This window comes from Haemaphysalis longicornis, unplaced genomic scaffold (assembly GCF_048455015.1).
Source record: "Haemaphysalis longicornis isolate Haplotype H1 unplaced genomic scaffold, Haemaphysalis longicornis Haplotype H1 scaffold_5, whole genome shotgun sequence".
In the NCBI taxonomy this organism is placed as follows: Eukaryota; Metazoa; Arthropoda; class Arachnida; order Ixodida; family Ixodidae; genus Haemaphysalis; species Haemaphysalis longicornis.
Window position 1 is genome coordinate 12,402,333 of NW_027526385.1, and position 72,089 is coordinate 12,474,421.

The following is a 72,089-nucleotide window of genomic DNA, read 5'->3' on the forward strand; positions in this document are numbered from 1 at the left end:
ACGCGCCTTATTGCATGGTGCTTGCAAGGTGTTTCTTCGGAATCAAAAATTACCAATGTGGAATAAAAACATGCAACCGGAAAAAAACAATTCCAAAGCTTACGCACCCCCATTACTGGATGTCTACCCATAGCAGAAGTAGGGTAACATATAATGCGATGCCATTTCCGTAAAAAGGTATACAATATGATGTTAACTCCTCACGATTTAAACGAAATATTCTGCAAAAGAAAAAAAAAACATTTCTTGTTTGCATGTTAACGCGCAATCAGCCCGCAACAAGGAAGACGAATTAATTGCCCTTTTTACCGGTTTTAAATTTCGCTTCGACGTAGTTTTTATCGCCGAAACTTGGTATTGCAGTGAAGAGGAAGTATTAAGATTACCTGGCTATCGGTCCTATTTCCTGAATCGAAACGAGAGAAATGGGGAGGGATCATGATACTTACAAAAAACACATTCCAATGGGACACAATTGCTTTATTTTCGAAAATCACAACTGACTTCCAAATGCTAACCTTAAGGAGCAACGACACAACTTTCTCTGTTGTTTACCGTCCGCCAGGGGGGAATACAAAATATTTCCTCTTGTTTCTGGATACATATCTTTCATGGAATAATGAACACAACTTCAAAGCAATAATAGGAGGTGATTTTAATATTGATCTTCTCAGTGTGACACCTATGAGATCTGATCTGTACCGCATATTAGAATCAAATGCTTTCAAAAACGTTATACATGATCCCACTCGTGTCCAGATCCACTCGTCTACTCTGATTGATCTTCTTCTAACAAACGAAAGCTCAGTCTCAATTTGTTCAGGAGCACTGGCGGCACATATTAGTGACCATCTGCCGATTTTTTTTTGCGATGAGAGACAAAAAATGGCAAATCCCGAAGCAGAAAGTAAATGAAACAAAATATCGCGACATAAATAGCACTACCACCGAATCGTTTGCAAGCAGATTGGCCGATACTGACTGGGAGGACGTTTTGCATTGCAAAGGCCCTGATCAGGCATACGAAACATTCATCGAGAAATATAAGAATATTTATAACCAATGTTTTCCGTATATTACAAAAGTTAAGCCTCGCAAGGCCAGGAAACCTTGGATAACTAGCGATTGCCTAAAAGCGATTAAAAAAAAGACTCCCTCTACTAACGCTTTATAGCTACCAGAACTGCTGAAGATCTCAAAGTCCTTAAAAAATGTAGAAATCAAACAAATTGACTCATACAAAGAAGTAAACAGTACTATTTTCAAAACCTCTTTAATAATGAGACCACTCGCAGTTCTGAAGCTATCTGGAAGCGCCTAAATGTTCTCCTTAATCGGTCCTCCAACCAAACTACTCCCGCGCCAGAAATTACCTTAAACGGAAAACAAATAACCGGAAATGAAGTGACCAATGCGTTCAATGATTGCTTTATCTCTATCACAAATAGTACTCATTCCCCAGACTGCACACAATTTTTACCTCCCAAATTGCGAGAAAGTGCATTTTTATATCCGACAGATGAGGCAGAAATCAGAGAGGTATTTTCTACGTTAAAAAATAGCAACTGTTGTGACATCGAAGACTTACAAACAAAACCTGTTAAGAATACTGCAGGGATAATAGCTACAGTGTTAGTTCACATCTCAAATTTACCTTTCTCAGGCGGGAAATTCCCAAAAAGGTTGCAATTAGCGAAAGTTTCCGTAATTTATAAGAGTGGGGATATCCATGACATGTCTAACTATAGACCTATAACAGTATTGCCAATATTTTCTAAATTAATCGAAAAGTTGATTCATAAAAGAATGTCAGCTTTTATAAAAAAACATAGGATCATTACCCCTTTAAAATTCGGGTTTATGAAAAATCGATCTACTGAAACAGCATTATTATTACAGAAGGAGATAATACTAGAATCTTTCGAGAAAGGAACTTATACTTTAGGAGTATTCATTGATTACTCGAAAGCATTCGATCGAATGAATCACAAAACTCTTTTCTTAAAACTTGACAATTATGGTTTTCGAGTACGTTTCTTTCCCTTATAAGGAGTTATTTGTGTGAACGGAAACAGCAAGTAATCATAAACAACTATAGATCAACTTTTAAGACTTTACTAGGTGGTGTACCGCAAGGGAGCATCCTCGGGCCACTGCTTTTTAATTTATACATAAATGATATCGTAAACATTGACAAAGGCTGTAAAATAATTGTATATGCTGACGATACCAGTCGATATTGCGAAGAACCAACATTACATGAACTTGAAATAAAGGCGAACACCGCTATAAGGCATTTAAATACGTGGAGGATAAGTAATTCCTTAGGCATAAACGTTTCTAAAACGAAAGCAGTGCCTGTTTGGTTTGGTTTAATAGATTTTGTAGGTCTAAGCATGCCAGGAAATTGCTTTTAATTGCTTTTAAAGGAGTACTGACACCAAATTTAGAGGCCTAAATAACGATATAATTGGCTTCAGTAGTTTGTACAGATTACCCACAGAAATTTTTGGAGCGATCCGAGGCTGGAAACGCATCAAAAATCGATTTTAATTGCCCTGGCCGCGAACTATTACAAATCGGCAGCACTAGCGAAATCGCTTAGGGTGTGACGTCAGGCTATCCGCGATTTTGCGGCCGATTCAGCATGACGTCATACAGTTGTTTCCGGAACCGGAAGCGATAGCCTGCGCTGTTGTTGTGGGCGGTCTCGCTTCGATAGGAGGTTTGGCTTGGCTGCGGTACCGCTGTGAGCAAGGCTTGCGAAGTGCGCACTTCACGTTTCCGCGCAGGTATTGCCATCTCTCGACCGGTCGGCGCACCGCCCGCCGCGCGCCGCGGGGGGCCGGTCAGCGTATACGCTTGCATCGCGGCAGATATCTGATCGCCGCTTTTAAAATAAGCCCTGATAACAATCCCAAGCACAATTTTTCACCACACTAACACCTACTTTCTCGCATGTGGAACTTCATTTTAACGATCAGATTGATTCAGAAGAGCAGCGACAAGCGGTTGCTACCGTCTTGCTACCGTGGTCTGCGCCGGATCGAGCCGCTGAGTGTCCGAGCTGGCAGGCGCGGCCGGCGTGTGCGCGAACTGTTTCCGAAGGCAGGAAACGCTTCACGATTGCCTGCTTTATCCATTTTTTGCGATTAAACGCGCGGGATCTACAAATTCAGCTCAGCGATAGTCGTAGTTGACCATGGAGCAAAAACGGTGGGCGGAGCGACGCCGACGACGCATCGCATGCACGCATCGGGTCATGTGTCTCAAATTCACGCGTACGACTAGTCGTGGTGACAGTCGTAACGATCAGTCGCATGCGAATCGAGTGTACAAATCGTACATGTGTCCAGCGCTTTAGTGTGAACCGCGTGCAATCCGTAGCAGACGATGCAGCGAACGTCCCTGACGTCACGGAGACCATGACGTCACGGTCCGACGTCACGGAGACCGTGACGTCAGGCAGTCCGCTTGCAGGCTCTCCTTCGAACGGCCATTTTCCCGCGCGGCGACCGAATTTGAAAGTGGTTGCAATAAACGTGCTATAATTAATTATATGTTGGTGGCTGACGCCTTTCGGTTCGATTTTCGTAATTACTGGGACCATAGGTATTCTTTACAGCATAAAAACTGAAAGCGAGAAATTTCGTGTCAGTACTCCTTTAATTGTTTTTTATCTCGAACTCATTATGTTTTTAAAAAAGTTCAATGTATGTAATATGACTAAGTGTGCCAGAGAAATGTTTTTTCTCCGAACTTACTTGCGCCTGTTTCCGTTGAGTACAATTATGGCTAATTGTACCATAAAACTGCTGTTGTAAAAAAAGTTCCCTTTTATCTTCTTTGCATTACTCTGCCAAATTGTATGCCTACTGTACATGAATGTCCATTGGAACCGCTGTTTGAACTGTATAAGGGACACAGGCCCCGTCAAGCCCAATTTGGCTTTTTGCCTGTGCCCTTACTATATCAGCATATCCAATGTTGATTGAAATAAACACTGACTCTGACTCTGGGCGCCGAAAACTATGTATGTCTGCGGGGGAGTGAGTGAAAACTGTGTATTTCTGAGTGAGAGTGAGTGAGTTGAGCTCCGTTTTGGCGAAGTATGTCGCCGAGTGTAAGCACGCGCAGTTCTGCAGAAGTGAACCACGTGACTAGACAACTACCTAACGGCTGCTTCACCGCTGCTTGGTGTGCCCACCGGGCTGCCTGCTCATGCCCTTCACCTCAAGCGACAGCACAAATCCAATCATTTAGTAGATATAGGTAGACGTCAGGATGCGAATGTTTTCGCTCGTATTAAATTGTTTTCGAAGAACTAAACATGAACCATTCTTTACACTCTCGTCAGTCAAACGTGTTGCAACGTGCACTCACGGATTACGGGTCGAGGTGAAGATTGTGTTGTAGGAGGTGACGTTTCTGGCTTTCTCGGTGGCGTCGTCCTTTCTTTGACCCCGGAAGGTGTTGTGAGGGGAGGCTCCTCGAATTTGCCGTTAACTGAATGATGCTTTGGACTAGGCGTTACCCGGTGTGGTATTGTGCGGATATCCTCCCCGGTCTCTCCGGGGTCAGGTGGCAAGGCTCCTTCTTTTTCGATATTCGTAGTCCGTCCTCCCATGTCTGAAGTACATTCACAGAAGGGAGAAGGTGCGCTTGTTAGAATATATCAGGCGTGGTTGGAGGGAGACTTTTGCAGCTTTCCAGAAAAAGAATAGTGCAACTTCGACTGTATGGTTGTTGCGTCCAACAACACGCCGCTTTTGTATTTATATTAAACTTTGTTTTTGATCTTAAGAAGCCATAAAGTGAAATCACAAAAAATCGTTTTCGTTTCGTCAAGTTCTGCGTTGTTACTGAAAACCTGACACGCGATGCGCCGTAATTTGTAATATTTGGAGTGTGAAGAAAAGGCTCCTTCTGGAGAGGTTTGCAGGGGCGCAAGATCCATGCAACGCTACTTAAAACAATACAAAAAATATTACACTACTACGCTTAACGACGACGATGGCTGATGGCGAAGCTTTCTCGCCATTAAGTTTTTGGTTGAGCAGTGCCACACTGCGAGTATGTGCTACTTCGGAGGTATACACTACTTTTCTACCATAACCGCAGCAACTATCGGGAATGCACTCCGTAGGCCTGACGTTCGACTGTGGGTTCAAAGTTGCGAATCAGTACCTGCTGCAGGGAGTACAGTTAGTGTTTTTTTATAGTGGATGCTGGTTGAAATTGTAATTCTCATTATGTCCCGTTAGGGCTAACGTCCTATACTTTAAAATACGACGTAAGGCCTAATGTACTACGGCTAACAGCCTTTTGGCATGTAGGGCAACTTCACTCTCATCCCACCTTGGTTTGTTTAACTGCTGTGAAATTAACCTCAGGACACGGTAGTAGGCTTATAAACGTCGCGTCGTCACACGCCTGCGTCACCTTCTCCCTAAGCTGTATATCAACCTTTAGACGAGGAGCAATAACGGAGCTGTCGCCATACTCACAAGCGAAGCCTTTTTTATTTTTTTACACTTCACCCAGATCATCATTACTGTCTTTGATTGATTGATTGATTGATTGATTGTAGGGTTTAAACGCACCGACGCAACGGGGTTAATCACGACCGCCGTCGTGGGGGGTTCCAGAATAATTTCGGCCGCCTGGTAATCTTTAACGTAAGCCGAAATCTCGTATACACAGTCGTTTTTGCTTTTCGCCTCCATCAGAAAAGCGGCCGCAACGGCCCCGAATCGAACTCGTGACCTCGGGCATCATTGTCACAGAACGTTGGCTTTTTTGCACTGATGTGGTTGAGACTACAGTCAAACAAAATGCCAGAAATGGAGAATTGTTTCACTTTTAAAAAAATTAAAAAGCCTTTTGCGTGGCATTTAAGTTACAATATCGAGCAAGTTTATTAAAAAGTAGGTCGGATGGCCAATACTCCCTCCCAAATGAAGTAGTAAATGGCTGCTATACAAGTAGTAAGCACGTCACACGCACCTATCTATATTTAGCAGAGGCACGTTTCTTCTATCGAATGAAGTGCAAAGGTCACTGGCATGGACTCTTTCGCATCCAGTTTCCTCTGCTCAGTTCACTGTGCCTGGTTTTTCTCAGCGCTGTGGAAAACTGGTTTATCAGGAGATTAAAGAACGTATTTGTAGTCCTACCTTTTCCCATAAAGAGGAAGACGCCAACAATGGTGACGAGACAGCCGATGACGATGAATCCGACCACGATGCAGAACCTGATCTCCTGGTGCACCATCCCCGGACTGCAATCCATCAGTACAACTATTTGCCACAAAAGTTTCAAGATCGTCTAATGACAACCATCGACACAGTGCAAAAGTATGTTCGGCGGTGCCTTGAAGCCAGACGCTTCAGGTGATGTGGCATGAGCCAGACGTTTTGCATCAGAGGGGCCCGGCCAGTACTACGCCCAGAATTGTACCGCGATCCCGTACTACTAAGGGAGAGTTAAAACGCACGTTATATCATAACCCGGCTGCTGAAAGAAAGTGATTTTGGCTTACGTGGTTATTGCCTTAGAAGAACTACGAACTGGGTGAGTTGGTACTGGTTCATTGTAAACAATGGGGTTCGGTCGGCACCAGGATCCCGGGACGCTCGCCGCCGAGTCTGTGCACAAAGCAGCCGCGTCGGCGGATTGCCTCGAAAGCGCGTCATCCCTATTTCATATTTGCCGCGCTTTCGAGGTGCTTTTTTCAAAGAAAGTGCTACGAGTTGTGCCGCGCCTCCGCCAGATGGCGCCACGGGTCCCGCGACCGAGAGAAGACGCAGTGAAACCTCCCCCTCGCGAGGGGCACAATCAAATACAGAGCATTTCCGGGGGCGCACGGCGTTAAGTAGTTTGCGTTACGTTATAATGCTGTTGCACTTGTGGCAACTGCTGACGAGATAGCGCTCGTCAGCAGTAATTTGAATGAGTCAACGATATAAGGCGCGTTCGTAGCGTCCCATTCTGTGTCGGCTTTGTGGCGCAGTGAGTAGAGCACCGTGTACATTGCGTTCCGCCCGCAGGGTCGAGGGATCGAAACCGGGCGCCGGATAGTATTTTTTTATATAGTAGGGAGGGGTGCGGTGCGGACTACGGACGTCAACGCGGGTGACATCGTGAGTTACTGAAATGCTCTGCATTTAAAAAACTGCCGCGAAACACGCACACAACCGAGGAAGACACGTAGAATGGGGGCGCAGACTCGAAAATAGCTTTATTAAAAACAAAATAAGATATCAACGGAACGTGAAAACAACAAACGAAAAGGAATTAATCAGTAAACCAGACAAGAATAAGTAAACATGACCATTCAACACTCTCGCCACTGATTATCAATGCGCACCCGACCGCGAAGCGGCAAGATATCTTATTCCCCAACGGTGAGCACCACTGACATCTGGCGCACGCAAGCATCGTCGCCCCTCCCACTCATTAAGAAAGCTTCCACAATCTTCCGAGTACTGTACTATGCTATATGTTTTTACAGTACGGGAAGGTTGTATCTCTAACCCTCGCATAGCAGCATTGACGCGTGCGATAATGCTCTAGAAGGTTCGAATAGGGTCAATTCTTAATCGCGGACCAGTGTTCTTTCAACCTTATGTTCAAACACCTGCACGTTTGTCCCACATAGAAACCACGCGCATGAGAGGGGATAGCTATATACTGCCAAATAACACACTCCATCTGCTTCTTTCTGTGCGATACCACGTATTCGCTCTCCCAGCAGCCATCTCTCATCGATTTCCCACCATCTGCTAAATCATATTGTGTTAACACGAAGCCGACAAGATTTCTCGAACGGCGAACTGCGTAGCCACTTTATTTTACACGGGCGACAATTTACGGACGTAATGCAGAACAAGAGGCCTATCCCCTACCCTCAAAAGGGGATCGGTGCTTTCTTGGCTACGAGCGACCTTTAGGCGTCTCAGATGCTTCTCACAGGCCCAAGATATCATGCTCTCTAGTCTCCCAGCCTCCCTTAGTCTGACCACCTAGGCCCAAAACTCTCGCCATTTGTGTGGTGGCACGACGTACATGGCGCCGACCGGATGGACGACAAGGTAATACGCCTCGAGCTTCGCGATCGCTGCAACGCCTGCCGCCGCTTCTCCGCGGCGTTGGCGGGATTTGCGCTGCATGGCTGATAGGGGTTCGTGCAGTGTTTTCGTTATATTTTGCTTCTTTTTGCCTTTCCGCGCCTTACAAAAATTGTTATGGTGACGTCTATAAGCACAGAGTACGTTTAGGTCACTTAAAAAGCAGCTGCGTCGTCGTAGAGTCCGCGATCGCCTTCGCGAGCTACCCGGGGACGGAGTTCTGCGCGCTTCGTCGCCGCTCTTCCGGGCGTCGGCGACGGCAGCAGCATATCACCACTGTCACCTCCGAATACGTCGAGCACAAATGAATTATACTGTCGCCTCGTTTAGACCTTATACTGGCAGAGTGAGAGGTTGGCTTCATTTTGCAGCGTGGACAAGGAATGTAGCTTCGTTTCTAATATATAGGTCGCAGAAAAATATGTTTCATGGATGTGATTACCCAATCCCGGACAATAACTTGTACCGTTTATAAGAATATAAGCCATGCGAAAATGTTAGGTATATTTCAAGCCTGTACGTCGTTAAATAGTTGCCGGCACATGCCTTATAGCAAGAACCAAGGCAAGGTAATGAAACCACGGAAAAATAAATGCTGTGAAAGTGTGGAAGAAACATAAAAGCTCTAACGGAAATGAAAAAATCAGTGCAGCTACTCACATGCTAATGACGTTCGTCGAAACTTAAGCCAGGTAGGGTTCACCAGACCAATTGCTATACGCGAAATGCAATGCTATTTTGCGGGACATCGGCGGAGGGGGGGGGGGGGACGCTGTGTACAAATGCGGAGGGGAATCAAGCAATGAAGGTTTTAATAATCACACACACAAATTTCGCGTTACTTTCCTTTTGTTTTTCGACTTCAACGAACGGCTGATCCTTCGGAGCACGCATTTCTGGAAGTATACAGGGGAGGCAGTTCAACAAGCGATGTAAGGTGTCGTTGGAACACTGTGGCATGTAGTAAGGCCCTCTGATTTCAGTTTCTGCTTTATTCTGCAGGCTCCATGTGCAGTATGAGGATATTTTGAAGAAGCATTTAGTCGCGGACGCAGATTTTATTCTGGGCTTGTCTGCGCGTTGCTCGCAGAGGATATATGTAGGAGATGAATGTTTGTGGGCGCTCACCTTACGACACGACGACTGTGTCGTGTGCTGAACCCCGAGAATAATTATGCATTGTCAATCGTACTTTTGTTGAATATTCCCGACATTAACATAGACTGGCTTGTAAATGGTGGTGATCAATATCTGAGGTATAATATTGGCAAACGAAACTGGCGTGCTGTCAGGTGTCAGTGCTACGCTGATTATGTAAGCGCACAAAACTTATTTACATCGCAGTGTATGGCCGTAGCATGAGCACCTGAGGAACAGGTGGTTACGGGGACGCTGCTAGTAAATTCAGGGCAGTGCAACTACAATAACTACGCCGATTCCGCGACGCTGGCCGGCAACAGACACCTGGCGCTTATACAGACCGAATATACCACACTAAGATTGTGTCAGACACATTTACACTCTCGTAAACACACCCCATTTTCGAACAGAGTGACTGCTCCACATAAACATGGATTTACAACGCCTGCAAACGGTAAATCTCGGTCGTGAACGTGCGGCAAAGGCAGCGGTGACAGTGGGGAGCGCGACGCGGATCCCCGCGGCTGCTTTCGAAACCTGCCGCTAGGGGGATTTCAGTGGCGCCCCTACAGGCCTTGATCGATGCGTATAGCGTTGCGCAGTCTCAATGCCCAGACCGACTGTTTAGGGGGGGCTTCCAGAACAGGGTTTATAAAGCCTACACACACGACCCTCCTGGAACCGTAAGCTCAAGTCCAGGAACTTGAGTACAGGTACGTGAGCCCAGGAACCTCCAGTTCACGTTGAGTCCGTGTACGTCAGTACGTCTCTCACTTAAAAACGATGAACTTTCGTTATTCAGCAGGTGAGAGTTCTCAATGCCGTCTTTTTTAAAACTCCTGTCTTGTTACCTTAATTTCGCTTTAGTGGAATGGCAGGCGTGCTGTGCAGTCCAGAAGTCGGTGTTTGCTTCGGGGCCAGTGCTTATCTCCATTTTTTGGCTCGGCTAGGCAGGGCCCTGGAACCGGCTTTGGCCGGCACTGTACTTGAGGCATACCGATACGCAGACAATTTTGTGGTGTTATCCAGGAACCACGATGTGATGATAATAGCGGTGGACGTGCTCAAGGTGTTCAGAGAACGTTTGTTGGGTTTTTGGTTTACGTTCGAGCTGCCAAGTTCTTATGAGCTCCTGTTCATCGACACGAGGTTACGGTTCTACGAAGGTCATGTGTGCTGGCTTTATAAGCCCCGTTCGGAGAAGCCCCTTGTAAACAAAGCGTCTGGGCATTCAAAGACGTGGCGAAACGCTAATACAATGTCGTCCATCCGGAAAGCGCTATGTACGTCGTGCCGCCACACCGCAGGTGAGAGTTTTGGGACCCAGATGGTCAGATTAAGGAATGCCGGGAACCCAGAGTGCATGATATCTAGGGACTGTGAGAAGCTTCTGAGAAGCCTAACGGTTGATAGTAGGAACGAATGCACGGATCCCGCTTTGGCAATAGAGGATGGGGCTGTTCTCCAGTACGTCCATAAATTATCGCACGCATTAAAGAAGCTGGCTACACAGTTCGCGGCTGGAGTAGTCTTCTTGAAACCGTTTAAACCCAATAGGATATAGCAGAGGTTTGGAAATCGGTAAAAGCAAAATAGAGACGGCTGGCGGGAGGGCGAATAGATGGTATCGCTCAGGAAGAAGCTGATGTAGTGTGTCACTTAGTAGTATATAGTCAACCCATTTTATGCGGGAGGTCATATGTGGGAAAAACATACAGGTGTTTAGAGATCAGGTTCAAAGAGCACTAGTTCACGACTGGGAATCGTCCGTATTCAAACCTTCGAGACTATTATCGCACGTGTGAAGGGTGTTATGCGAAGTTTAAAGATACAACCGGCCCGCACGGTAAAAGAGGTACGCAGACTCGCGAGAATGTGGATGTCTTAAATATGAGGACAGAGGGGATGACCGTGCATGAGCCAGTAGTCGGTGGCGCTCACCGATTGCGAAAAGTGATTTCTTGCCGCTTGGCGTTTGGGTACGTATTGATCATCAGTGGCGAGAGTGTTGAATGTTCATGTTTGTTTCCCAGGGGTGGATTTTAGGTTAACCTGTCGGATTTCTTGCAATGCTCCGTGTATTGTTTCATTTTCAATAAAACTGTAGTTGAGAATCTGCGCCATTTTTGTACGTTACTTCCTGTGTGCTTGTTCTAGCAGAGGGCGATGCACGTAGTAAGACCTGCGAATATTAAGACTTGATTCTGTGCTTCTTGGGACATAATATTCACAATCAAAGCTAGAGGGCGACAAGCATGACAACAGAGCGGGCAGCGGCATTCCGTTTGTTTCTATGATATTGTTTGTCCTGCGCTAGGTGTAATTGTGAATACACCAAAATAATTACTGTGCTTCCCCTATTTCTCCCCCCCTCCTTTCCTCGTACCTTTCCTTGTTTCTCTCCCTGCCTTCCTCCTTCCCTACTTCTTCCCTTCCTTCCTTCCTTCCTGCTGATCCTCACGGTGCTTTGAAATGTCTTTGTGCGATTCTGCGCTGTTATCAGTGATTGTTTTTGGACGTGTCTTTGAAACAAAAAAAGAGGTCAAAGAAGGAGAAATGTAACGTTAGCTGCACTGTTCACGGTAAATCGGACGGTGTACTGCTGCAAAGAAGTAACCGCTCGGCACACTTCTTTATGACTGGGAGTTCTTATACCCTGGCAATGCGGCAGCACTCGCCCAAAACTATTAAAAAAAATGCTGGCATCCGAATTTGTTCGTCTTGAATTGAGGGGTGTTCTAGTTGCTTTTAAATTATGAGATGACGTAACCAAAAAGTAAACCGGTACAGAAGAGGTGTCCTGAAGGAATGCGCCCTTTCATGACCGTATAGCAGTCATGAATAGTTGAACCCATCACGTTCTCATAGTGGCAAATAGGCTAAGGTGCTTGCGTGCTAACTAATTAAAATATTTCGTGCAAATATTCCAGGATCACCAAGCGCGTTGAAGATTAGTGACAGTTTCTACGCACACTCTGTAATCCTGGTAGTTGTATTTTACTCAACTGTTTGCAAATGCACACGCACATTTTTCAGTCGTTTCGATGACATTTGTCGCTGTCCCGTTCTCCGTAGTGGCGCTCTCCACAAGAACACTTGTAAGTATGCACTATGTCTCTTCGCAAATTCACACAGCAATCTTCAGAAAAAGAAGTCAGAAACCGGAACATGACAGTAACATTGGAAAGCACTGTTATGGCGCTTTACAAAGGGGAAGGCTTACTTTTCACTGCGTGGCGGGAACTCTGAAAGGACGCAAAGAAAGTCAGGTGAGCACAGCGAAGCGGCTGAGCACGTGCACTTGGTATATAAAGAACAGAGTGCTACAAAAACCACAGGTGGATTAGCATTGGCGAGGTGGTGGTTGCCCAAAATTGGCAGTAACGACGACAGTAACTGATGATAAGTATAGATTTCACAGTGCTTTCAACAACTTTTGTCTTACTCTGCAATAGCTTTGATCAGCCTCCATTGTCAGTTTTCGTCCTGGCATAGCAGCGTTGATAATTGATTGCGTGTGGCGTTTTTACACCATTATTGTGCTTCGTGTTGTTGCTGATTTTTCACAATGGTGAGCAGTGGCCATTGAGTCGAGAAATATGAGACGTACCGATGAACGTTCAACGTATCCATCTCTCCTGCACAGACACAACCGGCTTCGCACGCAGAGAACGTGCTACACGCAGAAAACTGGGCATTAACAAGGAACTGGGAATGAATTAACACACCAACTTCGCCGGTGCACCATCCCCAGTCCGGCTAGTTGCTTTCCGGTCCTTGCCGTTGCATTACATGTTGGTCAGCGCTATCCCGATCAAGAAAAATCCCGCAAGAATGCCACCCGCAGGAACGACTTCATGTGGGGAAACCCCGAGAACAGGCAGAGATAGGCTTGTATTAAAGCACCCTGCAACAGTTTTTCCAACTTTTCTTTTGAAATCTTAATTGCTCGCTAAACGGAATTAACCAATACAAGTACTTAGATTAGGGGGTTGCAAAGGGTCTGATCCAAAAAGTACTGACACCTTAGGAAACAGCGGAAAAAGCTTGTACAAAGAGAAAGGGCGAAGGGACAAGAGCTTTAGTACAAAAGGTACTGCTGCATTCGCATAACATAACTTTGAAACTTGCTCAAAAAATTTTGGCTTTTCCCGTCTTGGAGTTCTTGGACCACTGGAATTACACAATTACTGTCATGTGGAGTTTATTGGCCGGCTTTCCTTCAGTTGAAGCAATGGACGCGTTCGATAGCCACTTTAAACAAAATCCCACAAAAAGCACAGGAGAACCCCCAATACCTTCCTGCTGCGACGAGCAATTCATGTAATGCAGCTACGTGTTGGCGTTAAGTATAGCTTTCACAGTGCTTTCAGACCAGTAGGAGATAGTGAAAGTGTTTATCGGAAGGGTTGCAGAGTCCCTGTAGTATTAAGCGCTTCCTACGACAAACAAATAAACGAGTGATCCTAAAAAGATGCACAAAAAATCAGGGAAGCTTGCAGTAACGCGCAAGACATGCATGGCGAATATGTAGTAGTTGAACATTGCTGGATGCAGTTATGTGTCAGTGTAATTGTATTTGTATAGTTGCGGTGCTAGTAATCGTCGTCATGCGCATCCAGTAGGTTGTCGTCAGCTTTGCGATGAGTGGTGGATGAAAAGTCATCTCTCCATTGTAGACTTCCACCAGCCCTTCGTCATCGACTAGATGCAGCGGTGGCGGGATCTGCGACTCATCTTGGGAAGGGCTGGCACATTCGTAGCCATGTCTCGCAGTATCCGTAGTGGCTTCTAGAGGATGGGGTGGCCGCGGTGAGCTTACCCATGCAGGGTGTATTTTCATCTTTCGCATTATTTTTGAAGCTTTTTTTTACCTGCAGGGTAGCACTTCACGATAGCGTTGGAGTTTTTTTTGATAAAGCCACTGCAGAAGGCGGGGACTCGGCGGCCGCCGCGAGGCACGCGCTCACGGATACAAGCTATTCTCTTGCATCTCGGGGTTTTGTGAGTTTTTCGCTAGAGCGACTGCGCCTTCCGAGGATGCCCGGTGGTCGCGGTAAGCCGTTCTCTCAAGAAAGTTAGAATTTTCTTAGTATTTGTTTGGCCACAGCGAACTTGTGGCTTGTGAAACATCTCCGCTGTTAAAAAAAACTGCGGGATGTATGCGTTCGCTGACTAACCCTCCCGTCAACACGCCGCGTTGTGTTAAGGTGAGTTCAAGATACGCATGCCACCACATGGCAGTTGTCCGCCACAACAGCTTTTGCAGTGTGAACTAGCGGTAAAGATGCTGCAGAAGAGTAACGAAGACACAAGCTCACGGGCACAGCTGCTCGGGCACACAGTGTCCATCCGCGTTTGTCTTCTTGGATCTTGCGCAGCGTTTTACCAGAGGTTCTCACTGCAAGTCCCCTCAATCAACTGGCCTAGCCTTCTGCCGTAGTAATGAATTCATGGGCGCAGCACGCAAATCGCCTTAATGAAAATGACAGGCCCCTATTTGTAGTTTGTCAGCTGCAGCTGACCTGCCAGCTTAATGCCCAAACGATTCCCCAAACGAAACTTTAATAAATTTACTGATAAAAAGACACGCTGCAGCTAAATACTACACGGGCCGTCAAAGAGTAACAATTATTTCAAAGATTGACATCTAAAACATGCTGAAATATTATTCTCGAGCAGGAAACCATTCCCACTACGTGCAGTATCCCTTAACAACTACGTCGCTGAATACATTTCTACACAGTTCACTAATACACAAACTGTTATAACCACTTACACTGACCGCAACCCTCCTTGCCCCTCTACACAGCTTTCCGGCGAAGGTCAAGAAGACAGTTGAACAAGACGTTTCTACAAGCCGAATCGTTCCAAACTCCTTGAACCGGTGACATTTGTTATACACGTCCCGGTTACAAAGTGCAATAGATTTGATGCAAAATGTAATTAACCAGCAGTCCCGACATCGGTTAGTTAGGAATGCTTATTGGGTAGGATTTTACTACAGCAAGAGAAAAAAACGGCTACCAAGGAAAAAAATTAGGGCAGTTCCACTCGACGTGAAAGCTCGGAAATGCCGAGCAGTCATTTGCCATACGGGCTGTGGCGGTGTTCTCCACACTTTGCTGCCTTTCCTCACACACTTGCCCTTTCTGTACTGTCTTGATAAATTGAACAGAGGTAAGTTCAATACAATTTGACTTTCCTTTCCTTCGAAGTGCTAGAGCCTTCTGCATGGACCACTCGCATTCATTTCTTTTCTTGGTTTTGTTCTGCCTGCAACGGCACGAGCAGAACGCATCGTTTAAGGTTGAGGGCACTTTATGCGCACGACTTGTCGTATCCCATATGGCGACCACGCTATCTTTTTTTGCCTGCTGTCATCTCGCACACACTGGGGCCTGTCTTTGCGATTTTGAACGCATTTTATGTACACGTCGTTTTTTTCGACGGGGACTTTTTCTGCATACTGTCGTAAACAGCAACCCAATGAGCATACTTGTGTGGACGCGGGTATGATCGGTAAATTTACATTTATTTAGTCTGAAATGAACCTGCAGTTTCTTAGAACTAAATAATGGGGACATATATGACAAGTGACAATTGTTCCAGGAGTATCGGGCGGTTCTGCTTACTTTAAGCCTTACTTAAATTGAAATTGAACTTAAGCTTACTTAAGCTTACTTAAAGGAGCCATGAAGAGAAAACACAAGTTTGGTTCATTCGAAAGATTGCCTCGTTAGAACCATAACGACACCACTTATAACGCAAACTTTGCTCAAATAAGCTACATAATTAGGAAAAAAGGAAATGACCATGCGACCCACCAGCTCATTTTCCGCAACAGAACCTGTGATGTCACTTGGGAATGCTCTGCGATTGGCGGAGGCTGGCAAAAGCAAACGCATGTTAGGCAGGGCTTACAGTTTGCATAGCGAGCTAAATGCCCGTGAAACATACTGCACATTCTTTGTATGACAAAGAACGGTGGAGTAAACGGTTGAAGTTCCGAACGAACACGCAAGCGTGTGCGCCAATGCGTACGAAACTATCCGCCGGCCGAGCTCGACATCTCGCCGTCGCGCAGACGAATTTTCGGGTTCGAGGCTCTTAGGGGCCAACGAACCGTCCCAGCACGCACAGCCGCGACCTTGCTTGGTATCGTAATCCCTTCACAGGAGGTTGGCCGTCATATCGCCAACCAGCAAAGGTAAAAATAGAAACGAGGAGAGTAAGGAACAGCAAGCAGCGACGAGATAGTGACAGTCGTCGCAGTTTCGGAATGGTGTTGGCTTGCTGCTCTTGTTAGGAGCTCGTTTCCAGTTTACAAGCACTGAAAACTTCAGTTTTTTCGAGTACTTTGCAATGAAATTTCGTTGCTGCGTTTTGAAATACCCATGTAGTACGGGCAAATCGTCGAGGGAGTGCGACATCCCCGCCGGTGAGGAGATCTCCTTTCATGTGCTGCCCAACGACGAACCTAGGCGAAGCAAGTGGCTACGTTTTGTGAACTTTGCAAACGGAGGAGAAAGAGAGCTAAAGGAAGTGCGAGTGTGCTCGCTTCATTTTCGAGGAAGTGATTACGGCAGGGACCCTTACGTTAGCTCACTCCTGGGACATGCTGGCGCTCGTCGCCGACTTCGTCAAATCGCTCTGACCTTGGGGAACAAATGACGTATACACCGCGCATTGACGCTCGTATCTTTCTGGTCGAAGCAGAGAGCTCGCGCGAACGGCTTTCCATACACGACACCGGCCAACTGGCATAAGTGATACTGCTACTGAAATTGAACTATTATTAACCGTAATCAAAATACGGCACATACGTTACAGTCTATATTCGTCCGTCGCGACGGGGCTGACGAGGCAGCGGTGCCGACGGCTGGGCGTTCGTCTGTTGTGGCTATCGCGGAATGGTCGCTTTCCCGTCCGCCGCGTATCCCACAACTCTTGCCGCTCGTGCACTTAGAAGCATTGAGCGTTTTAGTGGTGTGAGGTTGTTAAATGCAAGCCCGAGCTCCTCGGCGAGAGTTTTGTTCTCCGGATCAGGCGATTCCATGACTAGGGGTGCGGGTGCACTATGTTTTACTAGTATTTTTAAAATGGCCGCCGTCTCGATCGACTCCCGCGTGTGGGTGCTATATGGAGTCGACATACTAAGTATATGTTTCATGGACCGGCTCTATGACGCCATTGTACACGTCACGGAATGTTCAATTTTAGCGGGAGATTTAAAATTTTGACTTAAATTGCCTTATTTCTCAGTGAATAAAACATCATTTGCTTCCGGGAAAGCGCTTGGGGTACTATGAAACACCTAATCTTTCGAATAAAACAAACTTTTGTTTTCTCTTCATGGCTCCTTTAAGCTAACATAGGTCAGTTCAATGCAATTTGACTTTCCTTTCCTTCGAAGTGCTGGAGCCTTCTGCATGGACCACTCGCATGCATTTCTTTTTTTTCGTTTTGTTCTGCCTGCAACGGCACGAGCAGGAGTTGGTGGTGGTGGTGGTGGTGGTGGTGGTGGCAAAACGTTTATTGACCTTAAAGGAAAGGGGTATAAGGGCGTGGTTAGCCTCCCAAGTCCAGGGGGCTTCTTGTCCGGGCTGCCTCCAGTGCGCGCCGCACCAGGGCGACCTGGCGCTCCGGTACGGAGTTAGTCAGCTCGGACTCCCACTGCTCAGGGGAAGAGGAGGGGTGGGGATGTGGGTGTTGGGGGCACGAGAAGACGAGGTGGTAGGTGTTGAGAGGGATGTGACAATGTGGGCAGTCGGGTGGAAAGAGAGAAGGAGAAATGTGGGATAGAATGATGTCGTTAAAGTAGGTTTTGGTCTGTAGTCGGCGGAGAATGTAGGCCTGTTGGGCGGTAAGGGAAGGGTGGGGGGGGGGGGGGGGCGGGTATCGCCGTCGGGAGTTAGTGTGCTGGGAAAGGATGGTCGCATCTTTTTTTGCCTGGTGTCATCTCGCACACGCTGGAGCCCGTGTTTGCAATGTTGAAAGCATTTTCTGTACGCGTCGTTTTTTCTTCGGCGGTGACTTTTTTTTGCGTACTGTCGTAAACACCGACCCAATGAGCATACCTAAGTGGATGTGGGGATATCCGGTAGATTACATATATTTTGCCTGCAATGACCCTGCTGTTTCTTCGCATAAATAATGGGGGCAAGTACGACAAGTGACAAGTGTTCCAGGAGTAACGGGTGGTTTTGCTTACTTAAGCCTCATGTTCAAGGACGAAAGGCTGCATCAAGGAAGAAGCGGAGATATTTTCGAATACCTTTTTAGGAAGGTGATGTTGTGGGACTCAGTATGTGTCAATGGTGGCGCCGCTAGCCTGGGGTGGTGTTATAGCGCGGTCGCCTTATGAGATAGGACAAGTCGTGTGCATTAAGTGCACTCTACTTAAAACGATGCGTTGAGAACGGCGCACAAGAGCTCCAGAACGTGCGAGATGAAAGCAAGCACAATCCAAACAGTCGTCCCGGTCTCGCGGTTCCAGGCAAAACAAAGAACGAAAGATAAAGGGAAGGATTCGAGCTGCTCTCGGATAAGGCGAGCGAGCACTGTGAAAGCGGGAAAAAATAATCGCTGTGTACAAGCAACCTATGTTCAGTTCAGTATGAGAGGAGTGAGACAGAGAGGCTAAGAGCGCCAGGGGTGGTAGCAAAACGAGCCAGGAAGGGCGCCACAGCCCCTGTGGCAAACCACTGCTCAACACTTCCGACAGCTTTTACAGTGAGTGGAACTGCTTTAATATTTTTCAGAAATCTACGTTGCACGTTGGCTTTGCACGATTCCATACGGCAAAGTTTACCAGCATTTTTTGGAGGGAGACCCATGGAATCCCATGTACAATTTTGGCTGTCTGCTATATCATGTCCTCTATGGTTAGGTTTCCAAAATAGTTTACTGCATTCCACGCGGTGAAACAGGTTGAAAAGCAAAACTCAAAACTCTGAGCGACACCCACAAATATTACCCTGGTGATATCATTTGAATATACACGCGTGGCTCTACAAAGAATGAAACCACAGATTCTGCCAGTCGTTACCGGGGATTCACACCAAAAATCGCACTGCCATTCCTCAGCCGTGGAATCAAAATCAGCGTGTGTCTCCCCGTCTCCACGTGTGGGCGGAGCTTAGTCGCCAAGACAATGGCCTCTCGCTACCCTTTTCTTGGGGCCTATGTTCTACCTTAAATTCGCGGGGGCGGGATGCCAAACGCAGCAGCGGCGGCCACGGGCGGGCTATAGCGGCGGACGCCACAGATCTAGCCCGGCCGTGCGTTGCAGAAAGAAAACGGAGAGGAGCGTCGTCTTTCGAAGGGTGAGGAGAAGGGCGGCACGCGCGGGTACTGCGTCATCTCATTGGCTGCCTCCAGCTCACTCTTCTATCCTGTGTCACCTCCAAAAAGCGTCCTCCCCCTCCGCAGCCGCTGAATCAAAAGCACCGCCAGTCTCCCCTGTCTCCACATGTGGGCATAAGTTATTCGCTCATACGACAGGCTCTTGCTCGGCTTCTCTTTGGGCCCAGGTTCGATGACTAGCGGTGCTTGCAGTATTATTTAGCTTCGTTCGGAGCTTCTTGTGGCGCACACTACGAAACCATTCGAGGGTAGAGAGAGAAAGCTTTGCTTTAAAATGTGAATAGTGAGTTGGCAATGGGAGTGGTTTCTTCCGGTAGCAGCTTTCTTTCCTTAGTGGTGGACCCAGTCAAACATTAGGTAGCGTGTTCGCCTGTGTCCGGATGGTTATCGCTACACCTGGATGTGGCCGTATGTTTCTGCGATTACGTAAGTCAGGATGCCATTTTTTATATCCTTGGAGAACCACGCAGATACGACCTCCAGGTTGCGCTTGTTTAGTACGTTCTCCTTAGCTAAACTTACAGCACCGAGATATATATGCATACTTACCCATAGGAATTTCCGTAATTGCCATTTCGGGGGGTTCTGCAAAAAGAGCAGTTCTTAAAAGGTCAGAATATGTGGTGCGGATTTAGAAAACGAGTTCGTCAAATGAAAGCGTTTTGAAACATATCCAGCGTTTAGAAGTTGTTTATAGAGTGACTTTGGGTTTAGAAGGTGTCTGTAGAGTAACGTACTCTCAGCCTAATCAAGACGAATGTCTCTCCTATGTATCTACAACTGATCGTGTCCTGTGCTAGCTAAGTGCATTTATTCCCCCAGAATATTTTGAATTCTTCCCTCTGTCCAGTCGTGTTCTTTAATGTTTAAACCCTCGTTAACCACTCAGGTCTGGTAGCCCGGTGTTCATCCTTTTGTCGTAGCGCAACCGCAGCCAAAACTCATTCGTTTTTGATTTGAAGTATGATGCCTCGACCCAAGTTTGTTCCTCAGTCAAAACGCTCCCTTCAGGTCCATAAGCGTTACTCCTATCTTCCTCTGTCCCAAGCATTTATGAGCTGGGCTTAGTCGTTTTTAAAGGTGTTTAATTATCCATCAAGATGCTGCCCATGTGCCATCAGAAATAATGCCAAATCGCTTTATTAGCCTACAGGCTCCCTTAAAGGGGCCCTATATAGGCTGCCGAATGTTGCGATTTTGCCTGCAATCACTGGGGCAGTATCCAAGAAACGTCATCCCACATAAAGTATTTAAATGCGCTAAGTATTAGACCAGTTATCACTCATTAAAAGGGGCCAGTCATAAGCACTGGGGCTGTCCTCCTCTAGTAGCTCCTCCGAAGCAGTGTAGAAGCCACCACGTCATCGACCCGGCGCAAGACCACCGAGAGAAGCAGGGCAATTTATCACTCTGCTTGATGTACGTGCAGTCATTGGTGGCGCCAAGCACTGAGCGCGCTTTTTTTTAGCGCTCGACGCGCATGCGCTGCCCACCAGCTTCCGGTTGCACGGTGAGCGCTGTCGCTGTGCTTCGCGCGCGTTGTTTTCCATCGTCTTCCCAGACATGGACCCGAATCTCCACGCGCACCTGAGGAAAGGGATAGCCGACATTGGCATCAATTCCTACAAGGACGCGCCACTAAAGACAGAAGGGTGCAGCGACGGCGCAGTGCGCAATTTGCCTGAGCCACCGCCGTCACCACCCCGAGCCGGCGGCGGTGACATGGGTTGGTATGTATTGACATACTTTTTCTTTGGCTTACTTGTGCGACGTAGGCATTCGAGTAATGCAAGATCACTGCACTAGTTTCAGCGGGCACATCGGTTAAGTTTATGGCAGCAAATGAACGTGGTTACCGAGTAACGCATTGATAACTAAGTGTATTCGCTGTTAGGCCATGGCGCTCCGAAAGGGGAAAGTCGCGCTTATTTCCTAATGCCTCGAGCGTTGGTTTCGAACACCGATTGTGGTAAACGTAATCGTGCTACACCAGCAGAGTCGTTAGCTTCCTCAATGTCTTCACATGTAGAAGGCCCTTTTTTCATTTCTTGCCTAGCGTTCTTCGTGCATCGCGTCGCGCGACGAGTCCGCGTATCTCCCGTGGCAGTATCAGTCAGTCGCGGTCGTCGCGTTGGGGATCTTTTTCATCGCCGTAATGCTTCTGCTTTGTGCGGTGACCGCAGGTGCTGGTGTGGACTGTGCGTGGCCAGTGAAATGCCGCTGTAAAACAAGTGCTGCGTGTTGATACCGCAAGTTGTTGCCAAAGGCATTGACACATGCATAACTGACCACCAGCACTTTCCGAGCCTGTGCCTGAACCCCGCCGTCCTCGAGGCGGTGTACCAGGAACTCGTGGACAGCGGAGTCACTATGCATCAGGACCAGCACAAGTGATGCACCCAGGAACAAGCAATGTCGATAGCGAGGGTTTTATATTTTTCTTTCGTTGTGTGTGTTTTCACCGCAGCCGTGAGAATTTAAGTCGGAAATTCCTCACGAGTTTGCACAAAAGCCTCGCACGCGTAAAATTATCTTCACAATATCACCTGAAGTAAACCGTACACGCCTCTCTGTTTCGCAAGGATGGCCACGTACTGCGATCCCCTTATGATTTCACTGACAGAGCTAAATGAATTCGTTAGCAAAGCACGAGTGAAAAGAAAAGAAAAACTGGTCACATTTTAACATGCGCAAAACAAAATAGTTGCCCTGTGTTGTATTCAAACACAAGTTTTCCCATGTGAAAGCAAGTACTGCCCCACAGCACCAGAGATACCTTGTACACGTGCATTTCTGCACCATATTTGTCCCAAGAAAACTGCGGGTGGCAATAAGCCTAGCCAGTCAGAGGCAACAGTCCCGAAAAACATTGCTGAGTGATTTTCACGGCAGCCATGCCTTATTTCCAAACAATATTTGCAGGAAGTACCACCACACGGCCTACCGGCTATTCACCCGCTGGTGCTGTCCTTGGTACCTAAGTGCCTGAGGTAGTACTTACCAACATACTGAGCTGGTACCCATGGGCACCTGCCTATAGAGCATGGCGTGGTGTGACATTGTTTCTTTTCTTGAGCCGTTGGCGGGATCATCACTGACCTGACCACATGGGATTAATGTTTATTGGCATAATTTTTCTTCCACATTTCCTGCAGTTTTTGAATCTAGGCTTTTATGTTACTTGCTGGCTCCTGCCTAAGAGTAAACCACAAAGTGTACGTGTTGCTGGTGCAGCTTTGTAATGTAGAAAAAAAAAGGTCACGATGACCAATGCCAGCCATTTTCTTACAAGACAGATAATGCCAGTGCATTCCAAAAATGCGCACATACATAATATATCTATAACTTGGCAAAGAGTAAGCTGTTTAATGTTGGAAATGAAAGCAAGAAAATCGACAGATTAAGGGTAACGCAATATCGATTGCGCTGTGTTAATTCATTTTGTGAGTCACTGGTATGACAAAGTATGTTTGACCGCATTCTACCATTGATTGACGGAACCTTGAAGCGCTAGGACATAGGGACAAGCGAGTGGGACTTAGCGGGACCTGTGTCCTAGCGCTTCAAGGTTCCGTCATGTCATACCAACAGGACCAACGCAGCACCCTCGTGAACTACCATTGAATAACTGGAAAAACATTTTTAAACCCTTGCTGCAGCTCCGGTTGGATATGACAATCGAAGAAGCTCCGGTCATCAGCTGCCCCCGCCGCAGGAGCGGGACATCCGCAGGTGTGCTGTACAGCAGGGCCTGCCAGGGTGGTATACTCAAGGACAACTAACCGACAACAGAAGTTGTCCCTGCGCCTCATCAGCGCAGCCGGCTGTTACTCCGCGCAGCTAAAGTAGTGCTTACTGCGAGTATTTTGAATGTGACACGTGTTGTTTCCGTGATTTTTTGCCCTTCATCTGCTTTTAAATCTCTGCCGCGACTGCAAAAAGTCTAGATGTGAAAAAAAAGACTCGTTTCAAAACGTGCACGCGCGTTGAGATCCGTGCCCTTCACTCCTGTGGAGTGCTACACATGAGCTGTTGCCGTTCTTGTACCTGAGTGTAGAGCTGATGGTAGTGGCCTGGGAGGGGGGGGGGTGCTAATCAGTAAAGCACCACGTGTTGTAGAGTGTTCGGTTAATTCACCTTGACAGTATTGGCCACCACAATGGTACAGTTCTGGGTGAATCGCATTAGTAAAGTGCAGTGTTGGTATGTTTTGTTTTCCAAGCAGCACCCGCTAGTGGATTGTTCTCCGTCGAGTTTGTGATGAGGTGCCAGGCATTGTTTTTTCCCCGGTAGTGTTCAAAGAGGTCCCAGTATGTGTTGCATATCACTGCTGTGCCTCACATTCCTTCTTGCTATGTTTTGGCGGGTCATTTGAGGCAGCCCTTGAAAGGATAGATGTGGTTCACCCGTTTCATGATACATTCTTTGATGCCCGTACAAAGGAGGCAAGCTCTTGTCACTCCGCTGCGTCCAAGGTAACCTTTTTAAATGTTGCCAATTTTCCACATTGTCCTTGGACTCCTATCTTCAATCAGCTGTGGACATTGTTTTCGTGTAGTCTTGTCCTTCACAGTGACTCCTATTTCTTTGATGTACTTGTGATGCCACCTTTACACAAAGCTCTCAGGAGTTGGAATCGACTCCACATCACTTCAAAATTTGTGCTGTGTTGTGGCCTTGCTTCTCCGTCGTGTATCTGTTGTCAGCCACCGATGACATCTGCCAACGTTAGTGACATGGACTCATTAGGCTCACCAAGATTAAAGGGCGATTGTTAAGAGCTCCTTCAACTCCAACTGCAATCGTGCATAGCTCTTTCACTGAAGCTGTCCGTCTTGACACGATTTTTTGCATCGATGTCTTTAGGCTTCGTATAAGTCGCTCATAAGAACCTCACCACCACGGGGTGCACTTGGCTATCGTTTTCTAGTGTATGTTGTGAACGCTGCAGAGATCTTTTGCTTGTTCCGTGTCCAATAGCTTCGAGCACTTGTAGGTATTGTGTTGTGCCTCATGCAGTTTTGCAACTGCGATATATTGAGTAACTGAGCAATTCCATGGAAACTGTGTCCTATGGAAGTACCGTGGAAACCCGCTGGTACGTTCCCCGGAGTTACTACGACCCACTTCTTATGACAGATCGCCGCAGTCCTGGCAAACTCTGTCCAATCGCTGTTCACCGCAACAAGTCCCTGTAGCAAGACCGCTCTATAATTTTTGCCTCTACAGGGTTTACTTCAGAAGTTTGAACCATCGCTTTCACGTTGCTGGATCTTGTGGGAAACGAAAACAGCTATGTTGAGCACTTCGACCTAATAGCGACGCCACGCGACCGTTCAAAGGGTGCCTCCACCATGGACGCGCGGGGAATGCAGTCTTTTTTTATCTCTGCCTTGCACTATTGTTCGTTTCGCTTGGCCTTTGCAGTTTCACACTCGCCTTTTCTCCTCTCAATTTGCCCGACCACGTTGGCCTTATATCGCGCGCACAAGGCGCGGGGCTGGAGGGTGACAAATAGTGACGGACGGCACAGGTGTCGTGAGTGACCGGGGTTTGGCTGGCAGGCTAGCTCGGATGCATGGAGGGAAACGGGTGCAACATACGTGTTGCTTTCTTTTTAACTTGTGATTTCAGCCGACAGTGCTTTCAGCCGACAGTGTGATTTCAGCCGTCGGCCGACAGTGTCATTAGAAATGGGCACTTGTTGCACTTTATGTGTTCTTCCCCGATCAATGTCTTCACAACATTTTGAATGCAAGGCATGATGAGCTCCTCGCATATTGTATGCGGTTTCAGCTGTTTGGCTATCCTGTAGCTGAGCAGGTACGATACTTTTGTCTTGTTCATGGACGTTGCACAATTCTGGAACGAAACATATTACGCATTCTAATACCCGCCACAGCCCAAAATATCGACTCTCGGTACATAAAAATTAAAAAAAGATGCCTCACCACTTTGAGTGAATTCATTTTTTGGGCTTCCAGGTGTTGCTTCTTTTTTTGTGAAGTAGTCAACCGTCCTATCTTTGAATGATGGGTGCTTCGTGGTGAGGTGGCAAGAGAGCTTTGCTGGATTCATGGAGCTATTTGCCTACACTTCGTAGTAAATCACACATTGGGGGTTTCCTCCAGTTTCCATAAATCCGTAGCACAAAAAACTTTCGCAGCACGCTCTATGTTTGGCCTTGCTGATGTTGAACCATGCAGTCTTGTCTAGAGGGCTAGGCGCAGCACGCAACACGTGTGGGGCCAACAGTGGCGGTGGACAAACAAGCGCAGCCGAGGCTAGGCTAGGCGTAGCGCGCAACAGGTTTGGCACCAACAGCGGTAGGAGGGCTATTTTGACAGCGATATGCAGCACACGTGGTGTGCTATCGTTTTTTCCCCCTCGTCGACTTTACGCGAGCGCGTACGCTAGCGGCACGTATATCCAAAAAGGAGAAATACGCATGGGGATAATCAAGGAGGTTAAATAAATTGGGGGTAATATAATGCCTCTAAGATTCAAGCACTTGCGAGTCATCCCGTCGGGCAACGTCGCAAAGTGATGAGCCGGCCATCGCATTTTGTCGCTTCGCGACGGGGAAGCCTGACATGCCTGACATTGTAAAACATCGTAATCATGGCGGCAGTGTCCGATGAAGTACCGGAAACCAATCGTTTATTTACATCCGGTTATGCAAATGGCGACAAGCCGCCGGCTACAAGCGCCCTAACGTGCGCTTCGGTTATTCGTTCAACAGATTCAGCGTACACATGTGCGAATCAACGGACAGTGTCGGGCTCATCAGTAGGCGTTACGTGGGTGAATTGTAAAAGCAAGTAATTTTAGTAGACAGCTAAATAGATAGCATGACGGTAGGCTGACTTGCAGCGCTTCCAGCTTTTCCGTACCTGTGTCACCATGTAGTAAATAAACACCGTGGAGTTCAAATTAGCCAGAATTTTTCCGCCTTTGAAAAGAAGAAACGCCACATGCAACACTCGCCACATGCGAGTGTTGCATGTGGCGTGAAAGCAAACGTGTGTATTTCTGACTGCAATAATACGTTGAAAAGAGTGCCTGATGTTATTTTCGGCTCCCGCCGGCACGCGAAGTGCTCACGGCACTGTTCCTGTTTAGATCAGCATATGTTTTTAGCATGTGTTTTTGACTAATTGCTACCTGAGCTTGTCGTGCCTATTTTCTTTAGAGTGCAAATGTTGTAAGCACGAAGGAAGTCGTACAAGACAGGGGAAAGCTCCGTTAAGCGCAGTCGTATCGGCGCCGGTCAGGATGCTGGCGGGATTTATTGCGCAGCTCGCGCGTTTCTGTTGTGCAGTGAGACGTGCCCATTGACTCTCGGGCGTGAGTAATGGAGGTTGCTTAGATTCATTGCACCTCGGGTTGGCCATGTGACTTCGAGAGTGCGGAACCAGGGAAAATCTATCAGTGGCTCGCGGAACCCCGAGGAGGTGCCTGCAGGACGCCTAGGTTCCGCGAAACCCACTTTGAGAAAACATGGTTTAGAGAACCCCAGACGGCGACTCAGGCGCAGATCTCGTATACACGAACACCGACGTTTTCAGTGAAATAGTTATGGATAAAAATCTTAACAGTAATGAGCATCGTGGCGTTCTGCTCGTGAGCACAAAAACACTGTAAGCAGCCGAGAAAGAAGGGGCCAAGAGCTACTTGCAGAAGCGCAGGGTGTAATGCGCCAAACCAAAGTGGGGTAGGGGAAACGTGAAGGCTGATACGGAGCAGCGTGAGAATACCACATCTTACAGTCGATGCCAAGCGAATGGATGGTTGCAACAGCACTAAAGGTGTGATAGAGTCTCCGGCCTCGTCAGAAAGCGACACTCTGGTGGTTGCCAGAGGCGTTCGGAAAACTTTGCAGCCCACTGTGCCGACTAAATTGTGCAGACATGACGCGGGCCTGGAGGAGGGTGGCTAGAAATGATAGGGCTGTTTAAAGGCAACACATGCACGACAAATAGTTGCTTCATTCAGATCAATTTTCGTGTTCCTGGGAACACACCTTTAAAAAATGAAGCTCGAAGGACCACAGGCGGAGCCTGGTGAAGGAAGCCTGAGGTAGAAATAGAAGTTGCCCGAGCAATTAAAAAAAGCCGGACTGTCTTAAAAAAGGATATTTCCAAATATTGTGTAGGGAAAGTCATATAAAATGTGAAAGAAAATCACTGCCCCAGAAATTCGGAAAAACCTCCTGCGCCTTCCGGAATGTCACTAAAGGCAGCCTCTGTGGCAGCAACTGCATGCTGGAAATTTCTCTAGGTGAGCATTTCAGTACGTTTGGAACAGAATAATTGTCGGGTCTCTTTGTTTCAATGATTATCTGGTTACTGAGAATGGAAGCAGATAGAAAGGGGACATTTAGCAGGGAAAGAGACGACTGGCCTTACACAAGTCGTCGTACGCGGCCAGTGCACGGCTGGTCGTGTGGATGTTTCTTGGCGACTATGTCATCGTTTCGGTTCATGCGTTGTAAAAAACAATTCCATCACACATTTGCAAAAACGTTAATAGACATTGACGTCTTGGGAAAATGATCACAGTATAATGTGAGAGGTTCCGGCTTACCAGTGAAGCAGCCACCAGCCAATGGAGGAAATTCGAATCGAAGGAGGTTACGAAGCGATAACCAAGGAACTCTGGAGTGAAATATCAGATTCGTACGGGCCTGAGTGCATCAGCGCCACACGCTGGCTAACAACCGTTAGGTCGCGCCCATCCCGATGTGTTGGTGACAACGATTTTATTGACGTCGTTGTAGAATCTACTCGCTCAAGACGACTCCTAGATGAATGAACATTTACCCAGTAGCTGAGGAAATCATATCGTCCTCTTCAACCAAAATTAATAACCAAGAACAAGACATTTGGGAAAAAGCTCGATTACCTCTTCCGGGGTGCCTGGGGTCACGTTGTAGCGACGGTTCATCACAAGCGCCTCGCTATGGAGCGCGGTGTCCGCGTGTACACAAGTGGGAGGGTTCGGAGGGAAGGATTTATGGTCTTTGGATCTTTTTCTCCAGTTTTTCACGCTTCGGGAACGCTTCACCGAAGTCTCTTTTGCGGTCGGATATTTTGCTGTACTGGGCGACGGTTTTGCAGCCGGACGTCGTTGTTGCACTGCCTGACTCGTTGCAGTGCAACAACGTTGATGTGCAGTACTCTCTCTCTCTCTCTGCGTTCTCCTCTCCTTCGGGCGCTGTGAATATAAAGCGGCATGCCGCGCTCCGACTGTCTCAGTCGACGGTCGTCCGCGTTACGCTTGCATTCTCTCGCAGTACTTGACGATTGCTTCATGCAATCGTCGAGCCCCTAACTGTGCACTTTACGGACCACAAGGCACTCATTCCCGTCTGCAATAAAGACGGTACCTGCGCATACGTGTACTGCATGTGCATTACATGGTGAAAATGAAAAATTACGCCCACCTCCCCCTCGCATGAGAATCCTTGCTACAAGCGTAATCAATACGATGAAAAACACCAATGGAACCCCCCATGAGATGCGTTGCATCACACCAGGGTTCCCGCGAGGGGAGGTGGGCGTAATTTTTTCCTCTCCCCAATGCATGGGGAGGGGCACTCAGCTCAAAAATCTTGTATACGACACCGGGTGTTCTGCTCTTTGTCGCACAGTCATTGACATTTCTTTTCTAGCACTGTTCCGAAGCACTCAGCAGAACGCTTCACGAGCACAGAAACTGCCCCTCTCATTCACCTCAGTCATCCTGTGGTCCCCCGACCATCTTCCGGGATGGGAACACTTAGCGGATCGAATGCCTAATGATAGAAAGTGGGTGACGTACTAGGTGTTTGTTTATCATTTTGTTATGCAGACAATTTTGTTGCCCAGTCCTTTTCTTTACTCATCCTCCACCGTGAAAGATAAACCTACCAAAGCAGGATATTTAGGTCATCAGCTTCAAATATTTCTTTACTTTCAACTCCGTCAGACGCCCACACGAAGACCACGATAAAATAGAAAGGAAATGAACACAATGCTACCCGCTTTTGTGTGTGCAACGCAACTCATTTATGTTGCTTTTAACTTACAGGAGAATGAAATAAAAACGTAGATTTACCTGATTAACAGACTGATAAATAAAATAAATGCCTACATAACTGTTCTATTTCTTGCATAATTTCTTCGACAAGCTACTCGTCTGTTCTTTTAGTTTATTTATACGGGGCCTCATCAGATACGCCCTTTCCATATATCACCATCTTCGTGCAATCGCCATGTGCTGGCTGCAATGCTGGGCACAATGAACGAAAGTCAACGACTTAAAACCTTCATTGCATGTCTCACACTTACTTTCATTTCGTTTTAATTTTCGGTCCTGCATTCTCAAAATTGAATCTTCCCCACATTTTTCTTCAAGTCATATTCACCTTGGTTTCCTTCTGAAAAATGACAAGCGAACCGAGGTATACGCTGTCCGATGCGTCACCACGAAGACTCCAGTAAATGCTAAACATTCAACATCAGCCCGTACACAACATCACCTCAAATGCGTAAAAAAGCCGCTGGGAATGCCGCCGAAGACACATCAATCACCAAAGTCTCGTTGGGCCTTATGCCTCCCCCTTCACCCCCCCCCCTCTTCCTGCTCTCGTCCGCCGCCCCAACAATAGTCCATGGACGCGATGAAGGGGCTCTGTTAGACCCCTGTCGTCCCATTGAAAAATAAGCTCACTCGCTACACCCCTCCGAGCGTAGCAGTCATACCGTCGGCACCCCCTCTCCAGGAATCATCCCTTCCTCTCCGATCATTCTGCAGCCAATGAACTCCTCAGGCCCAATCTCAACTCCTGCGACATTCCTAGATGCCAAAATGTTATTCGCTTTCTTCCCTTGTACCAGAAAACAAATGGGAATAGACTGGTGGGGGTGTAAATTGAACAGGCCAAAGCGGTGGTCTCGTTACAGTCGTCTTCCAGTTTTTGACGTACGCATTACACATTCCCGAGGCATAAGTGGTACCCCCGCCCGCCCCCCCTGCCTACCGAGGGGCTCGTAACCGGGGTTCAGGGCCCCGCGGCCCCCCCTTAGCGACGCCACTTGTTAACACAACTCTTCTTTATCATTTTATTCGGTAACTCCACAAAAATTTTGACTGATATTTCTTTTTCGCCAATATGATGTACAAAACATAAAAAAAAACTGGTGTTATGGGAAAGGCGGTTAAATATTCTGCATTTTGTGTTCCTTTAACTAGTGCCTAACCATTTTTTTTACCACAAAAGAAATGTTTTCTTGCACCCCTAAATATCGTTCAATTTTTCCACAGTCACAAAAGAGCTAAACAAGCAGAGAGCTTCAAATTGGTGTTTCAAGCAGCCAGCTGCTTGCCGGCCAGCTTTGTTTCTGTACATACTGCTGACAGAGGTGTATTGCTGCTTTTAGTAGAACAAGTTCGTTATTTTTTCTTTTAAAAATTGGGTGCTTATGTAGCGTCTTGTACTGGGCTTGAATACAAAGTGAATTATTCTCAAGGTTTTTTTTCATCAAGCGGGGAGGAGTTCGTGTCTGAAATGTCAAACCACCAGATTTCTTCAAGGGAACCATCCAAAATTGTGCGGTTTGAAATAGTGGTTGGTCTTCATCACATAGCATGGGTGTCACACATACCAGTGTTATTTAGTTCATCTCAGAGCTGTTTTGTGCGACTTGATTTGTTTCCTAGGACGTGTTCTTGCATTGTTTACACACAAAATGCTCGTTGTCAAATTTATTTACTGTCGGGTGTTTTTTATGCACAAGTTACTTTTTAACATTCTCTTTGATGTGTCAATACAAATATTGACTGATACTTTTTTTCGCTATCATTACTTATGAAAACATTTTGAAGAATGGTGTAGTTAGAAAGGGCATATTATGCCACTGATATGTGTGCTTAACCAATTTGTCTACCATAGAAACGAAGTTCTTAGATTCTCACAGATCGGTTGATTTCCTGCAGTAGCGAAAAACGGAAGTGGCTGTATATGAGGGTTCAGCAATTATTACACTGTGCTCTTTCTTCATCCCTGTTGATTGTATGTTTGTAAGTGAAGGAGCTGAGATGTTGATGCGAATTTGTAACTATGGAAAGTTTTTCATTTGTCCCTGTCAGTATTCACACAGCAGCACCAGTGATGTATACCTGTTTTCTCCTCCGCTTGCTCTACAGGTATCAAAAATTAGAAAACAGAACACCTATACCATTGGTTATTTCACATTATTCATGGGGTCACCAAACAAGAAGTGAAACAACTCAATAAGCCAAAGTTCTGAGAGCGGCATACAAGGGGCTTTAGTAGTTGCCCAAATCTCCGCTATTTCAAGGGTTGGGTTAGCCCTTAAAAGGGCTTTTTTGTTTCTTCTGGTTCGTCTGGGTGCATGTGTGGAGGCTGCCAGGCATTGTGCCCCTTGGTTCAGGGTTGGTGCTCGTAGGGGAAGCGAGACTGCCGGGCCTCAATGAGCTGTTCCTTGGGCGGCCAGGGGTAGGCAGCAGTCATGTGGTGCTGCGGCTGAGGCACACTGTTGACAGTACTCAGGCTCTCTGTGCGAGCAAGCCTCGCATCGTCTGGTGACATCCGCCATTAGCTCGTCGACATACCCTGAAAAAAATGCTGTTATTTTTCTGGCAATTCTGCACTAGCAGGTCAGTGTTTACATAAATTGGCAGAAATCATTGGCAGGCAATCTGGGAACCGACCACACACTTCAAAAGTGGGATGTGCCAAAACCCATGCACTTGTGCACGTTTTTGTGGCTGTGACGCTGCCACCTGCGCAGCTAGGCTGTGACGACTGATATTTATCGTGCCTCTCCCCCTGTTTTGCACAACTCCTATACCACCATGTGATTACTCTATCTACCCTCCGCATGTGACGCTTTCCCCTTTTCGGCACTGTCAAAGCATGGGGCTGATACAGGCCACTGTATATGCCTTGAGCGTCGCAGTGGCTGCGACGTGTGCCGCCGCTTCTCCGCGGCATATACGGTAGGAGCGCTGGCTGGCAGATGGGGGCGCATGCAATGTTCTTACACTACATCGCTTCTTTTTGCGTTTCTATGCCCTAAACGACTTTTTATAATCCTGTCTGTAAGCAAATAGAGCGTTTGGGGCACTTCTAAAAACTGATGCGTCTTGGCTCAGTGCTCGAACGCCAACAAGAGCTACCAGGGACGCAGTTCTGCGCACTTTTTGGATGCTGTTACGGACGTCGGCGATGGCGGCAACATATCGCCACAGTCACCCCTGAATACGTCAGGCACAAGTGAATTCCACTGTAGCCTCATTTAGACCCGATACTGGCACAGAGAGTGGTTGGTGTCGTCTTGCAGCACGGACAACGAATGAAGCTTTGTTTCAAATTAATCAGTGTTTGGGAACGGACCGCTAGGGGGATTTCAGTGACGCTCCTACAGGCACTGCTTGAGGCATATACTGGCATTCCTGAGCTTAGTTAGGTGGACCGCAATGAATGAGAGAGTTCCAACTTTTAGTATACTTGTGTGCTTACCAAATGTTGGGTTTGTCTTCATTGGGCAAACAACGTAGTGCACCCTCCTCCGTTTCGGCATTTTAATCTTGAACTGCCCGTGTCATGCCGCAGTCACTACTTGCCGGCTTCTGGTTAAGACACGGCTGGCTCTCCCAGATGATCGTGTGGCCACCACGACACGTGCGTGGCTGTTGGAATTGTGTACCTTGCTGGCGCGAACAACGTGACGCTTCCCTTTGACGCAAGTCTTTTTCATTGGAGCACTTATCAAAATGAGTGAGAAGATTTTGATAAAAGAACTTCTCTGGTAGGCTCATTGTCTTTTTCTGAAATTATGTAGCAAGGAGTTACGTGTTAAGTAGAGAAATCCTCTGTTCAGGGTGTGTACCGATCACTGTGCTGGTACAATCTCTGAGTGAGGTATACGTGTAGTGTTGATTGATTGATTGATTGTAGGGTTTAACGCGCCGACGCAACGCAGGCGATGAGGCGCGCCGTAGTGGAGGGCTCCGGATTAATTTTGACCACCTGGGGATCTTTATCGTGCGCCGAAATCTCGTACACACGGGCGTTTTTGCTTTTCGCCTCCATCAGAAAAGCGACCGCCGCGGCCGGGAATCGAACCCGCGACCTCGTGCTCAGCAGCGCAATATACGTGTAGTGTTCCCTGGTCAGCCCAGGGAACACTGCCCGAAGACGACAAGCACTTTCCCTGGGCCCGCGTGCTTGACTCCAGCCATTTTTCGCTGAGATCTGACATCCTGTATTGCCTCTCCGTTTTACGTGCTGCACCTAATACATTGGGGCAATACCATACACCCGATTTTTCCAGCGTCTATCGAGATGCAACAATGTGTAAAGATGCATGTATATGCAGTAGCTTTTCAGCCCTTCTATATTTTGGAAAAGGTGTCACGCATTTGACCCTTGGCAAATATATGTTTCTTTATTTGAAGTGTCTGAGCAAAAGGAACATTATTTGCACCTGGAGTGTACCCTTGTTTCAGCAGCAGAGGTGATATTGGAGTTATCTGTGGTCCAAAAAGCATGCTTACCAGCATTCGTTCCCTGCAGTGAAGTTTGTGTGCCAAGTGTTTGGTGGAAGGTTGCCGTCTGGGTGCCTACCATGCATATCACAGGGCGACAGCTGCACTGACACACCCGGGCCTATAAATCAATGCATTTGCATCAATATCTACGCCAAGTATTGTTTTCTGTGCTGCATTATTTACAATACTATGCTTTGCTCAGACCCTGGCTAATGTATTGAAATGCACAAACAAAAAGGTCAATGAAAGGTTTTTCACAGACGACTTGGCACAGGAACAGAAGCCACGCCTGCAGTGCCTAGAACTGGAGCAGCGTCAGCTAGCCAGCGTCTTGCAATACAAAGCCACTGGCTGCATCCTAACCTTGAGCCAGTTACATGAATGCGACAAGCATAACCCACCAGTTGCAAGACTCCAGCTGGGCTGTTGCTTGATGCAGCTGCAGCAGTTTTCTCAACTTGTATGGGGGCATGCCGCTGCAAAAAAAAAATTGTGTTCTTAGGTTCACTCTAGCGCTCTAGCAAAACAAACACACACTGCCTGTCTAAAATAACATTTTATGTACAGGTAGGTCAACGTATGAAAGGCTACACAAATACCTCTGTGCAGCAGGTGTAGTGTGTCTGTGTGCGTCTTCGCAGAGTCAAGATCATGCACTCTGGCCTACAATACGATTCATTGTCGTTTGGTTGCCGTGACTTGAGCTGTTCCTGTTCAATTTCCGTAGTGCATATTTTACTCATTTTTTTATCTTGCCTGCTATGGCCAGCGTTCCGACCGCTGGTGTAACATCCTTGTTTAGCGGAGTAAACGGCTCGCACACGAATCTGAACTGCGAACGTCGAAATGTTAGTGACTGTGCAGAGACGGGAGACATGCGCTCACGTCACAGCGTCCGGTGCACGGACTGCGCTGGTGCACCTATCTTTTGACTTCAATAAAAATCAAAGCATCGCCTTGTATACGTACCGCTGCACTCGGAGGATGGAGAGTCGGTGTCGCTTGAGGCCGCAGTACTGGCCTTGCTGCGAACCCCATTTGTTGCACCATCTGTGGGCTGCGGAAGTAGTCGTCCGGAGCGACAAGTTGCCCGCAAATAAGCAACGCTTTCCGCTTGTCCGGTGGTCAGAGACCGATGCGCTGCAGCCAAACGGAGCGTAGCGGCTCATCTCGTGGTACGCGGTGCCTTGTTTTTACCGCAAGCCAGTCGGCGGCTTTGCAGACGACGACTGCACACGGTTGCGCTTGCCTGTTTTTTCCGCTCATTCAGGGCCGCGCAAGCAGTTGAACGAGCAAGTTGCTATCGCGTGACGGTGCGGGCTCCGAAGCACGTGGAGACGGAGCGCACGCACGCACTCAGGTGAAACTCACCTGGGGGTGTTCTGTTTCCGGAAGTGCGCAACAGCTCACAGAAAAAAAAGTTTTACCTTCGAAGATTTTGATAGTTGTCGCCTAAAAGTTTATTTATGCGACTGTAACACATTATTTCAACGAAGCTGGCTTATTTAACTTTCTCCTTCATACATGATCTCCAGCGGTGATCGGCTGCATCATTTGATAAATCCAGCAATAGCGGCGCCGTACTGGGCAATGTCTCGTGCGTCATAGAGGCGCGTCAGAGCCAGAAAAAACTGTGTCAGAGAGCAGCATTGTGGCGGCAAGGTACAGTTCGGGAGCCAGGGGAGAAAACTTGAAATCTTTTTTGCGTGTTTGTGTGGCGCCTGCTTTACGCAGAGGTATAATATTTGGTATACGTTGTCGTGTAAGGGTACTCTAGCGATTGCGCGATTGAAATGGCGACCTTCGGAAGCATATTTAGGGCCCCTTTAAGTCGTTTTTATGTATCAGGCAAAACAGAAATATCGCTTTGCTCGTAAAATATGGAAAACGGTGTAATCAGTTTAAAGTCGTGGCATGCCTCGTGCGCGAATGCTTTCCGAGTGGTAATGACAGACATTCGGCGAGCCTTGTTTTGCGGTGGTAGCTGCAAACGTGTGCCTTTTTTATAGCTTTTACGGCATTAGTACAAACTGGCGATTCCCACGCATAAGTGGGAATATACGTAATACGCAGATATCATCGGTCGTGCCTGAGTACAATGAGCTGACGTGTGGTGTTATCTTGCTTGGTATAATTGTTGAGCTATCGAGAGCTATCGTGCTTGGTATATTTGGTGGTTTTATATAACTGTCAGCCAGGGCGAGACAAAACAAAAAACGTTCGTCATAATCTGTACGGCGAAAAGGTCACCAGCTCGAAGTGCCGTGGCCATGATCCGCGCAGAAACTGGGGTTGTCCCGGGCGCTTTGAAGCCGGCTGCTTCCCAAGCGCCGTACCGGGAGGCCAGCGCTATGTTGTTTAAAGTGGAACCGAGGACTGCCCCCGACAAGAAAACAGCTCAAAGAAGAGCCCAAAGAAGAGGCAGAATTCTGCGTAATATCCCAAGAAAGTCCTAAAGAATCTTTGGTCTAAAATATAAATACCCAAACGTTTTGCTACTATCGCTTCGCTGGAGCGGCTCCTAGGAATGAATTGCGGGTCAGCGACTGAAGCGGAGCGGTGTCTCGAACACATAGAGAGTTGGTCGCTGCTCAACGGCTCACCGTTTCGCAAGAACTGGCGCAGCCGCATTGTTTACTCAGCCTATACAACGCGGTGACTAGCCCGAATTATTCTTTGCTACAGCACGGTGGCCAGTTTGGTAGCGCGTTCATCTAACAGCATTCATCTTCACGTTAACGCTCCTAATAGTAGGTTTCTAAACTTTGATAGCCGGCTTCCCTGTCGGCCAGAATCATAAAGTCCTAAGTTGAGAACGCACATACGCCTCCGCTCAGTGCACGATACAGCGCGAGATTAGTGATGTTATATTCTGCAGCGAGCCTTTCTCCGCTAGCATGACACCGCAAGGGCCGTGTATTTTTATCCCGACGAAAGTTTGTGTCATAAGAGCTGCTGTAAACATTGGCAATGGTCCACAGAGTTTAGCAATAAGTAACTTATATTGCGGTTTCCTAATGGTTTTCGCCATACGTCGGTGCAGCAGCTTTTTTGTTGCCAGGATATAAATCGGGATTCACTGGGTTGGCTGTAATATCATTAGAAGCCACGCAAAAGTATTATCGATAGTGCGATGACTCAGCTCGTTCCACTTGGTTCAAATACCAGCGCACACTCAAATAATATACTTACGCATAGGTACCATGACAGGTAGCTCGGTTTGCTCTGCGTAGGAAAGAGTTTTTTAAAAGTTTGAGTGCATGCTGCGAAAGTACCTCAGCGTTCATAAAAAGTAGGGTTTTTGAAACGCTCTTGGGGTCTAGAAAAGTAACTTGATGTTGAGGTAACAAACTTCTGGAATAATTACATTGTATGTGTATTATTTTAAAACGTGCGGCGAGCGATTGTTTCTGCTGGGTAACTTAACCTCTGCCTCACAAAAACAACCTGCGCGAACGGTTTCTTCTATATATGCCGAACCGATCGTGTCTTGAACTGGCTAAGTTCATTCATTCCCCAAGAATATTTTGAATTCGTCCCTCCATAAAGTTGTGTTGCCTTATTGTCTGAACTCACCTGTTAACTCTGTTAGCCCGATTATATCCTTTTGGTAAAGTAAAAGCCCTGCCGAAATCCGTTCAAATTTTAATTTGAACTATGATGCCTTGAAATCTAGTCCGTCACTTTATAAAAAACTGTCATTTTCTGTGCCGAAGCGTTTAGGCGAGAGACGTGCACAGTTTCGGAGAACGTCGTCCGAGGGTGTCAGTGGTCCAAGAACATTTTTTTCATGGGGGAGGAAGAATTGACGACATGGCATGGGCCGTTGTATTTAAAATGGAGCATTGGCGAGAGACCAGGAGTGGAACATGCTATCCCCTGTCAAACATTATCGGCCGGAAGGCAAGAAGTCACCGAGTGATCCTGGTCCTGACGGTGCTTCTGTTGAGCTTGGCTGTTCGACGTAAACCCATGTGCCAGCAGCCAGCACCCTTATTCGTGGCGCATTGCTTCGGAAAGAAGACATTCGGACGCATCATGGCTGTAGAGAAGGATGCCACGTAAAAGTGATATCGATATTGCGATAGCTCAGTTCGTTCCACTTGATTCAAATACCAGCGCACACTCAAATAATATACTTACGCATAGGTACCTTGACAGGAACCTCAGTTGCCTCTGCGTAGGAAAGTTTTTTTTAAAGGTTTGAGTGCATGCTGCGAAAGTACGTCAGTATTCATAAAAGGTAGGGTTTTTTAAACGTTCTTGAGTTCCAGTAAAGTAAATTTATGGTGAGGTGACAAACTTCTGGAATAATGACATTGCATTTTTATTCTTTTAAAACGTGCGGAGAGCGATTGTTTCTGTTGGGTAACTTAACCTCTGCCTCAGAGAAACCACCTGCGCGAACGGTTTCTTCTATATATGCCGAACCGATCCTGTCTTGAACTGGCTAAGTTCATTCATTCCCAAAGAATATTTTGAATTCGTCCCTCCATGAAGTTGTGTTGCCTTATTGTCTGAACTCACCTGTTAACTCTGTTAGCCCGATTTAATCCTTTTGGTGAAGTAAAAGCCCTGCCGAAATCCGTTCAAATTTTAATTTGAACTATGATGCCTTGAAATCTAGTCCGTCACTTTGTAAAAACCTGTCATTTCCTGTGCTTAAGCGTTACTCCTAATTTGCTACGCCCCAACGCTTCGTGGGCTGTAATTATAAAGTAAGGTACTGCCCATATTTCATCCTAGCAAATGCCATATCACAGAATCAGGCCACATTCTGCCCTTTAATTACCATCATGTGTAAAACGGAAGCAAATTGGTGTTTGACCATAAAAAATTGAAAGGTGGTTTAATCGCTAACGAGTCGTAAAAGCGAGGGGCTGGGATCAGCAGTCTGTTCCCCGTGAATCGCTGAATACGGGAATACTCTGAATGTGGAATCGCTGCTCTTCTCACAGGGACAAAAACAGATGATGCTAGCCGGGTGCTTCCGCTGCATACCCGAGCAGGGATTGGACGACCGAGGTACGTTGTTCGTTTCACCTGTCTTCGTCGTAATGACCCCCCGACAAAGAGAGATGCATGCTGGCAACCTACGGCGAGTGCAGGGCATTGGGATCATACTAGGGCATTAGGCGAGAGCCGTGCGCAGCTTCGGCGAAGGCCATCCGAGGGTATCAGTACTCCAACAACATAGTACCATGGGGGAGGAGGAGGTGACGACTTGGCAGAGACCGTGGTATTTAAAATAGAGCTTTGAGGAGAGACCAGGAGTGGAACATGCTATCCCCTGTCAAACGAGATCTCCAGGAAGGCAATAAGTCGACGAGTGATCCTGGTCATGGTGGTGCTTCTGTTGAGCTTGGTCGTTCGACGTAAACCAATTTGCGAGCAGCCGGCATCTTTCTGCGTGGCGCGTTGCTTCGGAACGAAGATGGCAGTCGGACGCATCAGGGCTGTAGGGAAGGATGGTATCCATTGGACACGATGGCTCCCGTCGGTATAGCATAAAGAACGGTGAGAAACCGGTAGTGGTCTGCACGGCCGTATTGTGAATGTTACAAACGTTAGAACGCTAGACTGAGTCCTAGCTCGAACTGTCAGGCGCGACGTATTCTGCGATAATGTCCTCGAGCATGTGGTTGAACCTTTTTGCCGGTCCAATGTTTTGGAGATGGCAAGCGGATGCGATGCGATGCACAATTCTGCATTCTGCGAGGGCGCTTCAATGGCCTGAGAGAGGAATGGAGGGCTCTTATTGCTGAATAGCTCCCGTGTTCCGCCGTGGCGTAGGACGAGGGAGTGCAGGATGAATACGGCAACCTCACGTGCTATGGAAAGGGGAAGCGCTGGAGTTTCGGCATAGCACATGTGGTAATGTACTGCCAAAATTAACCAGCTTCTACCAGAAGACGCGTATGACACAGGGCCGTATAGAACAACGCCGACATGCTCATAGGGACGAACAGGGCACGGAAGGGGCTGCAGCTTGTCGCCACGGTTTGGGACAGACGTATTACGCAATTGGCAGTTAGCGCACGCAGCACAAAACTCACGTACCATGCCAGTAGTACCTTTGACGTTGTCTGGTGTACGCGGTCAAGAGTCCCGCATAAGCACACTGCGGATCATCATGGTAAGCGGCACGCACCTCCACGCGGAAGGTCCGTGGGATCCCAAGGCGCCATTTCCGGCCATGGGGCATGTAGTGCGGCGATAGAGGAAGTTGTCGCGAATGGCAAAGTGAGCACCCGGAGGATGCAGGGCTCTAGGCTGAGAAAAATTCGACAGTGTCGACAGGAATTTGAGGATAGAAGCAATATATGAATCTTCTTTCTCCCGGAAGCCACGTCCGCGAGAGTGCGCGATAGCAAGGGAGAGGCCATCGTGCTGAGGTGGTCTGTACCAGCAGACACAGGGGAGCGGGAGAGGGCGTAGGTATCGGAATGCTCTCGCCCGGATCAATACAGAATGCAGATTTGGAATTCTTGTAGGCGGAGAGTCCAACGAGAGAGTCATCTCACGTGTCTTAGCCGGTAGCCAGCCCAATGCGTGGTGGTCGGTGACTACAAAAAGAGGTGCCCATAAAGGGGAGTGGGGCAGAATTCAGTGAGCTCCCAGATTGTGGCCAGCAACTCCTTCGCTACCGCGGTATGTTCCGATAAGCCGTGGGGAGAGTGTGACGTGCATACGGTGCGACATATTTATTGTAGTTGGTATTCCATTTCGCGAGTACTGCTCCTTTTCCGACAATACTTGGTGTCACTATGCACCCAAGCATGAGCCGCTGGGTCAGCATTCAGGAGGATAGGTGGTTAGAGCAGACAACAACGCAGCCAAGAATAGTCCACTTGACCGGACCAAAATGACACTTCTTTCAGTTTAGCTGAAGGCCGGCAACGGTGAGACACATGAGTATCTCTTGGAGACAATTTAGACGTGAGGCCAAATTTGGACAGAATACTGGCAGAATTGGGACAGCAAACAGGATAAGATGTTACCCTTCATTCGCTCGAATGTGCCAGGCGTGTTGCATAAGAGAGATGAGAGAAAGTTGAATTCATATAAATAGTCCGGGGTAACAGAGGCGGTTTTCAGTCCAATTTCACAGCCGGCTCGTGCTAGTAGCCCGAGCGCAAATTAAGGAACGAGAAGAATTTATTCAGCACCATCTAAACAATCCAGAGCGTCGTCGATGCGAGGGAGAGGAGAAACGTCCTTGCGGATAATTTTGTGAAAGTTGCGGTAGTAAAGGTCCATCTTTTTGTTACCATGACAACAGGCGACGACCATGGGCTTTCCAGAACAGTCCAGAACAGTGAATGACAGCTTAGTCGGGTTACCGCAAATGTCGAAGCCACGGATGTAGCACATAATTTCGACAGGGCCAGTTGGCTGTCCATGCAGCCGGCTGACAGAACGGATGATTTTTTAGAGATTATCATTGTCTTACGCCCACCTTGCACTGTTAGGACTGCGAAAGGGAGTGGAAACTTTCCTGCGAACAAAACGATCAATGGTGTTTATAGGACAGGTCCATCAGGTACGGGCGCGGTGGCAAGGTAAAAATCACGGCACTTGACGGCGGGATAGAGACGTGTTCGACCACGGTAACTTTACATTAAACAAAAAATACCCAGACGGCGGCGGATCGCTTTGTGGGATAAGTTCAATCTTAGCCTCGCACAGTTGATTAAGGCGTTATGGTTTGACAAGAAGTCTGTTCCAAAGACATCATCATGGGAAGATGAAGACAACACGACAAATTCGATGGTGTACTAAACGTCTTTGATCATTACTCGGGCAGTGCATGCAACCACTTCTGAAACATGTTGCGCACTTCCAGTTCGAAGAATGTCTCGACTGTGACTCCAAAACGTTTTTCTGCAAGCGGCACAGTTTTACACTGATTACAGAAATCGCGGCACACATATAGAAGAGTAAGAACAACAGGAACTCCTTTAACAGCTACGTCGACAACATTTTCCGGGGATGCCCGAGGGCTTTGATATTTGGCTGCATATGCAGTTCGTGCCTCCGGAACAGCGAACATACTTTCCCGCGGGGTAACAACGCATTGGAGAGATAGAGCGGTGAGGAGGAGAAGGAGATGGGAAACTTGGGAACTTCTGAAGGTCCGATTGAAAGGCTAATGGTGGTGGTTGCGCAGATATGCAACGCTGAGCTTACCGGGAAACGTAGTCTGCGCTATGAGATGCTTCAGCATACGGCAATGCACGGCGACAGTATCGTTTCACATGTCCAGGGAGGCGACTGAAAAGCGTATAGACGGTTTTCCTGAGTTCAACATGGACTCGCTTGCTGTACAGCCAACGGCGCGGGACTGCGGAGCTAGGAAACTGGTTTAGTGGTGAACGTCACAGGCGCTGGTATTTAGGGCCCAAACGAGTGGTCAAACGAGTCGACAAGTTGCCGGTCATGCCTTGCTTCGCATTCGGCGTACAACAATTGAGCGGTCACAGGCGGTGTTCGAGTAGCCATTGGTGGAACAGTCAGCCGGGCTGCGGGTGTAGTGAACAGGTATCTGGGTGGTAGGGCCTCGGTGAACTGCTCCCTGATGATATGCTGAATAGCTTGAGGTAAGCGTGGTGAGGGCTGCTCCACAAATTACACTAGGGAAAATTGCCGAGCGAGCTCCTTCCGGATGAAGTCCTGATTCTTCAACTCAAGCAGAAGTTGGTTAATCACAACCTTATTCTCAAGCTTTGCAGCTCAAATACAAACAGTTGCATATGAACAAAAAGTTATAAGTTTAAAACACGCTTACTACCACGATCACGAAAACCACCGAATGACGTCAATTTTCTATGAATAAGGTCTCGGCACAAAATTCGTCTCCAAAATTAGGGTGGCCATCGTCATAGAAAACATGGAAGCGTTGTGGTGCATGCTCGTCAAACATATCTGTACTTTATACAAACATACGTAGCGTAACAAACAACCCTATCGCTCTCACATTCACCATAGACAGGTGCGATCCTGATATCTTAGTTTTAACAGAAACTTGGTGAATCGTAACTTTCTTGATACCGAGGTCTTCGATAGACCTAGCTGTTACAGATCATATAGACGTGACGATTTGATTGAAGGGTTTTACGCGCCGACGCAATAAAGGCGATGAGGTGCGCCGTTGTGGAGGGCTCCAGATTAATTTCTAGCACCTGGGGATCTTTAACATGCGCCGAAATCTCGTACACAAGGACATTTTTGCTTTTCGCCTCCGTCGAAAAAACGGCCGCCGCGGCCAGAAATCTAACCCGCGACCTCGTGCTCAGCAGCGCAACGCCTTAGCCACTGAGCCACCACGGCGGGTATCATATAGACATGACCACAAGCAAAAGCATGCAGGGGGAACACCTCATCGTTGTAAAAAGTAACATTACGTCATCACCGACACGCATTTACTCGTCTCTGGAGACAAATTGGGTGCTCATTGATACCGGCAGTGGAAAAAATGTATTACGATTATGTTATCAGCTTCCTAGTGCCCCCGCCGCGTTTACTGACGGGCTACATGACGTAATTAATACGGGCGTCACCCACTTTCCGACTTCTGCACTACTTCTGGGAGGCTATAGGTTTACCCAGACTTAAGTGGCAAGCACAGTAGCCATTCCCATATCTTGTCCTTCACAGGCCAAGGACCTGCTCCACATGTGCTCGGTATCCAATTTTTCCCAAATTGTCACTGAGAGTATGAGGACATCTGCGACTGCTTTTGAAATTCTGGATTTAGTGTTAACCACAGCCATGACCTTTCTCCAGACATAACATATATTACTGGCGTTAGTGACCACTCTTTTGTGAACTGAACTGTTAATTCCAATGGTAAACCCCCCATATAACACTAAGCTTATTAGGGACCAATACGCAGCTGAGTTTGATGCAATTAACACCAACCTTTGCTCAATTCACGATATCTTTGTGGGTGGCTATGAAGCACGGTCTGTTCAAGAAAACTGCGATATGTTTAAAGAAAAGGTGTACGAACTAACGCGCACACATATACCCCTTAAGAAAATATTTGCAAATCCCTATGACCCCTGGTATAACCGGCATATCAAAGAAAGGTTCGCTAACCGAAACAAACGTGTTTACCGTTCTGCGAAAACTCCCAAACCAATGAGCGATGGCTGGCGTACGATGATGGATCGAAGTCATACATTTCTGCTGTTAAGAGCGCCAAAGCCAAGTTCATACAAAACGCGTTGCCCTCTATACTGTTAGAACAGCCTAAAGTGTTTTGGAATTGCGTAAATCCTCGTGACAGTAAAGCGATCTCGAAAATAGATGGTGACGGGAACGAGGTTCCAGACGAGGTTTGTCGTACACTCTTAAATCCGACTTTCATAAAAAAAATTTCGCACTCCGCTTTTACTGATGCCGATCAACTTCCAGAGATTTCCATTTGCTATTACCATCCTACTTTGCCTTTCTTGATACACCCAGGAGGCATTGTGCACATAATTATTTCTTTAAAAATGTATTATTCTGCCGGCACTGGCGAAAAAAATGTGAAGTTCTTAAGAAGCACATGCCAGTACTCTTCGATATTCCTTGCTCTTTCAACAATGCTAAAATCAGGATTGTTTCCTTTTGAGTGGAAGATGGCAAAGGTGGTTAGAGTCTTTAAATCCGGTATTACAGTATCACATATCCACTATCATCCGATATCGCTCACCAGTATCCCTTGTAAAAGTTTTGAACACATCATGTACTCTAACCTTGTCAGATTTCTCCAATTCAATACTTTCTTTTATCCCACTCAACATGGATTTCGTAAACACCATTCCAGCGAAGCGCAACTGTTATCATTCACTCAGAAAATTCATGTTTTTCTTCACACGGGTTCATCCGCAGATTGCATATTTTTGGACTCGTCGAAGGCCATGTAAGTTGGGTGGCCTAATCCCACCACGTTCAACAGTTGGGACTCCGGGATTTTGGAATTCATCTTGGTAGCGGGACTGGTGACCGGAGACGTTGATCAAGAGACAGATGCTTGTTGATGACGGAGACAAACTTTATACACGTATTGACATGATGAGCAAAAGTGTGGAGGGGTTGCTCGAACAGCAAAAGCCACTGCAACTCTAATATCAACCCCAAACAGCAACCGAAGCAACCCTCGGCGATTCTCAGCACCGCCTTTTTGTTCAAGCAGAAGTCCCTAGAGGCCTCTTGGGGAATTACTCTCCGACATGTCTGGTCCAATCACAGGCCCACAATCACACAAACGTTGGCAGCGCCATCGTGTGAAGCTATTCTTGCTTCTTGCCCACGCAACCACGAGGAAGACGAGGCGATGGTGCCGCCGGTACGAGAAGACCCTTTTTTCCAAGACCGACGCGCGATGGGGGCTTGACTCACGAGGCTCACCGATTACTGATTTCATGGCCTCCGCTTCCGAAGACGTATTTGCTGATTTCATAAGAATCACCCAGGGGGGATGGTTCAGCGAGTCGCGTACCCGGACACGCCTGCGCGTTTGCGTTGAAGTCTCCCAGAGGTGAAGGGGCGCGGTTGACGCAGGGTGGAAGAACCGCCGTATTCAATGCGCATTGACATGGGGAACGATCCGATACCAACGAAAGCACTAATTTGCGCCGAGGTCTATGCTTGGGTGCGCCGGGTCAGCAACCTGGTCATAACAGCTTTACAAAAATAACTGACCAGTAACGTTAAAGCTTCGTGACCTAAACATCGACAGTATTTTACTGAGATAAAAGGTGTTGTCATTAACCGGTACCAATTTGTTTCACCTAATAGTTTCAACTCTTCCCCTGCAATAGTAACGTCTGGAGTCCCGTACGGTTCAGTTTCCGGCCCGTTATTATTTTTCAGATATATTAATGATCTGCCTAATTGTGTCTCATCCCGTATTCATCTGTTTGATGACGATTGTGTGGTATTTCGTGAAATTAAAATGGCGCCTATGTAACTACCTTGCAGGCAGACCTCGATAAAATGTCTTCCTGGTGGATAACTGGGGAATGAAGGTCAACATTTCTAAATGTAAGGTAACGAGAATAACTAATTTTTCAATGTAACTCCTATGTACTCTCTTTAAGTGACAGACAACCGATTTTTGTCAAGTATATATTCTCTATCCTAAATGAAAGGGAATCACCTAAAGCATCTTGACAGGAAGCAGTTTTGCTGATAACGCCCTGGAACAATTTAAATAGAAATTTTTAGATGTGGGAGCCGTATGTGTCCCTCCCAAAAATGATGCTGGCAACCATGACATAGAGTAGCTCGGAAACATATTTTTGTCTGTATGCTGAATGAAAAACGATATTTAAAAACTTGTCCCCAGCTAAAAAAGTTTGAATCGCAGGCGTTCCTGTTCCTTTATATGTTTTTTTTTAATGCAACGGTATATTTTGCACGACTGCGCCATCTGTTGGGATAGACGATAGGTAGAATCTGGCTTCACATTGTGAGGGTGGGAAGTTCGATTCTCCCCGGGCGCGACGTTTTTTTTTTTAAGCTGCCGTTGGCGTATTTGGAAACTGAAATCAAATATTTTGGCAGAACAGACGCCTCTGCTTCAGGCAGAATCGCCAAAGCTCCTTCACTGGGTCTGTTTACTGAACGCTGCCATTGATTCTGGGCATTGTGGCCCAGCTAGCCACACTGAGAGCAATCCAGCGGCGGTGGGCGGCGTGTCTTTAGAATTTTCAAAATAATGGTTACGAATACATATACAATTTAACCTTGAACAAATACTTGTGTTAAAAGGTTTTCACTACGTAAATAAACGTTTCAGCGGTTACAGTAGCTGCTGGGTTTGCAGGTCACGTGACAGGGACACATATTGTAGTGCCAACTTTCGACACTACAAACCGCCACTCTTCCGATTTCAGGAAGTTTGCTGCCAAATTAAAATTATTTCCGCCGATTTGTTTAGAAATTGCTTGTGGTTACCGGGCTATATAAAACGCTGGCTTTCAAATGAGCTAGAGAACATATGCGCGACGAAAATCGGTTGTCCGTCCCTTTAAAGAGCTACCATTAGAATCAGTCGCCTCCTATACATGCCTGGGAGTCCTCATCTATACCTATAAAAAAAAGTGCCCGACTGACTGACTGACTGACTCATCAACGCCCAGCCAAAACTGTTAGACCTAGACACTTGACATTTCACCAGTTTATTTCCGTCATTGAGTAGGTGCTCACTAATGCGGGTTTTTCAGAAATTGCCCTCCTAACCGAAGAAAAGGGCGAAATTGTGGTTTCGCGAATTCGTGATTTTCTCGGTCACCCATTCACATATCGAAGCGCTTTTTCCTGATATACGTAGCCCTTAAGAATACCTAAAAAGTAGTTTTTGCATTTCGCCCTAACCTACACCAGCGAGGTGATTCCGCATTCCGGAACTAAAACGGTGTTTCTAAAGATTCCTAAATAAATCTTTCACCGATTCAGTAATCCAACTGATTTTTGCTAGAATATGTTACTCATACAAATGCACAGAACCTTTTTTAAGAATTTCGCTCTGCGACGCCGCTAAAAGGGTCAAATTGTTTTTTACAAGTGACACGGCTGATGAGCCAAAAAGGCCTGACAGGTTATGTACACGTCTAGCCAAAATGCTCTTTCAAACGGCTTTCAGATTGCAAGGGCACATTCTGATTACGGTGTTGGAGGTCAATATTTCTCAAAATTTTAAAAATTCCACCATGGAGAGAGTGAAAAGCGGTAAAATAGTTTTTCACATATTAATTTTTTTACCGCCCGCCATCTGAGATATCGAACTGGTTTTTGTTGAGGTATGCAACTTACCCACGTATCTTAACACTGTTATACCACATTTTTCAATGACACCCTCCCAACAGAGGTAAGCGGGTTTTCAGGAAAACACTGTGTTTTTACACTTTCGTAAATAACCACCCAGCCAGTAGATATCTCCCATTCGTTTTTTCTTGAAAATGCTGCCCATTTAATTGCCCAAAAACAACTTTCAGGATTTTGTCCTAACATGCGGATAAGAGGGCCAGCGAGATTTTTTAATCTGCATCCTTTTGGGCGTAAAATTCAGTTGAGTTTTCCCGCGTTCGCTTAGCGGTCGCCATCTGTTGACACCTACGGCAACTACGCGTCTCCCGTAGGAGCAGGTGTCATATATCATAAATGTAAAAGAGAAGATGTACCAGTAAAAAGCGCAAAGGTTAGCCCTCGTCATCTCCTGGGACTTCCTGCAATCTCACGCCTCCCGTATGAAGGCCATGTTACTTATGATAAAACTGTACCGATTAGCATCGTTCATATCTTCTGAGATACTACTTCCTACGAGGAGGAATACCCCTCACCCAGGCGGCCTCCATCATGTGTTCCCAGCGCAATCTCCTACCGAATTGAAGTTGTGGTTGCAACCTGGCACTTTTCCTCATATCATATTAAGAGTGCAAGCAAACCAAGCTCCTCCTTCTCCCATCCACTTTTCCAAACCTTGAGCTGTGGGAGAACCTAGTGACTAACAGCAATCTGGATGTCCAGACAATACTTACTCCAGAGCGAAGGCTGCCCACTCATCACATGGCTTTCTGAAATGGGGAACCACTCCCACTTCGCCGGCTCAGTAAAACCTTTTTCCCTCACTGACTCATTCGCTCAAACGCGCGATCTTGGTGCAATTTGTTTAGCGAGAGTTGGAGTAAAACACGAGTACCAGTCGTTTCACTTTACCACGACGCGCCTGCAGTAGGAGCCTATGTACTGACAGCAGGGAGACGCCCCCGCGTGTGTACCAGTTCCCAATGAAGTAGCCTAATACGGCGACTAACAAATACCAATTGCTGTCCTTAATATAATGGCCCACCCGGGCACCGCCGGGTACTATCGCTAGTCACTAATAATTTGAACAGGGATATCCATATCGATCACATTACCGCTAATGCTATGCATAGGTTGGGCTTGATAAGACGTAACTTCTCCAAAGTCCCGTCATCCATAAAACGTCTGTAGAAAACGCTTATAACGGCAACGCCAGCATGACGATCGCCAACCCTTTTCTGTTTGTCGTCAGGTCTTGCTTGGATTACCGCTATCTACAATGTACGATGCGGAACAGCCACTGCTTCTCGTCTCCAACTGCGTAAGAGCGGACCTGCCTGGCCAGCCGATCTTGTGCAGGGGGGATTTTTTCGGCAGTGCTCGCGGCGGGACGCTTTCATCAACACCGGCGTCAAGTTCGGACAGAGTAAAAGGAGCCTTGTCAGGGACCGCTCTGCCATGGGCATGGCGGCAACGCCAGCATGATCTCCAGCCCTTTTCTATTGGTCGTCCAGGTGAGAAAACCCAGCGGAAAATGTTTTCGAAGCGACGATGTTTGCTTGTTTTTGCTGCCCTGCCCACGGCCTTTCGCTGAGATGCTTTGTAGCCTACGTGTTTCGTTGCGGTTATTGTTACTACTTAGCAGACATATTGAAGCCAACCCGGGCCCCTATAACGACCAAATCATGGAAGAAGTAAAAAAGATTTCGGGGGACATAAATGACACCAAGAAAGAAAAGGTGTAACTAATGCAAAGATTATTGCGATTGGCAAAAAACTAGAAAAAATTGCTAGTCTCGAAAAAAAAGGTGACCGACTGCGTGCAGAAAATAGCTGACTTGGAACACAAACTCTCGGTGATGACTAGAGAAGTCGACGACCTAGACAATGGAAGACGACGTTCTAACCTTATTATCTATGGTGTAAAAGAAGAGCAAAAAGAGTGTGAAGACATTTTGCATGAAGAATTCACAAAAGAGATCTTTCATGATATCTTGGAAGTAAATACATCATGCATTGAACGTATCCAGCACCTCGGCCGAGTTCACCAGCAGGTAGAAGACAAACACCGGCCCATATTTTTAAATTGCTTGACTATCGTGATAAAACCGCTATCCTCAAACAGTTTAAAAAGCTTAAAGGCTCAGAATATTCTATTAGTGGGGACTACTCAAAAAACTGTCCGCGATATTCAAAAAAAGCTATGGACACGAACTAAAGATAATCAAGACCACAAAGACAAGGTGTACTTGAAGTATGGCAAGGTACGCATCAATAAGCGGCTCTTTGCTTGGGACAAATGCCGCAATGACATAGTTGAACTGTCAAAAACGAAAGCCAGGACGATATCGCCATGCAAGTGACCAGGCGCCGGCGTCCGTAACCCTCCTCAATATCAATGCGCGCAGCATCGTAAATAAAGCTGACCAACTTGAAGCTTTGTTATCACTCTCTCCTGATATCGCTGGTGCTGCGGAAACCTGGTTGCACAGTAACATTCAAGACCGGAAAATCGTTCCACTGGGTTATGTAATTGGTCGGAAAAATAGGCAGTCTAGGGGCGGGGAACTTGCCAAGTAGAATGGAAACTTGCCAAAGTTATTCCCGTGGACAAAGCAGGTGATACGAGTTTTCCAGGAAATTTTAAGCCGATTTTATTAATCAGTACTTGTAGTACATTACAAGAACATATTATTTAGAAAGATATATCTGAATTTGTCGAAAGCAATAACATTCTCAATCCCAATCAGCACGGATTCCGTAGTGGATTATCCACAGTAACACAGCTTGTTGCAACAGTGCATGACCGCCCGCAGTGCATTTATGACCATTCTCAGATTGACGTAATATTTATGGACTATTAGAACGCGTTCGATCGCGTCTCGCAAGTTCCGTTTCTTGCAAAGCTGAAAGAAATACTGGGTGACGGACCTATCCTACAATGGATAGATAACTACTTTTGCGATCGGCATCAATTTGTTCAATTCCGCGACCATGCTTCTAATATTGTTCCCGTCACGTCAGGGGTTCCACAGGGTTCTCTTTTAGCTCCGTTATTATTTTTCCTTTATATAAACGATTTAACAAACATTGTTGACGTGAAAGTTAGGCTGTTTCCAGACGACTGCATGTTCTACCAAGAGTTAAAAACTGTTGATGACCAAATTAAATTGAACAATGCACTGAATCGCACTGCACAGTGGTGTCGGGACTGGTAAATGATGATTAACCCAGACAAAACGCTATCAATGACAGTATCAAAAACGAAGTCGATTCTTGTTTTTGCGTATGGGTTCGGCTACATCCTTTTGAAAAATGTTACAGAGCACAAACACTTGGGGATTACTATTTTCTCTGAGCTTAACTGGACTGCACACATACAAAATGTAATAAAAAAGGCATTCAATAAGCTGTGTTACCTAAAACTAACCCTCAACCTCGCGACCTCCGACACGAAACTACTCGCATACGTCACGCTTATCAGGCCGATGCTTGAGTATGCGAACATGGTGTGGTTCCCCCATACAAACAAAAACATTACAATTTTGGAGAGCATACAGCGGAAGGCTGTAGACTATTTTTAACAAATACAGACGCACCGACTCCCTAACCGCTCTGCATCGTTGCGCTGAACCTGCATAGCTTGAAACTCGCTCGAAGTTTCATCGCATAAAGGTTTTGCATCAGATGATTCATCGTAAGCTGAGAATAGTTTCAGAATAATTTCTCACAATAAATCGCGCAAGAGAAACGCGACGCAAACACATGTTACCTTTTGAGGAATATCTTTGAATGAACAACGTCTTCTATTATTCGTTTTTTCCACGAGCCATAACACAATGGAATGCCCTAGATGATTCCTTGATAGGACAGCCAACATTCGAGAAGTTTTGTGAGCGCCTTGGTGAACACTTGTTCACGTGAACGAGTAACTGACCCCTTTTTTGTGTATACCGGGACTCTATTACTTGGCAAATGTTAGCTCTTTTTACATTTCATTATCTTCCTGTTTCTGTATTCATCCGTTACTATTAGTTTGTTGTATTCGATAAGTGAACATATTTTGATTGCTCTTGGACTGCTCTCTCTGTCATGCGTGATTCCTAGTTCCCATGTTCTGTACGTAATTGTTCCGATTCCCTTCTTTGTTTTTACTGTTAGAAACGACACTCTATTACTGGGATTTCACGGCTCCACGTTTTATTGTTGGTACCTAACACTCCCCTTTAATGCTTCGGCCCTGAGGGTACTTGTAAATAAATAAATAAATAAATAAATAAATAAATAAATAAATAAATAAATAAATAAATAAATAAATAAATAAACGCTTGCTCAGAAGTAAACGACAAACTTGATAGTTATCCGCCTGTACTGAGCGACTGTCCAAAGAAAACTCTTTGCCGCGGTAGCTCATCATAGCTTTGGCATAGGTTGAACACCTCAGCCACGGTATCTGGGTCATTGGACATCAACATCTTAAACGCTTCGTCTTGAATTCCTTTCAAGATGCGGCGAATGTTTTCTTGATCAGACAGTCATGTTGACACGCCTGCAGGGATCCGCAACATGTTTGATATAGATCGTGAACATCTCCTCGGGTGGCTGCGCGCGTCCGCGTAGACGATGTTCAGCTCGCACTTTCCGCACCGCCGGCAAGTCAAATGCCTCTGCAAATTAGGATTTGAAGTGGCTCCATGCTTGGATGGTCGTCTCGGTGTTTCGAAACCACACACCAGCAAGTTCCGCAAGGTAAAAGTCGAGATCACGTGGCTTAGTGCAAGACAAATCTCGAGATAAGCTTAGCTTAGCTTAGCAAGGTGTTTTATCTCATTTGTTGTAGGCGCTCACACGCTCGTATTAGGATAACCAATCCCCGTCATCATAGTCGCACTTGTCTTTAAAGAAGGGAGTGTCACGCTGACGGATCGTGCTGGAGCTGCTGACCTGTGGCATTCGTGATGGCGACTGCTGGGCGAAGTTGATGGGGCTGACAGACATTGGTAACGTACGGTTGCGGAGCTCCAGGTTCGTTCGCCTGGTTTGAAGAAACAGCGCAAGGACGCGGACGACAAAACGCAAAGAGACAGTACGTGCGCGTCCTTGCGTTGTTTCTCCAAACGATGTACAGCCAAGTAGCCCAACCCCAAACCTTACTTAGGTTCGCCTCGTGCCATGGCTCCTCCATCACTTCAAACGCTGTTTAACCGCCAACGAGCCGTAGAAGCCAGAGGCGGGAATCAGCACAGTCTGTGCCCGGGGAACCGGATAGGGAATCGTTGCTCTTCGCACACAGACGGAGAGAGGTGATACTAGCCGGATGGTTCCGGCACATACCCGAGCAGGGATTGGAGAATCGAGGATCGTTGGTCCTTGCACTTCTGTTCATTGCAATGTACAAAACGGTGTAATCAGTTTCAAGACATTGCATGCCTCGCGCCCGAATGCTTTCCGACTGGTAATGACGGACACCCAGCCAGGTAGTTTTGCGGGGAAAGTTGCAAATGTTCTACCACGCCGTTTAAATGTTTCACACGGCATTAGAAACATTGGCGGTTCCCACGCATAAGTGGAAATCTACGTAACACCAAGATTTAATCGTGCCATGCCTGCGTTGAAATGAACTCACGTTTGGCACCTCTTGGTGGTTATCGTGATTGGTATAGTTACTGGTTTTTTTAGAATTGTGAGCCGTAGCGCGCCGTAACAAAAATGGCAGTGGATTAACTCAGTTATGCCTGTTGTGCGTAGCGAAAGGTACGGTTCTTGTTATAGTTTAGCTTGGTTCTCTGTATGGTTACGACACTTATCGAGGAGTAGGGCTCATTCTTGCTTGATCTCCTCTCCTCCCTATCTCAGCTTGGTTTCGTTCCAAGGACGCCTGGCTTCTTTCCGTCTCTCCGACTCATTTCCCATATCCGACCACGAATTCCACCGAAGCAGCCCTTCTATACACGATTTCTCATATTTCTTTTATTAACATATTTTTGCATTTTCTCTTTTTTTCCTGTTATTTCATTTCTATGTTCATTTATTATTAATTGCAGCGGCGAGTGGCACGGCAAGCTGCGGCGGACAGGTTCCTTAGCCACCACATGTTCCCTGGGAACTGCTGCCAGCTGGGGAACCACTCAGCTCGCGGGGCAGAATCGGGGCACAGCGAAACGGCGAGATTACGTCATTTGAAGTTCTCGCTACAAAACGTTAGGGCGCTTTCAAATCAACATGTTGCCCGGGAGTGGTACTGGGAGACCAGCGCTAAGTGGCTTAAAATGAAGCCGAGCTGTGAACCCGGTTAAAAAGCAGCAGCAGCCGCAGCAGCTCCCGCATGAGTAAGAGGCAGCATTGCGCGTAAAATTCTGAGAAAATCAAAAGAAAACTGACCACTAAAACTTAGATACCAAAGTGCTTTGCTACACTTAGCTGGAGCGGACCCTAGAATTGAAGTTCGGGTGAGCCGGGGGAGGAGCAGGATAGCGAGTTTGCCGCTACACAGCCGCTCGATCGTTCAGAAGCACTGGTGCAGCCGCATTGCTATACCCGGCTTACCCAATGTGGTGACAAAGCTGAATTATTCTTTGCTACAGCATGGTGGCCACTTTGGTAGCGCGTTCATCTTCACAGCGTTAATCTTATGCTCATAATACGAAGTTGCTCATAATACTAATGCTCATAATACTAAGTTACTACTGTTCAAGAGCCCGCTTTCCTGTCGGCCATAAGGTCCAAAGTGTAGACCGCGGATACATCTCCACTCAGTCTACGATACAGTGCGGGATTAGTGAAGTTATATCCTGCTTCCAGCTTTTGTCCCCTGGCGTGACAGCGCCGGTAGGCGTGTATGTTTGTCCCTACAAAATTTTGTGTAGTTACAGTTTCGAAATTATTGGCAACGGTCTATGCAGTTTATCAATGGGTAGCTTGTAATCCGGTTTACCTCGTGGTTTTCGCCATACACCGATGCAGCACCTTTTTTGTTGTCAGCGTGCAAATCACGATGGGCTAGGTTTGCTTAATAACACTGCAGAGCCATGCAAAAGTGATATTGATATTGCGATGGTTCAGTTAATTCCACTTGAATAAAACACCAGCGCGCACTCAAGTATTATACTTACGCATAGGTACCATGACGGGAAGTTCGGTTGGCTCTGCAGAGGAAACAGTCTTTTAAAGGCCAGAGCACACGTTGGCAAAGTACCTCAGCGTTCACAAAACGGCTTTTAAAAACTTTATCGTTGTCTCGAAGAGTAATTTTATTACGGAAGTAAACTTCTGGAATAATGGCATTATTTTTTTTACTGTTTTACAACCTGCCGAGAGCGAATGTTTCTGCATAGTAGCTTTCCCTCAACCTAACGAAAACCACATGCAGGACGGTCTCTTCTATGTATGCCCAAATAATCGCACCTTGGGCTGACTAAGTTCATTCATTCCCCGAGAAAGTTTTAACTCGCCCCCCCATCGAGTTGTGTCCCCTTATTGTCTCAACTCCAGTAGCCCGGTGTTCTGCCTTTTTGCGTAGTGCAAGCGCAGCTAATTCCTTTCATATTTTTTTTCATTTGAAATATGGTACCTTCAGACTAGCTGGTGCCTTGTTCAAAAACACGCGTTCCCTGCGCCTAAGCGTTACTCCTATCTTCATACGACCCAAGACTTCATTAGTTGAGCTGTCATTTTTTACGTTGTTTAATTATCCCCCAAGCTAGTGCCAATATGTCATCATTGATAATTTCATATCCCAAAAATCAGCCCACAGGCAGCGTCAAGTTACTTTCATGTGTAATACGAAACCAAAGAGGTGCTTTGCGCATTTAATATAAAAAACAGTTTAATCAGTTTTAAGACATGGCATGCCTCAGGCCCGAATGCTGTCAGAGTGGTAATGAGCGACACACAGTGAGGCTTGCTGTGCGGTTAAAGCTACAAATGCTCGCCCATGTGCAGCTTTCCGGCATATCACAATTCTTTTAGAAGTAATTACTCTGCAGTTACTTCTTGTAATTTAAAGAACTTTGGCACTGCTAATACTGAGGGCGACCGCTTGCATTGTGCGAAGTTTAAAGCTTTTCGCTTAAGTTTACTATGTTCCACAGCAAAGGAAACTATCCCCTTGAAATTTATGGGCAGTAATTTCTTACAGCGAGCAAAGCAAAAACTATGTAGAGTTCTGGGAAGCTCTTTCACAGTTTTCATGTCCAGGCCGACTCTCTGTTTCATGCGAAATATCACTTTCCTTCGGTGGTTCTACTAGGTTCCTGAGAATTCGTTATTTCGAGAAAAAAAGCTAGGGATGCCCTCCCCGTTCGGCTTTTACACGGCATAAAAGTGTGGAAATCAATTTAACACGAAGATTTTATCGTGCTGTGCCTGAGTTGAGACGAACGCGCGTGTTGCAGTTTTAGAGGGCTGTCGTGCTTGGTATAGCTGCTTCTTTTTTAGAACGTTGAGTCGTGGCGAGATGCAAGAAAAAATATTCAGCGTCTCAATCTGCCGGGCGACAAGGCCACCAGCTTGACGGCAGTGACTGTGATACACGGAGGAACAGGGCTTTCGTCGGGCGCTTTGAATTTGGCTGCTTCCGCGGGCCCGGTATGGGAAGGCCGGTGCTATGAGGTTTAAAATTAAACGCAGCAGCGCACCCGGCAAGAAACCAATGGCGGCGGTGGCATGCAGACGCAGCCTCACACGTAATATCTTGGGAAAAGTCACGCAAACCTTCGCCGTAAAATGTGAATACCAGAGGGAATTCGTACTCATGTTTAGCTGGAGCAACTCCCGGAAAGGAAAAGTGAGGGAACCGGTGAAGTTCCGCGACCTCTGGAGCGGCATTGGCGGTGAGTGCTACCACGGGCGGCGCTGCGAATTGCGTCGCCGTGACTTCAGCTTAGAGATTCTCGCGTTTGTCGTCTCCTTAACTTGCGCTCGCTCTCGCTGGTGCGTCTTTAAGCGCGGTTAATTTTGGTGCTTGAACGCACCACAATTTGTGCGTGCGCAACTTGTTATCTTAATAAAAGCCTTGAAATCGTATATACTCGCAGAAGGGGGGATATTAAGTATAGCTTTTGATACCGCTCCGGAAGAAACTTTACCGGCGTTGCCCCATTCCTGTGAAGCCGGTGTTGTGCGGAGCGCGAAGAGTCGGAGCTAGGCGGGAGCTTTTGTATCGAGCTTTCTTTCAAACAAAGTTAACAGCCCGAGTTCATTAACAGACAACAGCGAAAATGAAAGACCAAACAAATTCCAGGCTTTCGGGGCTGTCGGCTTTCACAGAAGGCATTACGATTCCTTGTAATCGTATGCAATGTGAAGCAGGTATTGAAACCTGGCCGAATGCTCGAAACTAGTGTGTAACATCACTTTATGTTTTCATGGCATGAAAGTATGCCGATATGCTCTATGGAAAGCAAGAAATGTAGTTTCTGAGATGAACAGCGCGAAACAACGGGACAACAGAGGAGTAGACAAAAACAGCGCTGACTAACAACTGAAGTTTTATTATGGCTGGACCGCAATAAATAGGAAAAAAGGAGGGTGACATCTGACGCTAGACTTAACGAAACATTTTTTACAAACAAAAACAAAATGCCACGCTATCTAAACACTGTAATCTGCACAGCTAAAGCAGGGCAGCCCAAACAGTCCCCCACATATCGCAGGCTCTTCCGCACGTGGATTCTGCTAGCTATCTAAATAACTGATTTCTTTGTCCGTAAGGGCGATGGAGGGTGTGCTGACACAATCTTGCTCCCGCTTGTGAATCTCCCATGCCTCTCGTATCTGTCGCCTCATTCTGTCAGGAGAACGAGCCAGCACTTGGCACTGCTGAAATTCTGGCAGGCATGCAGGAAAGTGTGCGCACTTTGCCACATGCGCGGCAAGCGTGCTCCCCGAGGAGTTGCGTACATCGCACGTGTGCTCTCGTAGGCGATCGTTGAGGTAGCGCCCCGTCTGCCCCACGTACGAGCGTCCACACGACAATGGTATTTCGTACACCACCCCTTCCTCACAGTGGACAGCCGGCTTGGTGTGCCTCTTTTTACACTTGCTTTCCGCTGGGCCTTCCCACTTCACCTTTCGACACATGCTGCTTAATTTGTTAGGTGCCGAAATCACAAGGCCGACACCCGCTCGCCCTACTATTTTCTTCATCCGGTGGCTTACGGCGTGGATTTAGGGAATGACCGCTACCTTTTTCTTCTCTGATGGAGGCTCCCGTTCGTGTTGTGGCTTTCTCAGGTTTTTTAGCAGCTGGTGGCCTCGTTACGGAGAAGCGAGTCAGGAAAGCCAGCCCTACGTAGACGGCATGTTTGAGCGTCAAGACTGCCCTGACGTGATGATGGCAAGACCTCAAATCTGAGTTCTTCAAAGCAGACGTAGCCACTCCTCTCTTGACAAGCTTGGAATGTGCGGAGGTGAAAGGCATGAAGCCTTTTTGTGAGCGCGGGAAATAGCTCCAACAGAGGTGTTCAGCGCTCAAGTACAATCTTAGATCTAAGAACCAGAGTTCGGTATTTGCGGGTATTTCCTTAGTTAGCACGAAGTCGCTTAAGGTTTCGGCGAAGGTCCCCAAAAGGTCATCGACGTCTTGCGCTTGCCCGTTCTCAGACACCTTGTAGAAAAAGAGAAAATCGTCGACGAAGCGGAAAACCTTTAACCCTGCGCTGTCTTTCAGAGCTGCGTCGAGGCTTCTATCATGCCGCGCAAGCACAAGGTCCCCCAGGATAGGCGCAATGCATGAACCTCGTACGTGGGGCAGACGGGGCGCTGCCTCAACGACCGCCTACCAGAGCACGCGTGGGATGTACGCAACGCCTCGGGGAGCACACTTGCCGCGCATGTGGCAAAGTGCGCACACCTGCCTGCATGAATGCCAGAATTTCAGCAGTGCCACGTGCTGGCTCGTTATCCCGACAGAATGAGGCGAGAGATACCAGAGGCATGGGAAATTCACAAGCGGGAGCAATATTGTGTCAGCACACCTTCCATCGCCCTTACACACAAAGAAATCAGTTATTTAGATAGCTAGCAGAGACCACGTGCGGAGGAGCCTCCGATATGTGGTGGACTGTTTGTGCTGGTCTGCTTTAGCTGTGCAGATAACAGTGTTTAGATAGCGTGGCATTTTGTTTTTGTTCGTGAAAAATGTTTTGTTCTAGCCTCACGTGTCACCCTCCTTTTTCCTATTTATTGCGGTCCAGCGATAATAAAACTTCAGTTGTTAGTCAGCGCTGTGTTTGCCTACTCCTCTGTTGTTCCTTCTTTCGCGCTGTTAATCTCAGAAATATGTACCAACTGGCCCGCCTACAATCCGTGCTGCAGAAATGTAGGTTTAATTCCAAATAACCTAGTGTGTTTATAGGCGCGCGCTGGTTTTATACCAGGCTTCTAACCACTAAGGAGGCTCAAAAGACGTCACGCCTATGGTAAAAATACAATACCACCATGCTTTTTCAGACCTTGACGGATATTTTGGTACATTTCCCCAGCCATATCGTCCCAGTATTGAGATATGAGTTATAGTAAAGCTGCAATCAAGAGGAGGAACAGACGGACGAGAAGAAAACTTTATAACAGTAAACTCGAGCTGATAAATCGAGCAAAATCGAGGCACTGCTGCCCCTCACAAGCGGACGACAGCGGCGGGAGTTCAACAGTGGCGCAGGTGTAACAGACGACAACGGCGGCCGTCCCTAAGCCGACGTCAGAGCCAGGGGGCGCCACTCGAACATATCGACTCCAATAGAGAGTTTGTGGCTGCACAACGGCCCAACCGTTCGCAAGCACTTGCGCAGCCACATCCATTTCGCAGCTAAGCAATGCGTTGGAGAGCCTGAATTATTCTTTGCTTTAAAGCATGTTGGCTACTTTGGTAGCAAAGTCATCCTCACAGTAACGTAGGGTTACCCCATTACTAAACTTCAATTCCAGGCTTTCTGATCGGTCATAATCAGTAGCTCTGAAATGAACGTGGGCGTGCCTCAACTCAGAACGACAGAGTGTGGAATTAGTGAAGCTAACTCCTGCACCCAGCTTTTGTCCCACAGCTCAACTGCGCAGGAAGCCAGATATTTTTATCCCACTGAACTTTGACATCGTAATTCTGGTGCAAATAATGCCCGTACAATACAAGCAGCAGTTATAACGTGCACTGTTTGGCAAGCGGCAATACTGCACTGTGCCACTAAAGGGAAATGACGACAAATTACGCACCCATTTTCAGAACGAAGACTAGTCTATACGGAGCAGCGTTTGAAGGACAGGACCGGGATCAGAACAGGCAAGACGGGCTCACAAATGGCGTAGCACTTAAGCTCGTTGGGGTGACGATGGCGCTAGTTGCATTCACTGCTGTTGGCTGACTTAATGGTCGCGACAAATGGCACATGCCCCAGGCGGAAACTCGCCAAGAAGTCGGTATTAAAAAACAATGGTAGTCACTTTAAGTAGTGATATACTAAGACATGAATACGGCACAAGCAAAAATAAGGGCCAATTCCTAGCCCGAGAAATCTGCCGAAACAGTGTAGCTGAATGCGCCACGCTGGCGGCCACCTTTTGCAAAGGGTGGAGTCGTTTCAACGCCACTCGCCACGGTATTTACGCACTCCAAGCTCACACACGGGGGTCTGGGTATTTCTCCGTTGATATATAGTGCGGTGGACGTGCGCCGCATTTTGGGATCGCGCACTGGATGGCCGTCGAGGCGGTAGCGCCATCTGTCGGCCCAGCGGGGCATCTTCTCCTGGCGTGACGGGCCACAGTTCATTTTTTTTTCCGGGCGGGGCCCCATCGCTGGACTTCGGAAATCCCAAACACCTGAGCTGTTTAATGACAAAAAGCGACATTACGCTTGTCTTTACATGGGCGTCCCAGCAGAATAATCTGCCGGTCGCGGCAGCGCGGAGTGAACGGCAGACACGACATCTTTATAGCGACAAATTTATGGGTGATGGAAAAGATGGCATAAGCTTTTGAGGGATAGTAAAGATGATGAATCTGTAGCGAGATGTGAACCCATAGCCATTTAAGCGAACATGTTTTTTCATCTAACTTTCTTCTTGTACTTCTTCATTTTCCTTGTCCGCCAGTTCTGCGTAATAATATCACTGGCTTGTACACGCTTCGCGGGATTGGCTAATTGCGAAGTTTTGGGGAAGGCTAACCTACAAAATAAATGGATGCGTTTTATATAAAAAAGTGGTGCAGCGGCAGTGAGAACCACCGAAATAATTCCGAGGGCTTTAGGAACACCTTCTTCTTGCCCCACTGGTAGTAGTAGAGGTAATACTAATAGTATTAGTAGTATTAGCAGTAGTAGCAGCAGGAGGACTAGGAGTGGTAGTAGTAAAGCTGATTTATTTGTAGTATGCGATTATTAGGGCCGAAAAAGAAGTGGTGGAGGGTGATATGGTCAACCGCAAAGGTCCATAGCTTTGCAAGTCCGGGACCATGCCAGTGCCTGGTCGCGTATTTCTAAACGCTTCGCTTCACAGAGCACCCGCGTGACATGTCGGTTCCAGCGATGCAGATCGGTAATTTCAGTGTTGTCATTAGCTGCGCCCCAAACCGAAAGCAAGCTAGAAAATACTAAATCCGTATTATTAACAAAAACAATGAATAATTTTGTGTTTAGATAAAAAAATAAATTTTGAACAAAAGGTATGCAATGAAAAAATATCAAGAGATACGCCTGCTGTGGTTCGAACCCAAGCCGTCAGCGCCGGCACACAGTCTCATACAAAGGCTATACGAGGGGCTTGTTTGAGCAGGCGCCCAAAAGAATAGCGGGCGGAGTGATATTACGCATTTAACGTGCGTGCTCTGTGTAACAAAGCGTTTGGAAACATCTGTCTGGTCCACCTGAGCTTCTTGTTGCTCTGGGGTCGAAATGTTCAGAACAGAATTAAAGTTCCACAGCTCAGGTGATAGGTGCGTGTCTGTATACCAATTAATAGGTTGTGAGTGGTACCTTTCTCTTGTGCCAGTGTTGCAACAGTAGTGGGGAAATGTTGGATAGATCAATGTGATTTTAGTACACGCTGGTGGCGCCCTCTGTCAGATTGTTTGTTACAAAGTGTAGGATGGCGCGAAGGATTCATCCTCCCTGAGTGTAGATAGCTAGGGTGGCATTTCTGGTAGAATCGACGTGTGTTAGAGTATTGGTTGTGGCGCCCAAGCCGCTTAGGCTTTGGCTTAGGCTTAGGTCTTTAGGTAATGAATTCCCCAAACGGAACATCGTTTGGTACAGCGTGAGCTGCCTCGGTGCCGGGAAAACACCAGTGGCCTGGGGTACAGACGATGTTCATTAGTCTTGAAGAAAGCTCCGGATGAACATGGAGTCCAGACCATGTCAGTAGTCTTCAGGCAACATCAAGAGGGCACAAAGCACCATCACCCGGTACTGTGCCAACTTTGCATAGTCGGCTGGCTTGTTGAAAGTTGTTGACAATGGTGATCTGAGACTGGTTGTGGTGAGAGTTTCGGCGTCTGGTATCGCAATGGACTCCACCGCTCCGGGTTGTGGGTTAGTGTGAAATGCTGCCATGGCCAACTTAAACCGCTGGATCCGGACGAATATCGTGGTTTGTGCTGGATCTTGCGCAAAGGTTTGCGTAGCAGAATTACGAGTGGGATTCTGAGTACCTTGTAGGGAGATGGCAGATTCGAGGTCCTCTACGGTCCATATAGGTGGGTAAGTGGGGGACCATACTGCGGCGTCATCGGGTGTGGGGCGTTTTGGGAAGGCGTGATCTCCCGTCCAGTTGGAGTAACCGCCTCGCCACTGCTGTTCGGATGCGGCAGTTTAGTTATGCTGCGCGTGGACTTCGATGTCATTACAGTGTGTTGAGAATTGGGAAGTTGCAGAGCAATTTGTGTAATGTCCGCAATAAACTGCGTCGCCGTCTTTGTAGGCCTTGAATATAAGGACATCCGACGATTATCACTCTTTATTTTTGAGGGCCAAGAACCGAGTGCTCTACATGAGCATGAAAAGGAGCATGGCATGGCGCCATTTTGCTTTCGCTTGTAATGAAGGGGCGGAGTACAGTTGTGGTAGGAGTTGAGGTAAGACAGCTGCGCCGAATCCGCCGTTGTAAAAAAAGAAATCCATTATTCTTATCCCTGACTAGGGTTTACCGGAGTGGGCCGCTTGTAGGATCGGCTTTGGGTAAGATTGACGACGACGAGTGTAGTCTATTTGGGAAGGTTCCCAAGCCAACCCTGTGGAGATAGACTGTTCGCTATTCGGCATCTTGGTACAGGGCGATCGAGAATTGTGCAGTTTGTAGGATTAGGCACTCGGCACAAAAAACCCTTCGGACATGGGTTATGATTTCCACTAGTGATGGGAAAGGAGAGACTAGGGTGTCAAAAAAGTGTGGGTCAAATTACTGATCCCCAGATATCCCTTCAGCAGGCGCATTGAAAGTGGAATTTTTGTATTGGTTGACTCGGACAGTACCTGCCCGATTTATTAGCAAATTTGTAGTCTAGTTGCGTGCCTTGACGCCAATGAGATCTTCAGGAGGGCATGAAAACTAACATTGCCAAATGGCCCATGTAAAATGAGCAACAAGATGGTTTTGTGGTCCGGTGGCTTAGATCCACAACTGGACTTTAGTGTATACTGCCATACGTGGTATACACTAACTACATCTTGTGCTTTTTATAACTGAGGTTTTGATGCAACTATTTCTGCTTATCACTGATGGCGCCGACGTTTAAAGAAAACGAGATGCAGGAAAGCCAAGTTCACATAATGGGCTTCACAGAACAATGATGATAATGAACGTAGGCAAACAAAGTTACTTGAACAAAAACGGTTTCCGTCGTCTGAATCGAACCATGGTCCTTCGCGTTATGAAGTCGATGTCTACGGGCTTGCACTACACCAGAACGGTGAAAGCAGTGTATAATTTAGACTTTGACTTTGAATCTTGTAACTTGCTTTAAACGTGCGTGTTTTGTGTCGTCTTCCTCTTAAGAAAGGGGCTTTGATTTTTCTTAATTAACAGCCCCTTTAGCCTATGTCCCTGGTTCCTATTGCCTATAGCCTACGATGAATATAGACATGCAGGAATATGGCTATAGAGAAAATGAATATATCCGGCTTCCGAAAACAAGACTAGGACGAAGAAATATTCTCTGCTAAAAAAACTGTTCCGATTGAACTTTCTGGGATACACTCGGATAATAATAGTAATTTTATTATGAGCACAACAATGTGGAACATAGGGGGAATTATGGTCCGGACAGGAAATTTTTTCAAATTTGGCAAACGTTTTCTCGCACATTGCTGTGTTTTTCAGTGCCATATATTTTTACGAATTGTCCGCAATGGTGAAAATGGGCAAAAATATTTCTCAAAAACTGTTAATACGGGCTTGTTGGTACATACTAATTTTGATAACAGCGCTAGCACAGGACACAGCGAACAGCGCCCAGTCTCGTGTCTCCTCTGTGTCCTGTCCAGGAGCTGTTATAAAACTTAAAATGTTTCGCTGTCCAGAAGAGCGAGCTTGTATTTGCTAAAAATGTTAGAAAATGCTCAACATCGCGTATATATGAGTGGCGTCACGAGAGCAAAAAAAAAATTCCCCGCATTTCCCCGAGGGGAAGAATGTGAAAGTGCGAATGCACGAGTTGAATTTGCACGGTTCGGTAATGTTCGCGAAAGAGAGATCACACACACACACACAACTACAAAGAAAGAAAGATGCATTTATTCACAGACACCTATTTGTGTTGTCGTTGTACTTGATTGCTAGAGCGGATCTCAGCGTTGAAATTTCGTGTCAGTACTCCTTTAAGCGGGTGCATTAGCCCTTCTCACGCCCGATTCCTGGCCAATCCTCCACGTGGGTATGTGCCGTGTAAGCAGGAACAACAACAAGAATGAGCCATGGGGACGCGGCCAGGCAGCGCGCGCCCATTTCCCCCCGTTCCTAGGGAAGACGAGGAGCGCGCGCACCCGCAGCTGTTGCTATGCGGACTACGGCGGCGGACGATTCAGGCTCGCTTAAGAAGTGCATTCGCACTTAAAAAAGCAAACATATTTTTAAAGACAGGGAATCACGCGGTGGGGGCGTTGCGCTGCTTTTTAAGGAAGGGATTCATTTTTCTACCATGCCCGACGTAAAAGATAGTGAGGCTCTGTGGTGCGACGTGCATCTTCACGATAGGATCGCTAAAGTGGGCGTGTTTAGAGGCCTCCGAATGCGGAAAGTGTGTATCTTGAGTCACTATTTGATTACATGCAGTCGCATGTGCACGGGGGCTCGATTGTACTGGCCGGTGATTTCAACCTTCCTGCGATTGACTGGTGTTCCATTGCCCCTGAAACAAAAAGCTCAAAGCATCCTGCTGGACATCATGCTTGGTTTTAATCTTGAGCAGCTTGTCTCCACCCCCGCTCGTGTACAGGGAACGTCATCTTCAATCTTAGACCTTGTCTTTGTTAGTAACAGTCTTTAAATGAGTCGCGAGTAGATATTCTTGAAGGATTATCCGACCACAAAATGGCCTTATGCACATTGCCATTCACTAGTACACCTACATACCGTGGTCAATCAAAGCAAATACCCGCCTTTAGGAGCCAACAATGCTGCTATAATGACGTACCTTGCACACGAGTACTCTGAATTCCATGATTTTTGTAGTGATGATTGTTCTAGTATTGAACTGGTTTGGTTGAAATTCAAGTTTCATGCCATGCACTGGATGCGGAATTTTGTCCGAACTATGTCCAAAACAATCCAGAAACGCAATTCGTGGATTACGCGTGAAATAATTCAAACCAAGCGTAAAATCAAGAGGTTACGAAAAACTAACCAGCAAAGGAATGTTTCAGGCTATCGTTCTCAACTTAATTCCCTTACTACATCACTTAAGGAACAAGTGCGCAACGCTAAAAAGAAGTTTTGTAGCTCTACATTGCATGAGTTCATTAAGAACGCGCCCCATAAATTCTGGCAGTATATGAAAAAAACGCCGACTAACCCAGTTTCACCAGATGGTTTAGATCAGGCTAGAGCCGAAGATTTCAATGTCTATTTTCGGTCGGTTTACACAACTGATAATGGTTTTGCGAAAATTAATCCTTCCCTTTACAATCAGGACATCCGATTGATAGGCACGCCGACCTTATCGGAGGCTGGTATCCTTTCGCTTCTTTTAGGTATCAATGAAAAGAAAAGTAGCGGTCCAGACCTGATTCCCAACAGTTTTTTGAAACGGTACGCGGAACCAGTCAGCAAATATCTTTATCTCATATATTCCAAATCTTTGAAACACTGCTGTCTTCCTGCGGATTGGAAAATTGCTAAAATTACTCCCGTACCGAAATCAGGTAACGCCGCGTCTCCTTCAACTTACCGGACAATTTCTATCACCTGTACTTGCAGCAAAATTCTCGAACATATCGTATTGAAATTTTTAATACGTTTTATTGAGTCGAACAATATTCTGCAAATGAATCAACATGGCTTTAGATCAGGACTATCGACAGTTACACAACTTGTCGAAACACTGCATGAGCTGGCCCTCGGTATAAATGAGCGCATTCACACCGATGTCATTTTCCTCGATTTTTCGAAAAATTCGACCGTGTCTCGCATACTAAACTACTCCTTAAACTTAAATACATATATGGTGATGGCCCAATTTACCAATGGAATAAGAATTACTTAACTGACCACTTCCGATGTGTGCAGTACGGCTGTCACCCTTCCGACCTTGCTCCAGTGCTCTCAGGCGTTCCCCAGGGATCCGTATTAGCTCCAGTTTTGTTCCTAATCTTCATAAATGACATACGTAACTATGCTGACGTGAAACTTAGGCTTTTTGCAGATGATTGCATTCTCTATAATAAAGTACGAAACCGCGATGACCAGGTGAAATTAAATAATGCCTTAAATAAAATAGCTCAATGGTGCGCAGATTGGCAAATGACAGTCAACATAGACAAAACCCTATTCATGTCCGTTACAAATAAAGCGTCGAAGCTAGATTTTCCATACCATTTCAACAATGTGCCGCTTCGAAGTGTCACCCAATATAAATACTTAGGCATTATAATATCTTCTGACCTCAGCTGGACAGAGCACGTGCGTAAAGTGTCAAATAAAGCAATGAACAAACTAGTCTTCATTGAACGAGCCTTGTCCTATTCTACACATGAAACGAAGCTTCTCGCATACGTCACTTTTGTCCGCCCAGTTTTAGAATCCGCGAATATTGTGTGGTTCCCGCACACTGCGAACAATGTCGCAATATTGGAAAGGGTACAGCGCAAAGCCGTCCTCTTTATCTTCAATAGATACGGACGCACTGACCCCCCTACCGCTCTGCTACAGCGTGCTGGTCTAGCTACCCTCGAAAGTCGCGCAAAGCCTTTTCGGCTCAAATGTTTATACCAACTTTTGCATAGATCGTTGCGCATTAACCCTGACCGTTACTTGACATTTCGTGATACCAGATCGACTAGCAGAGGGCATGCTTGGGAGCTTGTTGAATATGCATTTATTAATAATACGTTAGCTATTCTTTCTTACCGAGTGCAATTCGTGAATGGAATGCACTGGACGCAGTCGTAACACAGCAACCAACACTAGTAAAATATATGGAACTAATTGAACATGGTGTATTAGCCTGGAATGAGATATCACTATAAGTAATTAAATTATTTTTGCCATGCAATCCATCCAGTTCCGTTTGTCCATGGAAAGCATTTGCCTACACTTTTTTTTCTGTGTTTTGAGTCAAACTTGATGCTTTGTGAACCGTGTGTTTTTCTTATGTTGAGATCCTCTGATGGTTGACGTACATTGGCGTTCTTGTATGTATTATGTAAGAATATACTAATGCTATGCTTGTATTGTTGACATTATGTGCTCTCTTTGTGTAATTTTTTTGTATATATATATCGGACGTTGATGAGCGATGACATGTTGCCCACTCCTTTAATACTCCCCTTGGGGGAGTGACAGTATTCTGTAAATAAAAATAAAAAAAGTGCTGCCAAAAGCCGTCCAGGGCCTCAAGATGAGTTTCACAAAAAAGTGGTGACCTATTAAAAAAGTACTGATTTGCGAATTTTTGACAGACCCAACATTGCTTCAAACCATGGAGATGAAAGGACGTCTACAAAAGACAAAATTTTTTTCAAGAAATAATTTGATGGAACATGGATGGGGGTCATGCAAGGATGAGCCACACTTTTTACGTGAAATATTCGTGGCGATCAACCTTACGGCTGGGACATGCGGCTAGGTATGACCCACAAGTGCTGTGCTCACAGCTTCCTATGTCTTTTGCAGCAGGCGTATTATCGCAAAGCCACGCAGGGTGCAGGCTTCTTCAAAGAACATAGTTTATTGGAGCGAACTTGCGGTCTGCTAAGAACTCAACAGGTACACAAGTGGAGAAGTCAAATGCGCGACGTGCAGAGACGAGTGTCGTCTACTTGAACGCCGCGGTGTTTGCCCTGTGAGCCTTTATCTTTCTTTGTAATTTTTTAGTTTAAAACATCGATAACACTGCAGATAAAAGATTATTCTAGTCTATTGGCGACAGGGCTACACGCTCTCCATACGAAAGGAGGTAGCCCATGCACCCCAAAAACACTGGAAGGGAACACGCACTTCGCTTCGTAAACCGAGAAAATAGTCGGGCACGGCCAGACGGCGACAGCAGAACACTTAAGTAAACAAATGAGAAAGAACGGTTCACGGCGCATGCACCGAGAAAAGACAGCGTTTGGAACAGCCGACGGGCTTTACCTGTTTAAAGTCGTGGCTTTTGAGTTTCTGAACGCTCCCTCTACATTCGAAATAATGGGCGACACCAACTCAATGGTTTCAAATGGTCTCCTTCCCTTTGTTACCTTGACGACGTTTTTGTGTTAATGGCAATGTTTGAGACCTACCTCACTCGCCTCTGTGACATCCTCGCCATTTTCCGTTGCGCCTTTTTTCAACTGAGGTCCTCTAAATGCAAAATCGGTCGCCTCCAAATCACCCTTCTTGACCAGCTGAACGAGGAAAACGGCAGGTCGAGAGTGAGAGAGATAATAAGCTTTAGATAAAGAGGAAAAGCTTCCAAAAGACTTCCTCATTCCCGGATGCCTTGACCGCAGGCCCCGTCGACAGCCCGTTCCATCAACCTTAGCCGATCTTCGATTCAAGAGCTGGTCAACGCTCTCTCGCAAAGCTCTATGGAGAGATGAATGGTGGCTATTGGAAGGGGGGGCTCTATAGTAGATTTGTTGTAATCACCCACTGCCTGTGTGAGGGTCGCGGGCTCTCCACAGAAGTGGAATAATTGAAAAAAAATGGGCCCGGTCAAGAAGCTGAAGTCTGGCGGAATGTGGGAAGGTGTTAACTTCAAGAAGCGAAATAATATTTCCTGCTTCCTTGGTAGGGATTTGTGCGGTGTAGAATACGTTCAACGGGAGAGCCTATAGTGCTGCGTAAGTTCCTAAAATGCAAACACCTGATCACGACAAGGTTCGCGCCGTACTGTGCGTTCCTGTTCCACCCTCGCAAGGACGTCTGCAGATTTCCGGAATCCGGCTACTAGTTTCACCGCTTCGTCCGAAATTTCGCTAACATCGCCCGCGCCCTCAAGACCATTCTTAGAAGAACGCCGCAATTTCATGGGGGGCCTGAACAAGCCGCAGAATTGTCGCGACAGATTTGGATTGAGACCAGTTCTTCTATGCGCTCCAACCTGATGCTTGTGCATCCACGCGAGTTCACAATGATGACAGTGGACATAAAAATACCAACCCAACAGCTGTCTGGTTCCAAAAAAGTTCTTGCCACGCCAAACACCGGCTGTTTCCTCAGAGCAAGCGTATCTCATCATATAGGGGCAGTTCTTGGCGCTTGTGCGGCCTGTGCCCAAATGCCGACTCTACCTTTACAGCGGGTCGCTCACGGTCGTCGCGGACCACCGCGACGTGCAACAAAGTGTATTCTCTCCCTCTCTGGCCATGCTCTCTTAATGACCCCGCGGGTAGGCTCGTGCGATGGGCGTTACGCCTGCAAGAGTATGGTTTTATTATCGCTTACAAGTCAGGAAACATGCAGAAGGATGCGGATGGTTTGTCGTTCCGTCCTGTGGACGAAGCCTACACGGGGCTTGGGTCTTCGCAGTTTCGGATTTCCTGCAGATTGGTGCACCGCAGCGTCACGAGGCTTCATTGCGAGCCATATTTACGCGCCTCGAGTCCAAGATCCCTTCCCTTACATCACGGAGCTACGTTCTGCAGAACGGCTCCCTATACGGCTGGAACTTGCGAACCCATGTTCAGGTGGTAGTTGTGGTGGTGGTGATGTTTATTGACGGGTGGACCTAGCCTTGCATGGTATGCCGCCAACTGTTCACCCGCTCAGCCCCTTTTACCGCTATACGCGGGGGAATTCACCATGATTTGCTGAGATTTGTGACCCTTAAAAATTGCAGGATAAAACGAAAGATGACCCTCCTCGTGATCTAATGGCCTTGCGGGAATATTAACAAAGACGCATGCGGTGCGGCTTTCCTTCACATTATTCTCCGTGTCGTTTCTAAGCGCTTACGTCCAACTGTTGTTAAGCTGCTTCAAAACGAGACTCTCGCCGACCATTTGGGCGGCACTCGAACCTGTTACCATGCCCGGCGTCGTTTGTTTGAAGGATTTGAAGCAATTTTTGGCGTTTTCTGAGGCCCCGATTGGCTGCGTGACGTGTTTGTCCCGCCATGATCTAGAGCACCGTATACTGTGTCTTTTTTGCCGAGATGGATGGTACTTTTTTGGTGCCCTGTCTCCACGTGGCTTTCTCTGCGAAGGTCGTGACTCGCAACATTGGGCCCTAAAGAGTCGTGAGCAAGTTAACGGCCGCAACCTATAGAGTGTGCCCTAGCTGCTTTGAAACGCCAGCGGCGAGTAGCTGATCCAGATTGCGTTCGGCAACGTGACATCGCTTCGAAACGCCAGTGTCGAACAGTGGATTCCTAACTTCGAGAACGAGAACCAGCAAAAGGTTCCCCACTACTCGGTAAATAAAGAAGACATGTAATACGCTACTACACGTGTCTTTACTCTCACAACCAATTAACACGCTACTACTCCACGGCTTTGCATCCCCTCGGGGTTCCCACGTGGGAAGATAGTGTAATTTTTTTATAGTGTTCTGCGCTGACGTCAGCCCGAACGCGGACGGGGCTGCAGAGACGCGCATGCGCAGTAGAGTGCAGACGTCGGACAACGAGAACGAGGGAGGGAGGGACACAGCCCTGAGCATTAGATGCTTCGAATCTAATATATGGAACCTTCGGAAGCTTAGTTTTACATTCACTGACGTAATTCCCGCACATTCGTGGAACTCAGGTTGCTAGCTACTACGATCGAAATGCAGTACTATTTTCTTGTCGACGTTACAGCGCCATGCTTTCATTTCCGCAGTACACGTATGGTTGTTGATAGTAGCCAACTCCCTTGTACTGATGATACAAGGCGCGGTATTCTCGTAACTGTACCTTTTGAAAACGTCCCTTTTGAGTCCCTTTCATCGTGACGTATTTCCGGTTAAGCAGTAAGCGTTGGCAGTAGGTTTGTTGCGTTTGCGTTACGTCACTTCCGGTTTTTGCTTTTAGCCACTCAGGGCTCGCCAAAAGGGACACTTTTGAAAGGGACGCAAAAGGGACAAAACTCGAGAATACCGCCCCAGTGCTCTACTGTGCGGGAACACTCTAGGGCACTACGCGTCACCCAAGGTTGTTTCATGTTTTAATACGCGATCGTGTTACAGCAATTCACTGTTTTATCACGTCCTGAAGCCGACCGTACATCTAGTTAGCGTCATTGCCAGACATTGTAGCATCGGCTATGGTAAAACGCTTTTCCGCATTGGGTTGTCGTCAATTCGCGTTTAGAGTGGACGGATGCTGTCGTGTTATTACTGGTACGTGCAGCAAAAAACGGAAAGTGGTCTGATAAGTCAGAATCGATAACCAAATAGAGTGTCTTACTGAGCTAATGTTTGTTAACAATTAGTCTATGATTGAGGTAGAACTGGTGCCTATTCGCCTAGAGAGCGCTATGGTGTTGAA

The 72,089-nt window shown here is 46.8% G+C and overlaps 1 protein-coding gene across 1 annotated transcript; it reads right to left on the reverse strand.

Annotated features, from left to right (window-relative positions):
- Positions 1-31,515: 31,515 nt before the first annotated feature.
- LOC144139052 (uncharacterized) lies at positions 31,516-35,511 on the reverse strand. The gene is made up of 4 exons (XM_077671544.1): positions 35,166-35,511; positions 34,598-34,672; positions 34,203-34,314; positions 31,516-32,256 (listed from the first exon to the last, which is right to left on the reverse strand). Exons 1-3 carry the CDS (start codon positions 35,363-35,365, stop codon positions 34,281-34,283), a joined length of 309 nt encoding a protein of 102 aa, XP_077527670.1. The 5' UTR covers positions 35,366-35,511; the 3' UTR covers positions 31,516-32,256; positions 34,203-34,280.
- Between the last annotated feature and the right edge of the window lie 36,578 nt (positions 35,512-72,089).

Excerpts from the sequence above, each read along its gene's own strand:
- LOC144139052 (XM_077671544.1), bottom strand. The coding sequence starts at position 35,365 with ATGAGCCGCTACGCTCCGTTTGGCTGCAGCGCATCGGTCTCTGACCAC. Across the intron at positions 34,673-35,165 it reads TCCATCCTCCGAGTGCAGCG|CGGCATGCCCCCATACAAGT; the intron begins GTACGTATACAA and ends TTTTTTTTGCAG. Across the intron at positions 34,315-34,597 it reads CAGCTGGAGTCTTGCAACTG|GCCCGGGTGTGTCAGTGCAG; the intron begins GTGGGTTATGCT and ends ATTGATTTATAG.